Source organism: Colobus angolensis, unplaced genomic scaffold (genome assembly GCF_000951035.1).
Source record: "Colobus angolensis palliatus isolate OR3802 unplaced genomic scaffold, Cang.pa_1.0 Scaffold275, whole genome shotgun sequence".
Classification (NCBI taxonomy): Eukaryota; Metazoa; Chordata; class Mammalia; order Primates; family Cercopithecidae; genus Colobus; species Colobus angolensis.
Genome location: NW_012115988.1, coordinates 4554360 through 4626448, shown reverse-complemented (window position 1 = coordinate 4626448; position 72089 = coordinate 4554360). Strand labels below are relative to the sequence as shown.

The window sequence follows — 72089 nt, the reverse complement described above, 5'->3', positions numbered from 1 at the left end:
GTTACAGTGAGCTATGATCACTCCACTAGACTATAGCTTGGGTGACAAAGCAAGACCTTCTCTAAAAAAAATTATACAGGGTTGGGCGCGGTGGCTCACGCCTGTAATCCTAGTACTTTGGGAGGCTGAGGCGGGTGGGTCACGAGGTCAGGAGTTCGAGACCAACCTGGCCAACATAGTGAAACCCCGTCTCTACTAAAAATACAAAAAAAAAATTAGCTGGGCGTAGTGGTGGGTGCCTGTAATTCCAGTTACTTTGGAGGCTGAGGCAGGATAATCACTTGAACCTGGGAGGCAGAGGTTGCAATGAGCCAAGATCACACCACTGTACTCCAGCCTGGGCAACAGCACAAGACTCCGTCTCAAAATAAATAAAGAAATAAATAAATGAAGCTACCCAGTTTATGGTATTTTGCTGTAGCCCTAACGGACTAAGACAGCAAGTTTCTCTTGATTCCTCTGACTGACTCTCTATATTTCTTCTTTATCTCTGTATGGCTAGATTTCCCTTCTTCAACTCCCCATTGTAGCTATCTCCTAAAATTCAGTCTCCATTTTTCAGTCTTTCTACTACATTCATCCTTGTCTTATCTACTTCTCTGCTCTCCTAAAGTCTTTTAATTGGTGGCATAGTTATACCTTCTTTGAATGTTGTATAGAACGCTAACACGTATAGCTATAGACAAAATATTATACACGATATATTGGTGAGGAGGCAGCCCATTCAAGTTGGTGATCAATTCAAAGGATGCTTTCATTTTGGAGAGAAAGTGGGTATTCTTACTTAGGGTATATATAAACAGAGCATTCTGAGAGAGGAAAACTGAGGATTATCTAAGGATGAGATTGTGCAGAATTTAATTATGATTGAAGACATTTCTAAACTAGTTCAATTAAGAGAGCATTAACTTAAAGGGAAAATTATATTAAAATTGAATAGCTAACCTTGGGGCACACTATGCTAGGTGCTAATTTACATATATTAAAAAGGCAGTTGTATTGGAGCCAATTAAAGCTATTTCTAGAGAATTCATCACAGAGGTTAAAAGTGTATTATTTATTTCACACATTTTCTTTAATAAGAATTTAATTCATTTAATATTACCTATGCTTATTTTGCTACATTTTTAAAATTAACATTTTTATCTGCAAGCTTTAAGATTCTGTTTATATAAATTTTTTAGAATCTAAAATACAGGTAAAAATTACACATTTATAAGATTACCAAATTTTCAGTCATTCCTATCAGATAGTTGGTTTATTCTGGCACTTGCTGTCAGCAAATTCTCACAGCCAAAGTAAAACATTGACTTGTTTTAAGGATTAGAGGATGGCTGATAATGAAGTATAGCTTTAAAAAAGTGAATTATTTAAAAAATTATTTTACCTGGTTTCAGGAAATTTTACTATTAAAAAAAAGTAAGCCCCCAATGCAATAAGTGATGTTAAAGATGTTGGCCCTTCTAATGGACTCCCTTTCCAGCTTTCCCATTTCTACCAAAAGTGTTGTTATTTTCCTAGTCCACAGGCTCAACACTTTAGAGACTCCTTTGCCTTTGCCCACTCCTTACTTACTGATATTCAGCTTGTGTACAGTTATTACTCACTTTCCTTCTCTATTTTCAGAGCCACTACCTGGTCTAGGACATGCATGTTGCACATGGATAACAGCATGGCTTCTGCACTGATCCTCTGGCTCCCTGTCTCTCACTCCTTCAGTTATTTCTCACCAGATGGGGAATTTTTTGTGAATACACAACTACTCAGTTGGAGAGTGCTCAAAGGCTTTCTGTTGACAGTGCTGTGGTTTGAATGCTCCCTCAAAAACTCATGTTAAAATTTAATGGTGACAATAAGAGGTAGGATCTTTAACAAGTGATTAGGTTATGAGGGCTCTGCCTTCATGAATGAATTAATAAATTATTGTGGGATTAGTTATCTCAGGCGTGTGCTCCTAATGAAATGATGTTTATCCCCCATCCTCTGTCTTGCACACTCACTTGCACTTCTGTCATGGAATGACACAGCACAAAGGTACCCTTGGACTTTCCAGCCTCCAGAACCAGGAGCCAAATAAACTATCCTTTATGAGTTACCCAGTCTGTAGCATTCTATTACAGCAGCAGAAAATGGACTAAGACAGCTGGTCATACAAAACCAAGCTGAGAACCTGGGCTTTGATTTCTTCCATTGTAAAATGGCCATGCTGGTCTTAAGGAGTGGTTTTCAAATACTTCAGCAGCACAAAACATAAAACAGATGAAAAACAGAGCCACTCATATTAAAGTACACAAAGGAACCAAATCCTACCCACTCCCACCATTGCCCCTTCCTCATCTAAAGGACTTGCAGTTTCAGAGTTGCCAGAACTTCCATTTTTCAAAAGAAGCTAGAATTCTGAATATTCCTTTTAAAATCTAGAGATTTTTTTAAACATTGGTAACTGTGATGGTGGATTGTATGTGTCACCTAGACTATGGTGGCAAGTTGTTCAGTCAAACACTGATCTAGATGTTGCTGTGAAGGCGTTCTGTAGATGTGGTTAACATCTAAAATTGACTGACTTTTAGCAAAGGAGATTATCCTCCATAATGCGGGGAGTCCTCATCCAATCAATTAAGGGCCTTGAGAGCAGAACACTGAGGGTTCCAGAAAAGAGGGAATAAAGAATTCTGACTCAAGGCTATAACACAAAAATCATATCTGAATTTCTAGCTGGTTGATTTGCCCTACAGATTTCAAACTTGCCAGCTTTCACAATCACATGAACCAATTCCTTAAAAATCATTCTTTCTCTCTCTCTCTCTCTAAATACACACACACATACATGTATGTATATATGTATTCTCTATGTGTATATATGCATGCTTTCTGTACACATATAAACATACGTACACACATATATACATACATATATAGACACATATATGGTCTACTGGTTTTGTTCCTGTGAAGAACTCTCACTGATAAAGTATCCAACTCAAATTTTCGTGAAACTCTGTGTAGGCCAAACAAAACACATACATGGGCATAGATCCTACCCCAAGCCGCCAGTTTATAACCTCAGTACCCCCACAATCCAACCCATCTCCTCAGGCATTAATGTTCACCCACGCATTCCTACCACTGTACCCCTGTCTGTACCAGGGAAGCCTTTCCCATGTTACCTTTCCAGTCAAATCCATTGCTTCCTAAAAGTACGAGCCAAGAGCCAAATAAACTTCAAGGCTCTTCTCTTTCAGGAAGATTCTATAATAATTTGACGCCATGATGATTTCCACACATTACTTTTAGTTTCTTCTACATTTAGCATTCATAGATTCTATGTGATACTTTATACTATGTTTACTTTTTATTTATTTATTTTTTGAGACAGGGTCTCATTCTGTTGCCCAGGCTGGAGTATAGTGGTGTAACATTGGCTCACTGCAGCCTCAACCACCTGGGCTCAAGCAATCCTCCCACTTCACCCTCCTGAATAGCTGGGACCACAGTCACATGCCACCATGCCAGGCTAATTTTTGTGTTCATTGTAGAGACAGGATTTTGCCATGTTGCCCAGGCTGGTATCAAACTCCTTAGCTCAAGCAATCCACCTGCCTCAGCCTCCCAAAGTGCTGGGATTACAGGTATGAGTCACCACACCCAGCCTTATGCTACATTTATAATCTTTTTAAATTGCTCTCAAAATATTATTGACTTTGTCTCTCAAATAATAACAAAGATCTAACCTGTAGAGATTGTCTGCCATCATTCAGCAACTTGTAATGAAAACAAATTGCTCTAGAAATTAGAAGACATGAGATCCAATCTAAACTCTGCTATGAGTTTAAGGCAGAGTGACCTTGAGAAGGTCACTAAGCATCTCTTCGCTGGAATTCCCTCATCTGTAAACCAAGATGGAGCTAGTTAACGGCTAAACGTATTTATTGGTTACCCTGTGTCAGACTTTGTTCTACAAGCTTTGCATATATTCATTCAGTTAATCTTAGAATTTTATGAGGAGGTACTATTAAACAGAATAAACAAAGATGCAGAAAAATGAAGTTACTTGTCCAAGGTAGGCTTGCAAGCAATGGAACCAGGATTTGGATCCAGGCAGTCTGGTTCCTGAGTCCATGTTCCTAACCATTACATTAAACAGACTCATAATGCATGCTGCATAATTCCAAGCAGCTCTAAAGTTCAGTAATACTACTTTTAAAATCACCTTCAGTATGCTCTTTATTATAAACATAAGGACTCAATAAATGTTTGCTAAAATAAGTCAACTACTTAATTTCAGGTTTGTTACCATGATGACCTGTCAGGTTGCCTAAGCATGGTGGACTAGATTTGACTGAGACCATTTTCACAGGTCACCAGTTGTATTAGTCTGCTTTCATGCTGCTGATAAAGACATACCCAAGACCAGGCAATTTATAAAGAAACAGAGGTTTCATGGACTCACAGTTCCATGTGGCTGTGGGGAGGCCTCACAATCATGGTGGCAGGCGAAAGGCAGGCATGTCTTACATGGTGAAATGCAAAAGGCGTGTCTCACATGGTGGCAGACAAGACAGGATGAAGTGAAAGGGGTTTCCCCTTACAAAACCATCAGATCTCATGAGACTTATTCACTACCACAAGAACAGTATGAGGGAAACTGCCTCCATGATTCAGTTCTCTCCTCTGAGGTCCCTCTTACAACATACGGGAATTATGGGAGCTACAATTCTAGATGAGATTTGGGTGAGGACACAGTCAAACCGTATCACCAGTGATGGATTCTAATCTGAAGGACTTTCAAGCACTGACTTGGCCATGAAATGCCTGTCTACATTTCATCCTATATTCAGACTTTAAGTAACTTATGAGTCAGCTTTTATCAAACATCATTTGTTTCTTGTAAATAAGATGAAAAGATGTTCCCAGAATTTGTTTCTATGGCAAGTCCTTTGAAAATGTATTACATGCTACTATTGATCATTTAGTTGGTGCCAAAATAGGCAGTTTCAGCTGATGACACAACCCTAGAATATAAGAGGTAGCTTTTGCCAATAGGAGCAGAAGCAGTGACCTTAAAAGATGAGAGTTAACCTGGGTATGGCAGATGCTGTCAATAAACCTCTCATATACCCCTCTCCCCATGTAGAAGTCTTCAGAAAACAGTACCCACAAATACCAACAGATTCCGACTTAAGGCACCTGTATCTCTCTACCCAATGGCATGTTCAGTCCAAGCTTAGGAGAGACCAGAAGTGCCCAAGAATTAATATGCACAGGAGAAACTCCCAACCAATGAAGAATAAATAATCAACTTCATTCTCCCTCGACAGGCCAGTTCTGAGGCATGTTTCACCTATTTTCTTAGAGGATACCAGAGGAATTGAGTCCTCATGCCCAGAGTAGTCATCAATATATCCGTTACTGACTTCCCCCTTCTCTGTCTCACCATCTCATTCTTTCACCAGGCTTCCTGGGATTATTTCCCAAATAAATGACTTGCATTCAAATCCTTACCTCAATTTTGGAATCCATTATTTTTAAGGAATTTAAACTAAGACACTGAACCTTCTATTCCATGTTTGTTCATTCCTGTATCTGTTTTAGGAGCTGAGAACTTCAAATCAATGTGGCATCATACCGCCCATATCAGCCATCTAATAGTGCTTTGAGTTTGCCACTTGGGGAAGCTACCAATTGTGCATGACAATGCTTTGCAAGATTGTATAAATATGCATTGAACACACACACACACGAAGCAAAATAATTTAGAGCAACATTTCCCAAAATACATTCCAGGGAAGAGTAGTTTCCACAGAATTTTTAATAAATTTTACTTGAAAAACCACCCTAATGTCAAATAAATTTTGGAAATGATGGGTTACAGAATAGAGGAATATTATATGTACCATGATACTGTTGTGCAAAGAAAAAAATCACGTCTATTTTCTATACCTGATCTCATCTTCTTTCAGGGCCTGCATTCCCACCAACAAGAAAATAATTAAACTTTCCATTTAAGAGTACCTCAGTGTTACCAATTTTGAAATGGTCTCTTTGGAGGTAAATATTTAGCTAAGTCAAAGTTCAAACTCCTGGCCAGGTGTGGCGGCTCATGCCTGTAATCCCAACACTTTGGGAGGCCAAGATGAGTGGATCGCTTAAGGCCAGAAGTTCAAAATCAGCCTGGCCAACATGGGGAAATCTTGTCTTTACTAAAAATACAAAAAAAAAAAAAAAAAAAAAAGAGCCAGGCATGTTGGCACACACCTGTAATCCCAGCTGCTTGGGCGGCTAAGCACAAGAACCTCGGAGGCAGAGATTGCAGTGAGTCGAGATCACACCACTGCACTCCAGCCTGGGTGACAGAGTGAGACTCTGTCTCAACACAAAAACAAAAAGTTCAAACTCCCTATCAGAGCTTTTTCTCCCCTCTCAAAGGGTGTCACCACCAGCACCACCTCAAGGTGGCTTCTAGGCACAGAGTCGAGTACAAACATATCCTCATGGCAGATGGAAGACAAGGAGGACACTCTGCTCCATGTGCTGTCCTCTGGATGGTCCTCTATGCCCTTTGCTGAGGCAGACCCATCTGCCCACCATAATTACCTAGAGAGATTGTTAAGAATACAGATCCCCAATTCCTTTCTCTGGATGTTTTGATTCAGGGAAATTGGAGGGAAACCTAGGAACCTGAGTTTTTAACAAGTTTCCCAGAGGGTTTTGATGTAGCCAGGACATAAACTGGCATTTGTGAACCATTAGTATACCCCACCCTGTTTCCTACCAAGCTTTGAACTTCATTCTGTACTATGAAATAGACTCATAACTCATTATCTCACATTAAGTTGTATATACATGGTTTAGTATTTTCATCATCTTTATTCATTTTGAGGCATACGGGGCAAAGAATATAAGGTATCCACAGTGAATCTTGGCACTATTAGCAAACATACTGATACTGCAATTTAAATACGGTAATCACAGAATTTTCAAAACAGAACTGAGGAGACAAAAGGAGAAACAAGATCATGTGGTATTAATTCTGGTTATTTCAATACCATTAAGAAGGAGAAGGTTCTAAGAAAAGCCACACAAAATCCCGTGGGAAAGGAGGAACAGTTTCATAAAGAAAGACAAAAAGATTTAAATATAATTTACTTTTACTAAAAAACACATCTAAAACCCTGAAAATTTATCTCATTTAAAAGCTGCTGATAAAAGAAATTTGCTAATATTTTTCTATAATTTTGTACCTTAAACATTACATAAATTATTAGTTGTCTCTCTGGTATTTGTATAATAAAGGAGTTTATAATATCATACTTTTGAAGCATTTTTAAATTAAATATTACATTTAATGAATAAATCGAATTTTTTATATCACTTAAAGTTGATTTCAACTAAATTTCCACCCCCAAGAAATCCTTACATTTCAAATCCTATCAAGTGAAATTTAACCTTATAAAAATCTGATCCAAAATACTATGTCAGTCTAGTTTTTCAAGAATAATCTTTTGTATCAATGAGAACACATTAAATTGGACAATGGTTACAAACAACCTCAAGATTTCAACAGCTTAACTCGCCAAAGGTGTATTTCTTGCCCACATACATGTCCAACATGGGTCAGCTGGGGGTTCCACTGACCCCAGTCTCTCAGGCGCCAGGTAGACACGGTTCTTTCACAAGTGCTTCCATGGCAAATTGTGACAAATTTCTGCTCACATTTCATTGGTCAAAGTAAATCAAATCATCACCCCTAATTTCAAAGGGTGAGAAAATATAGTCTTACCTCCTGCCTTCTTGCAGGAGGAGAATTGGAGTACCCACGACCGGCCCTATTGACTACCACACTTGCCTTTGCTTTTTTATTTCCCTTGGACCTTGGCGCCATGTAATAATCCACACTATCCCCCTGTCTGAGACTCCTATTATCAATCCAACAAATTTATATTATCATACCACCAACAACAAGCATTGAATTATTTTAGAACTATCATATTAAAGCAAAGTTTCCTTTCTTTTTCTTAAAAGCAATGTGTCTAGTACATCTAATTTGGGCAGAGTCAGGGTACCACATGTAAGTTTTTTTTTTTTTTTTTTTTTTGAGGCGGAGTCTCGCTCTGCCGCCCAGGCTGGAGTGCACTGAAGTGCAGTGGCCAGATCTCAGCTCACTGCAAGCTCCGCCTCCTGGGTTTACGCCATTCTCCTGCCTCAGCCTCCCAAGCAGCTGGGACTACAGGCGCCCGCCACCTCGCCCGGCTAGTTTTTTGTATTTTTTAGTAGAGACGGGGTTTCACCATGTTAGCCAGTATGGTCTCGATCTCCTGACCTCGTGATCCGCCCGTCTCGGCCTCCCGTAAGTTTTCTTAAAAAGAGTAGTTGGATCCGGGCGCAGTGGCTCACGCCTGTAATCCCAGCACTTTGGGAGGCCGAGGAGGGTGGATCACCTGATGTCAAGAGTTCAAGACCAGCCTGGCCAACATGGTGAAACCTCGTCTCTACTAAAAATACAAAAATTAGCCAGGTGTGGTGGGGGTCGCCTGTATTCCCAGCTACTCGGGAAATTGAGGCAGGAGAATTGCTTGAACCTGGGAGAAGGAGGTTTCAGTGAGCTGAGATCACGCCATTGCACTCCAGCCTGGGTGACAAGAGCAAAACTCCATCTCAAAAAAAAAAAGAGAAGTTGGTAGCCTGGCTGTGACAGAGATGACTAGTTATTCAGCAAAGACTGACCCTATGTCTCCACCCCATCCCTGCCCCCACCATAGGGTATAGTCACTGCTGAACTGCAACAGGAGATGTATTTCTCTGACTCCCATTCTCACAATAGGCAATGAAATATTGATGGAAGCGGCATTTCCCACTGTCAGACCCAGCCCTAAACCTCCCACACCATCCTCCACTCTCATCTTCTGGCCTGGTATTGATGCCTGAGGCCTCCTTGAAAGCCACGTGTTGAAGAAGGCAGAGTCCCTGTCAACCCAGTCTCCAAATGACTACATCACACAGATTTTCCACCAGTCTCCCTCCCTGCTGACAGTACATACAAACCTATTACAAAAAATAGTTTCATTTTTAAAGTTCACAAAAATAAACTTTTATTAAGATAAACTTTCATAGTGATAGGGTAGAAGAATAAATTGACAAAACACTTCAAAAGTGTGAATTTAAAGTTTCTGTGGGCTGGGTATGGTGGCTCATGGCTGCAATCCCAGCACTTTGCGAGGCTGAGGCGGGCAGATCACTTGAGGTCAGGAGTTCAAGACTAGCTTGGCCAACATGATGAAACCTCATCTCTACTAAAAATACAAAAATTAGCCAGGCGTGGGGGCAGACGCCTGTAGTTCCAGCTACTTGGGAGTCTGAGATCTGAAAATCACTTGAACCTGGGAGGAGGAGGTTGCGGTGAGCCAAGATCGCACCACTGCACTCCAGCCTGGGTGACAGAACAAGACTCTATCTCAAAAAAAAAAAAAAAAAGAAGAAAAACCATTTCTAGGGTTAGCCTTGACAATGACAAGTTCTAACAATGTAATCCCGTAGCTACCCATTAATCTCTCTTCATGTTATGTGTATTCTCTGGGTTACCGCACCATCTGATTAGAACAGAATTTCCTGGCGAGTAAAGGAAGAACTGCATCGTTATAGAACAGTTTGGAAAAGGCAGCAGGGTAGGACTGCCAGTAACAAGTTTTGTAAAACCTTTTACTTATCACTTCCACTCAACATAGAGACAAGATATAATCATGACATCAATGATTGTCTAATGCTGGAAGGCTGTAATTCTAAGTGTGTCATGATAGAAGTAATTCATAACACATGCAATTAGATGCAGGATAGTACTTAAATTTTATCATATTCATAAAGTTATATTATGTATAGTATTTTTTGGCAAACATAATGCTATGGATTTGTCAAACCTATTCTCTTTTCCCTCTAGGCACACAGATAGGCTGTATTTCCCAGCCAATCCCATGGTTAGATGGGTCATGGTGACAGAGCTCTAGAAAATGGGCACAAAAATGTGAGCCATTCTCAGACCGAATGGAGGATTCAAGGCCCAAGGGAAAATCAGAACCACCAATTAGAAAGAGGCAGGTCCAGAATGAATGCTTAGAACAGCTCCTCTCCATCCAACCTGAATGGGACTACAGGGTGAAAAAGAAATATGCCACTGAGATTTTGTTACAGTGATCAGTACAGTTAGCATAACCTAATGAATATGTTAAGACTATTGCATTTGTCTCAGAGAACTATGTCAAAGATTAAAACTGGCGGGGTGAGGGTGGAATGTTAAGTATACTTGAATAAAGCCATGATTTTAAAAAGAAAGCAGGGGGTCTTTAGAGATGTACTGCATCCTCTCACCTACTCCCACTTCCATCCTGTTCAATTTGGTTCTTCGTAATTATTTCACAATGTCTACAAAGGAAGGCCATGTTTCTTGCCATGGCATTCTCAGGAACACCATGCCTTGACCACAGCCCACCCTCCTTGGGCCTCCTCTCCCATTCAAGGTTACTTAAGTGAATGAATTTCACTCTTCTGAACTTTGGCTGCCTCACACTATTCCATCTCTGGAATGCTCTTTCCCCTCACCCTTGCCTAGCTAAATTGTGCTGTTCTCCCTGCCACTTCTACTGCGGCCTTTCTGCTGAAAGGCTCAGTTGGAAAGGGCAGCATCCTGCTGTGACTCCTGCAGCCCTTTCCCTGTACAGCCCTGAGGATACTTCTTACATGCCATGCTTTGTGATGATGACAGGTGCACATCTTCTCTGCCTTGCTAGGTTTCAAGTTCTGTGCACACAGAAACTCCATGTGCCATTACATAAGACATTCAATAACAAATGCTAAATGAACGCATGAACACAACGCACTCATGGCATTCATTTATTGCATAAGTCAACGAATAATTGAAAGGAATTCCACAACATCAGCTTGAATGGGAGACCCCTTTCCCTCCAAATGAGTCTGAATTACCCATGAATGGCCCCCAGCTAAAAATGGAGCCACTATGGCAAGGGCAGAGTTTGTGAGAGGCAAACCCAACAATTCCAAACTGGGTTCCACTTGAAACATCAAGGTTCACATGGAAAGCAGTCTGCAAGAATGTAGCAGGAAAAGAGGGGTGGGGTGGGCGAGGAACACTCTTAATTTTTTAAGAAAGTATGGCCAGGTGCAGTGGCTTATGCCTCTAATCCCAGCACTTTGGGAGGCCAAGGCTGGAGGATTGCTTGAGGCCAGCAGTTTGAGACCAGCCTGGGCAACATAGTGAGACCCATCTCTATGACAAATTTAAGAATCAGCCATGCGTGGTGGTGCACCACCTCTGGTCCCAGCTACTTGGGAGGCTGAGGTGGGAGAATTGCTTGAGCCAGGGAGACAGAGGCTGCAGTAAGCCCTGTTTGCACCACTGCACTCCAGCCTGGGAGACACAGTGAGACCCTGTTTTCAAAAAGAAAAGGTATAGGAAGTAGCTTAAATCTTAGGCATTTTTGAGTACAAATAACTTTAGGTAAAAGTAATTTTTGACATTCACACACAGAAAAGTGATCATTGAGTGCACAAGTTTTGTATGTGCCACGCTTCATGGACTTCCACAAACTCATCATAAGCCAGGCCGGCACCCCATCAAGAAACTACTAGCAACCCAGAAGCTCCTCCCCTTCAGGTTGTACATACCATTTTAATAGAAAAGGAGGCAAGAGGGGAGGAGGAGAGAATGAAAAAGACTCGAGGAATGGAGACAACCCAGGCATCTATTTGAAAAGAAAATGAGAAACGCTATGACAGGAGAGGGGCACACCCCGGAGAACTCGAGCACTCACTGAGACACACTCTGCAGGGCATTTCCCGATCTGCAGAAAATTCTCTCGTGATTCAACAGATACACAAGATGGGTAATTCCAGAAAATGCAGGCTAAGTTTTGGAGGCAAAAGGATTCCTCCTAGGTATAGAGCAAGGCAGGTAGAAATCCCTCCCTGCCCTGCCCCAGGTCCCTGCAGGGGCAAGTGCCACAGCCCTCAAGGTCCTTGTCTAGCCATCACAGAATAAAGCAGTGCAGACACCACTGGAATAAAGTTGATTTTTGCTTGGAAAGAAGAAAGAGGTGCAGGGCCATGGCCTCACAGTGACCCAGCTCACCCTCCTGGGGGTCAGGAAAGCACTTGGCTCCTGGCCAGCCCCACCACCCGCTTCCCAGCCCCAGCCTGCTTTGCTCCTGTGCCCTTTTTCTGAACCTGGAGAGGCGGGGCACCCTCTTGGCTTCCTTCCAGCTGGATGTGACTCCTGCCAGACTCAAAGCTGAGAACCCAGGGCTTTGGAAGGAACAATGTTCCCTAAGAAGGCCTGAGAAGCAGCTCCCATTATAATCTCACTTCCAGCCTCAGGACCAGGGATTTGAGAGCAGACTCCAACCAAGCTGGTCTATTCAGTCTTCCTCTCTCCTAGGACCCTCTGCTATGCTCTTGAGCAGGGAAAATCCTATGAAGGAAGGAAACAGATTTGGTTCGGAAACTATTCCCTTATTGCACCAGCTTTGTCTCTGTCAGGATCATGGTGTGTGTGTGAGACACTTAGGTAGGTGATTAGATAGGTGCATAGGTAGGTAGATAAAATTCCTTAGCAGCATGCAGGTAATTCTGAAGGCAGAGACTCAGGGATGGGTCTGGATGTCCATTCTATGGCAGAATTTCTAGCTCACAGGACATGGTACCGACAGTCTTTGGTCTTATATTTCAATCAATATTAGGAATGGAACAACAAAGAAAACTACTAAATTGGACCAAATAAGAGCTACAAAGGAGATGTTTCTAAAGCATTGTGGTTCCTTATAATGTCAAACTAGGTTCCCGCCTAAGTTCCACACCCTACAGAGCATTTTCCTCCCAAGTTTCACACGGCAAGGTTTGAAGAGGAGGCAGACTGGAGAGTTTTATGTTAGGTGGTTACACGGAAGGGAGGGGCTGTCTGGGTTTTGGTTAGTCTCAGAGGCTTTGGGAATATCACTCAGTACTCCCATTTCTTCCTGGAAATACAAAGGAATCCAATGGCTCCCAAAAAGAGAGACTCTATACAAACAAACCATTCCAACAACATTTATCGAGGCCCTAGCTTTGTATGTGGCAAGCACTGTGTTAAGCTCTGGGCAATAGAGCAAGTGAATACAGAGCAGTCACTCAAAGAACCCAGTCTGGTAGAGGAGGCAGCCCAGTCACCAGCTGTCCTCAACTGGGAGAAGTGCTATGATGTCTGCCACTTACCACCTGTGGCACCTAGGGCAAGTCATTCAACTTCTCTGTGCCTTGCTTTTAGCACCTGTAAATGGAGATAATATCAGTGCCTCTCTCCTTGGAAGGATGTGAGGATTAAATGAATGAATTTACTAAAGTTCTTAGATCAATGTAAGACTCAAAGAAAGTGCCATAAAAGAGTTTGTGAGCCAGGCACAGTGGTTAAAGCCTGTAATTGCAACACTTTGGGAGGCCAAGGCAGGCAGATGACTTGAACCCAGGCTTTCCAGACCAGCCAGGGCAACATGGCAATACCTTGTCTCTACTAAATATACAAAAAATTAGGTGAGTGTGAAGGCTCACACCTATAGTTCCAGCTACTCGGGAGGCTGAGATGGGAGGATCACTTGAGCCTGGGAGGTTAAGGCTGCAATGAGCTAAGATTGCACTACTGCACTCCAGCCTGGGCGACAGAGTGAGACCCTTCCCTAAAAAAGGGTTTCTGCTTGTTGGTGGTGATATTGTTATTGTGGTGGTTTCTACTAGGAGAAAGCTTCCCTAACCCTATGCTTTCCTGACCAGAAAGCCCTCTCAGAGGAGGTTACTCACTCTGAATGCCAATAAAGCCGGAGCTGGTCAAATGGCTGAGGGGATGAGAGAAGGGGGAGAGAGAGGAGAGAGAATGACGGGAGGGGATAGGACACAGGGAGTGGCACACAGGGGCACAGAGGTGTGGTGGAACACAGAAGGTATGAGAGCAGAAATTGGTGGAATTCAATCATGGAAGGGACTTGGAAGAGGACAATCTGGAAGAGAGAGTTAAGGACAGTTGATAAGGGATAAATCATAAAAGGTCTGAAGTATTATGTAGGCCTGGTGTGGTGGCTCACACCTGTACTCCCAGCACTTTGAAGGCTGTGGCAGGTAGACCACTTGAGGTCAGAAGTTCAAGAGGCTGGCCAATATGGTGAAACCCAGTCTCTACTAAAAATACAAAAAGTAGCCAGGAATGATGTCGGGTGCCTGTAATCCCAACTATTCCGGAGGCTGAGGCAGGAGAATACCTTGAACTGGGGAAGTGGAGGTTGCAGGGAGTTGAGATCACACCACTGCACACTCCAGCCTGGGAGACAGAGCTAGACTCTGTATCAAAAATAAAAAATAAAATAAAAATAAAGTATCATGCAAAGGATTTTGGATTTTGAAAAACCAACTTATAGAAAAATCTTTTCCAGAAATTTGTGCAGTGCTTACTACTATGTATTGGCAAAGTTTAACTAAACAAGGAAACAGAAAAATGTGCTCAATAGTCAGTTTCTGATACTAAGAATGGAGAATGAAGTGGAAGGTCCCATACGGACCTAGATCTGGCTGTAGGTCCATGGAGTTGTGTTGACTGTGACTGATTTCCCATAGCTTCTTTTCTCAGAACCTGAAGTGGCTCCCCTCCACCCACATGGCATAATAATAGCCTAGATTCCTAATGGTATCAAGACTGGTACAGTCTCCTACAATCCTCCCTAATGCCATTTGTCCTTATAGTCAGAACCCTGACATTTGGTTCTGGTGTCCACCACTCTCTAGCCAGCCAGGAACTCAAGGGGCAAATCCTGAGTAGCTTAAACCATTCACATAATTCTATCCCCTTTCCTATTGATTGGCTGAGGTATCGACGGGCCCTTGCCACAGTTCTGGCCAGAGACATAAGGGAATCCAGAAGACCTTTGGGAAAATCTTCCTCTCTATGAAAAAGAAACACACAAGATGGCATGGACTTTTCTTCCTCTGTGTGTCACGTTGGTGTTTGAAATCCGGAATTCTGTATCTTCTAGAGTCATCTAACATAATATCCAACATAGTACAGTGAGACAAATTTTTGTTCCATTGAAAATTGAGTATTATAACAACTCCCTATGAAATATGTAGGGTAGTTGTTATCCTTTGGTAGATTAGGAAGCCCAAAAAAATGAAGGGGCATATATGAGGCCTAAAGAATGTGCAGGAATAAACCTAGGTCTCATGAATGAGTGTGTTTCTTTTTTTTTTTTTTTTTCTTTTTTCTTTTTTTTGAGATGGAGTCTCACTCTGTTGCCCAGGCTGGAGTACAGTGGTGCGACCTTGGCTCACTGCAAGCTCCGCCTTCCAGGTTCACACCATTCTCCTGCTTCAGCCTCCCAAGTAGCTGGGAGTAAAGGTGCCCGCCACCACACCCGGCTAATTTTTTTGTATTTTTAGTAGAGACAGGGTTTCACCATGTTAGCCGGGATGGTCTCAATCTCCTGACCTTGTGATCCGCCACCTCAGCCTCCAAAAGTGCTGGGATTACAGGCATGAGCCACCACACCCAGCCTGTGTTTCTACAATACCAGGATGCTTCTCTTAAATCTTAACCAAATACAGACCAAAAAATATCAGGCACAGCTTCATAAAGGTTTGCCTTTGTGCTCAGACAATAAAGCAAGGTATGAAGGTGAACTAAACTGTTAGATTAGATTAAACTGCCTTTTTGCATTTTCATCACAATGTATAAACCATCTGAAGCTGAGTTAAAAAAATATATGAAAAGATGATCATGTTTTTTCAAGATGCAAGATTCCCTCAAGTCTGAGTGGACATAGATACTCCAACAGTAAATAACCAATAACAGAGTTCCCAGCCAGTATGCCCAAAGCGGTGAGGGATTTGGGGATGCACCTATTGTCTCATGCTTTGAGGAGCTTCCTCAGTTCACCCCAGTGTGCCATACACATGTCACCATTATTTACATGTGCCAAGATGTGAAATACATGTGGGAAGCACACATTTGTCTTGCCATGTTTCTCCCCGTCTCTCTCACTGCTGTCTTTTGCAAACTCTCCATTTCAGTGAACTGATCTGTTCACTGTCCCACAGATGCCTTCTGGCTTGAGGACTTGCCCCTGTGAATCCTCTTCCTGGAATCCTGGACCTTCCCCTGCATATTTAAAACAAAAATTTTCAAATCCCACCCAAAGTGAGCTCCTCCAGTAAACCGTTGGCTTGCATAATGAAAGTTACATCACACAGTTAAACTGCTTGGACTGCATATGCTAAGACATCGCACATGTTATTCTTTCCTCTGCATGCTCTGTCTCTCCAAGCAGACCATAAATAATCTCTCTGAAGGCCTTTGCAAAGAGCCTTCCTCATAACAAATAATTAATTTTTAATGTCTATTGATCACCGATACTTCCTACTGTGTTATTTTCTAAACTGTTCTATCTTGTCTTTGCTGTGATCACTGATGTGATATTGAAGGTCTGAGCCTTTGATTGTGTTTTTTTTCCCCCCCAGTCAAAATGATTTGTTATGTCTACAGATTCACAGAAGGGAAAAATAGTATGTTATTAAAACAGGACATTAATGAGGACTGAAGGTCTTCTAAATATTCTGGGGATATAAAATATTCTTACTCATAAAGGATGCCTCTGCATGGAGGAAGTATCCACAGAGGAAGGAAATCTTTGCCATTACTTCTGCCTGGGAGCATTTACTACAGATTGTCAAATTTTAGTGGCTATATTAAGACTTGCGGAAGAGCAGGGTACTTTTAATCTCAAGCCACCAATAAACCTGATGTATTTGCAAATTTAGTCATAGAACAGAAAATCCTTTGCCTAATCAAACTTAGCTGACTAGTTCCTTCAGAAGCAGGCAGGGCCAAGAGGCTGACTCTCGTGTTTCTGGAATAACGTGGGGTGTGCGTGTGCATGTGCAGTGCCAGATTGGGACCTGGTCCCCTGGAAGTGACTGAGCCAGGACAGGGAAGGGATGTGTTGAATGGTCCGGGGAACAGAGCTGGCCAAGCTCATGGTCCCTTTGAGGTCAGCCCTCCCACCCTCAAACCTCCTCCCACTCCATCCACCCCCAGGAACCCTCCCACACACTCTGGGTAAAACACAGCTTGTCAAGCTCTCACATCATGGCTTGGTGGCTGCAGTGTTTTGATCTTCCTTCAGGACCAACCAAGAAGGCCAGCCTTGATGCTTCTAAAGCTGCCAGCCTCCTAAGGGAGTATTCCTACATAGGAATATACTTTGGGAAGCTGATAAGCCCCCTCTAAATATTTAGGAGGCAGCCTTTGAATTAAATTATTTGCCTGCTGATGTCAACTATTAGAATTCTATTTAAAAGTTAAAATCCAAGGGGCATATGTAAAAGGAGATAAGTCAAATCAATCATTTATCTCGGTATCAGAGTAATTCAGAGGAACTCTTAATTATATACTTCCAAGAGACTTGTGAGGCCACCTCCATTCTATCTGCTGCCCTTGAAGCTCAGCTGGAGTCCCTGAACACCCCAGTTGGAGGATGAACTCTCGCACAGGGAACTCGGAGATGGAGGAGATGGAGCATCGGGTTCAGGATGCTTGGAGGTTCTGGAAAGAACTGAGGTCACCTGGAAGATACAAAGCTACTCTAAAAATGATTTAGGATGGCTTTTCTATGCATTCTCTACTCCCACAGGCATCAGGAGCCAACTCCCAGGATGGACTCTGCCTGATGCTGTAACAGCGTTCAGCTCCCCAATGTCCCCACGATACCAAGCAACCTCCTTCTCTTTTGTCTAGTCAATCAATCATTGCTGACAATAAGGCTCCATCCTCAACACAGGATATTTTCTGAATCATTAATTTTTGTTTCAGTAGTTGATCCTTGTTTGGAATATAATGTATTACAATGTGGTGGTACTAAGTATTAAAATCAAAATACCTTTTTATTCATCTTTCAATTTTAATACTTTTAGCATTTCAACCATTATTTGAAGGGTTACTTGCTGCAGCATGTCACGTTTATATACACACACATGCACATGCTGCAGTGCTTTCAGCTTCAGCCAGTGATATTTTAGGCCCCAAATGCTCTGAAAAAATAGACAAAGCTCTCACCAAGCTAAGGAAGTGAGCTCCAAGACCATGCCTTTAAAAATTTTCAGCTGGATAACTTAGTCCTCAAGATGACTACGTTTCTCTTTCCCCACTCCTGTTAGTGTGTACGAACAAGGATTCTTTTGAATTCCCAGGAGGGAAATGAGTTTAATTCGACTGGTAAAAGTCTTCTTAATAGGACACTTAATACTGTGGCTCTTAAACCTTTTCTTTTACTTAGAACTAGCTACAAAGATATTTCATATGTTTATATCTCATAATGGGTAATTTTGGTTTGGATTTATGTCATTTTGTCTCAGTATCACAATTTTTGAAAAATTAGTTCAAAGAGAAAAAAAGAAAGAAAGAAAAACCATGGTAAACATTGCTTAGTCTCATACTCTTACCCTCCCTCTCTATGCTAAAACAGGAAATGCATTTCTGACACTTTTAAAATGAGCAATCACACGTATAATCAACTTGGTTAAAACTTCCTTCCTGGTAACTGCAACACTTCCTCTGCATCTGGATATGAAGGGAGCCCCAGAAAAGCGGAATAATTTAGAGGCACACTGGGTAGGTCTGAATTTGTTTTGTTTTTAAAAATTAAACAAATGATCCTTCAGCATCATCACCTCCGCTGCTTTATCAGGTATTGCTTCCTTCTATTTTTTGCTCTTTGTTGGGTCTGACTCGGAATAGTGGCACTTCCTCCTTGGCTAGATTATTTTTATCTGGAACTGTTGTCGGTTCTCGAGATGATACTACCACCGAATGTCTGTGTTTCATTGTCTAGTCCAACCTGTATTGTGGATATTCACAAGGTTCCGGCAATAGTTTTGCAGGTGCATCAGATTTTTGTTTTTGTTTTGGGAGGAAAAGGGAGGGCACGGTGGCCAGGCTTCATATTCCTACAAGTGCATACTTCAAGATTACTGTACTTACTGTGTTTCCAACATCTTCTCATAAAAGGGGAAAGTGTCATAGCCTCAGCCATGAAGGAAACCAGTGAGTATTAGCTTGTTTTCCTCTGCATCTTATAAGATCGTTCGGTATCACTGAGGCAGAAGTTATAGCTGTGTATTTATATGCTGCCTAAATTTGGACATGTTTTATTTCAAGTTAGTGTCAACATCAATGTATCTTACAGTTCTCTTGTTAGTTATTCTATAATGTAGCAAAAGACCAAAATGAATGTTTTAAGTCACAAGAGACAGTTCTTTGGGACAGTTGGTTTCACTTACTAAGTATAACTTCATATTTTAAGAGAGGGAATATTGGCTTTAAAAGTTAAGCCAAGATTTGAACATAAGTTTGGATCAAATGAAATGTGTCTTTCTTATCTTTTCATCAAGCTCTCCTTTTTGGTACACATCAAATGCTCCACTATTTCTTAAAGAAATAATGTAGTTTTGAGTCTAACAGTTATTTAAGAGAGTAAATGATATTTTCTGAAACTTTTTTTGTTTTAGTGATTGATTCTTGTTTAGAATATAATGTATTACAAGGTAGTGATACTAAATATTAAAAGCAAATACCTATTAATCTTTCAGTGTTAATACATTTCAGATTTCAATTATTATTTGAAGGATTTCATATTGCAGTATGTTCCATTTATACTTAAGTGCTTTGTGAAGGGTAGGTACTTATTGAATTCTGTGGAAAGAGTAAGTTAATGAGAATAAATCTGTGAATTTGTGTTATAAAAATGAAAATATTAGAGCAAAAAAGAAGTTAAATGATTGGGGGTCTAAACAGAAGGTCACTGGAGTCCAGAAATCCTGCCTTCCATCCTGTGGCTCTTCCACTATTAAGCAGAGACAGATCAAATTAATTTAAATTAATTAATTAAACAATGTTAAAATTTCCTACATGTTCCTATTGGGAGAGTACAGCCTTGGGTGACTCTTCTAAGATACTGACCTAATACAGCAATGACAGCCACAATGCTGACAAATTCAGTGATTCAAAATTTTACATATCTGCAAATGGTTTTGACTGTAACTTTACTAATTCCGACATGTTTTAGCTTTACGAATAAAATGACCTGCTTTCCTAATTAGAAAGAAAAAAAAAATGAAACCAAGTGACAGGAAATTTATTAGGGAGTAGATCCTGGGTCCAGGCAGTTTGAAAACAGACAACGTGAAGCAAGGTTGGGTGAGGTGTCTGGGTTCCAAGAAGTGTGAGACTGAACAAAGAGGAAGTAAGTTAAAGGCCTGTTTTCAAAGTGAAGTTTTTGGCATCTCACGTTGCACCTTGTAAACTAGGACTTGATCCTTAACTGTACTATTTTAGTCATCTATATGTTTCAGTATGTTTAAGAACAATTTCCATTCTGGGCCATTATAATGTGTCATGCACTGTGCTGGCTGAGTGTTTTACCCACCTCTTTAAAATTTTCAAAGTATACAGAAGTAGAATGACCAATAAGCCCCCATATACCCGTCACCCATATTGAACAAGTATTATTTAACTCTCCCTCTGGGACATTCATTACTAACCCGTCTGAGAGATGAGAAACAGGATCAGAGATTAAACAGCCCAAATCACCCAGAAAGTAAGTGGCTGGACCAGGACTCACGGGCCCTACTCCAACGCCCATGCTCTGAAGGGCTGTAGTGCTTCCAGTTTAAAATACTTGGTCCCTCTGGGTCCCTGCACGCATGTACGCCGCCTATACCTCCTCTTTCCTCATCTCACCAGAAAATATAAAGGGAAAGTGCCTTTCTTGTGACAAATCCCTGTGTCCCTCCGCTCCCAGGTGGCGTAGGGCATGGAGCTGGAGAACTATGAACAGCCCGTGGTGCTGAGAGAGGACAATTGCCGCAGGCGCCGGAGGATGAAGCCGCGCAGTGCTGCGGCCAGCCTGTCCTCCATGGAGCTCATCCCCATCGAGTTCGTGCTGCCCACCAGCCAGCGCAAATGCAAGAGCCCCGAAACGGTGCTGCTGCACGTGGCGGGCCACGGCAACGTGGAGCAGATGAAGGCCCAGGTGTGGCTGCGAGCGATGGAGACCAGCGTGGCGTCAGACTTCTATCACCGACTGGGCCCGGACCACTTCCTCCTGCTCTACCAGAAGAAGGGGCAGTGGTACGAGATCTACGACAAGTACCAGGTGGTGCAGACTCTGGACTGCCTGCGCTACTGGAAGGCCACTCACCGGAGCCCGGGCCAGATCCACCTGGTGCAGCGGCGCCCGCCGTCTGAGGAGTCTCAGGCCTTCCAGCGGCAGCTCACCGCGCTGATTGGCTATGATGTCACCGACGTCAGCAACGTGCACGACGACGAGCTGGAGTTCACGCGCCGCGGCCTGGTGACGCCGCGCATGGCAGAGGTGGCCAGTCGCGACCCCAGGCTCTACGCCATGCACCCCTGGGTGACGTCCAAGCCCCTCCCGGAGTACCTGTGGAAGAAGATTGCCAACAACTGCATCTTCATCGTCATTCACCGCAGCACCACCAGCCAGACCATTAAGGTCTCGCCTGATGACACCCCTGGCACCATCCTGCAGAGCTTCTTCACTAAGATGGCCAAGAAGAAATCTCTGATGGATATTCCTGAAAGCCAAAGCGAACAGGATTTTGTGCTGCGTGTCTGTGGCCGGGATGAGTACCTGGTGGGCAAAACGCCCATCAAAAACTTCCAGTGGGTGAGGCACTGCCTCAAGAACGGAGAAGAAATTCACCTGGTACTGGACACGCCTCCAGACCCGGCCCTAGACGAGGTAAGGAAGGAAGAGTGGCCGCTGGTGGATGACTGCACGGGAGTCACCGGCTACCATGAGCAGCTGACCATCCATGGCAAGGACCACGAGAGTGTGTTCACCGTGTCCCTGTGGGACTGCGACCGCAAGTTCAGGGTCAAGATCAGAGGCATTGATATCCCTGTCCTGCCCCGGAACACCGACCTCACAGTTTTTGTAGAGGCAAACATCCAGCATGGGCAGCAAGTCCTTTGCCAAAGGAGAACCAGCCCCAAACCCTTCACAGAGGAGGTGCTCTGGAATGTGTGGCTTGAGTTCACTATCAAAATCAAAGACTTGCCCAAAGGAGCTCTACTGAACCTCCAGATCTACTGTGGTAAAGCTCCAGCAGTGTCCAGCAAGGCATCTGCAGAGTCCCCCAGTTCTGAGTCCAAGGGCAAAGTTCAGCTTCTCTATTATGTGAACCTGCTGCTGATAGACCACCGGTTCCTTCTGCGCCGTGGAGAATACGTTCTCCACATGTGGCAGATATCCGGGAAGGGAGAAGACCAAGGAAGCTTCAATGCTGACAAACTCACGTCTGCAACTAACCCAGACAAGGAGAACTCAATGTCCATCTCCATTCTTCTGGACAATTACTGCCACCCGATAGCCCTGCCTAAGCATCAGCCCACCCCTGACCCAGAAGGGGACCGGGTTCGAGCAGAAATGCCCAACCAGCTTCGCAAGCAATTGGAGGCGATCATAGCCACTGATCCACTTAACCCTCTCACAGCAGAGGACAAAGAATTGCTCTGGCACTTTAGATATGAAAGCCTTAAGCACCCAAAAGCATATCCTAAGCTATTTAGTTCAGTGAAATGGGGACAGCAAGAAATTGTGGCCAAAACATACCAATTGTTGGCCAGAAGAGAAGTCTGGGATCAAAGTGCTTTGGATGTTGGGTTAACAATGCAGCTCCTGGACTGCAACTTCTCAGATGAAAATGTAAGAGCCATTGCAGTTCAGAAACTGGAGAGCTTGGAGGACGATGATGTTCTGCATTACCTTCTACAGCTGGTGCAGGTAGGGGATGGTGGTGTTATCAATGGAAGCCTTCTCCAAAGGAATTTATTTGCATATGCACAAGGCACCCCATTCAGTTGTCATCAAATGCCCTTTGTTCAGAGCTTCATCATCGGCCAAAGTAGATCTGATGAAGCCACCTCAAAAAGTAGTAAACTGTTCCATGTACATTTTTACTGTCTTGGAGGGTTTGCCGCCAAGCGTTTTGCAGACATTAGTACTTCACGTTTTTAGAAGAATTGGCCCTGTGGGAATACTTTGTTCTCATTTATTATTATAATGATAGATTCCACTTAATGCTTCCTTGTGCCAAGGCTCCAAGTGACTGACATGCTTTCAGTGTATTATCTCATTTAACTCTTTCAATAACTATGATGGAGGTCAAATTAACATCTGCACTTTGTACATGAGCAAACTGAGGTACAAAGAGGCTAAGTAATGTGCCCAAGATCACATACTTTGAAAGAGGCAGACCAGAATTCAAACCCAGGAGGTCTGCCTCCAAATCCGCTCTTTTCACTACCCGAAACCCTTCACAAATCCACCACCATATCCTTCATCAGTCTGGTGTCAGGATTCTGGGACTAGAGATAAAAGGTCTTACTCTCTGTCTATGTCTATTACAGTTCACAGAATAATATCTCATATCTGGGTAGAATCTTGAAAGCTCCTCTCCATTTCTCATGATGTTCCTTGGGGTCCTGAGAGGACAGGTGATTTTTCTAAGGTTTAGCTAAGAAGTTAAAGAAAGAAGGGGGAAGAGTTCCCCTGCTCACTTTAGCAGTTCTCAACTTATATTGTACTGCTTGACAAGGGAAAGGAAGTAAAGGAATTTGAATAGAAATGCTATTTTAGAGCACAGACCTATTCATTCATTAATTCAACAACATGTACTGAGAAGACTGGCATTAAATGAGCAGACACACAAACAGATGTCTAATACCAAATTGTGACAAATACTTTCGGGAAAATTATACCGTATTATGAGAAAACAGTCCAGGGGTCCAAGGGACACTTAATTTTGGTTAAGGGACCCAGGGACAGTTCTGAGTAAGTGACGTTTGACCTGAGATCTTTAGGAGTAGCCAGGCTAAATATTACACACTAAACTGTCCAATCATTATCTGTATTTATAGGAAGTTCTGGAGTTTTCTGATAAGCATTTTGGATAGCCTCAACTTTAACTCTCAATCTTCATCTTCCTGTTAGTCAGATACTTGAAACATTACCTTTGGCTTTGTTTTCATCCGTTAAATATATTCAGTAGTTTTTTCACTAGTTCAGATATTTGTATAACACTAAAGAATTTTAGAATAATTAAATCATCTTCAGTTTTCTAGCTCTCCATAAGAAAAACAACATGAAACAAACTTGAATGAGCTCTGTTGCAAATCCCAAGGCTAACATGAATTATTTTTCATTGTCATGTTCACAAGTAAACTTTAAAGAGCTGGAAAAGAATAATCTTCTTTTTAGAAATGTGTTAAATGGAAGAGGTCAATACATAATATTAACATTGAATTTGTGGTCTTAAATCTGAAGAAGAGTAGTCATTTGTAAAACTACTTGAGACATTTTCAGCTATAGCTAAATGACTCATTCCTGATCAAAATGGTCTCCTAGTTGAGATCTGCGCTGTCTTTACAGAAGTGAAACCTGAAGAAGGTCAGAAAGACTCACATCTGGGTTAGAAACTTAAAACATTGCGAAAATGAGTACTGGTGGCTAAAAGACCACATTCTCAGAATTAAGGCCTTTGATACAGCTACAGTGGCACCCATTTGACCATAACTTTGAAAAGCATTTTTGTAAAAACTTGTATAATTGAAACATGATGAAGTCACTACTGATCATGTCCAAACTGGAAAACCAGAGGAAGAATTGTAAATCCTTCCAAGAAGCCTCCAGTTCCTAAAATATAAACTAGAATGGGAATTTCTTCCATTCCTTAGGAGAAAAGGATACACCATTTCTATTCAAAAAGTGCACACTCAGATATTTAATACTAAGTCTTTCTTCATGTTTACATATGATATCTATCCTCTAACTTTGTATATGCTTTTATAATAATATGAACAATGTTAGTGTTGCTGCTTTTAAAGTTATGAACTAGTTCAAACTTACAGAAAAGCACAGAGAACAATGAAACAAATACCCATGCACTCACAAGATTTAATTGTGTTTTTTACATTTTATCAGTTCTTCCTCTTCAGTAATAGAGCTGTACTAAGTCAATATTCTCTAACATCAGCCAAGTGATATGAAAATTACTAAACACCAAAAATGAAGATGAAATTATACCTAAGAAAACATAAAATCAGGGACTTTTGGACAGAAAGCTCTGTACACACCACAGTGTGGCAGGGGGTAGTGATTGCTCTATGTGGATTGATCTAGATCCACTGTTTACTTGTAGTTAAGAACCTGTGAGACAGTTCAGTGACTTGCCAGTAAGATGCCAAAAAGAGAGGCTATAGGGCTTTTAGGATCTTTTCATCTAACAAATATTATTCTCCTTATGTGTATTATACTGTATGTCCACTGTCCATTTTCTTTCTCACATCCTCTCTTACCTTCCACTTTATAGATTTGTTACAGTGTCTCCATCTTTCCCCTCTACCCCTCCAACAAAACCAGTGAGACCTAATTAGAGCAAATTCCCTCACCTCTTCACCTTTGAATTTATCAACAGCACATGACTGTGAGTCAAGAGTTTCAGCCTCTAATCCCAGTTATGTCATTGGTTGCTCTATGATCTTAAGTCAAGTGGTTCAGTCTGGTCCTAAGTGTCCTCTAAAAGACAGAATTAAACTTAAGTGACTGTTAAGATTTTCATCTTTCTAGCCATGAAGTCCCACTAAAGCAGAGCACCAGTTCTCCATTTCCTTTTCCCTGATTCAACAACGTAGAGTACAGTCCTACAAATGCCAATGTGTTCTTCCTTTAGGCAGTGAAATTTGAACCATACCATGATAGCGCCCTTGCCAGATTTCTGCTGAAGCGTGGTTTAAGAGTAAGTGCTTCCATTTTGATAATAGCATGAAATTTTAAGTTGCCAAGAATTGACTGGTAGACCTAAAGCATTAGTCATAATAATTTCAACTTTCTTGTACCTGCCCTCAGAACAAAAGAATTGGTCACTTTTTGTTTTGGTTCTTGAGAAGTGAGATAGCCCAGTCCAGACACTATCAGCAGAGGTTCGCCGTGATTCTGGAAGCCTATTTGAGGGGCTGTGGCACAGCCATGCTGCACGACTTTACCCAACAAGTCCAAGTAATTGAGATGTTACAAAAAGTCACCCTTGATATTAAATCGCTTTCTGCTGAAAAGTATGACGTCAGTTCCCAAGGTATGGTGGCTATATTTTCTTGGTTCTTTTTCCAAATGCCTTTGTCTCCAAATGCCATTGTTCCTGTAATTCTTTTTCTTCCTGGAATCCAAGTTGCATCCTCCTGAAGGCACCAAGAACACATTTTTGAGTCTTCTGTCTGCATAGAGTAAACAAATTTAAAGTTCTCCTTTTACAAGTTCATAATTTTTAACTATATCTTTACATATTCTTAACTCTGAAAAATTAACTAGCATTATGCAGATGTAAGGTGTATTTTTAAGAACAGTTGCATACACAAAGATTAGATATTTCCAAATCTTTACCTTTTTCTTCACATCTCTGAATATGCACATGTAGTTTTCAAGTTTTCAGTCTTATAAAATGATGAATTTTTGAGAGGCTATTTTAATTTTTTGGCATTTCTTCATCTATATATCTCAGAGTAATATGTAGAGATACGTTCATTCTTCCCTATCTGTGGCCCAACATCTGTAAATTCAACCAAGCACAGATAGAAAACATTTGGGAAAGAATTGCATCTGCATTGAACACCTACAGACTTTTTTTCTTGTCATTATTCCCTAAACAGTACAGTATAACAACTATTTACTTAGCATTTACATTGTATCAGATATTATAGGTGTCCAGAGATGATTTACAGTTTATGGGAGGAAGTGCATAGGTTATATGCAAATACTACACCATTTTATATCAGGGGCTTGAGCATTCATGGATTATGATATCTGCAGGAAGTCCTGGAACCAATCCTTACAGAGACCAAGAGATGACTCTGTATCTGTGTGTGTGTGTAAAGGTAATAAACACACACACACACACACACACACCACCTTCTCTCTCAAGCCGTTTCCGATATCTTATCCCTACCCTAAGAAAATCTGCTCCTGCCCTAGGAAAATTAATCACTCCTTCTCTGTAATTCTGTAGATTTTGATTGATACTACATTAAATTAAAGTATTTAACATATCTTCCTGGTCTGGTAAACTGTATGAACCTTGAATCTAGAGAATATCTCGTTTTCATTTTTACATACCTAGACCTAGCACTGTGGCTTATTACATAGAGACTTCATGTGCTCAACCAGTATTTTAAACTCCTGAAAATTTAAAATGTCTTTCTCCCTCTGATTCTTACAATGCTTCCTCCTAAAAATGATAATGGTAATAATAATATTTTATTTGTATCTTTAGAAAGGAAAACATTTGTACTGACCCTCATTCTGTCAGTTATCCAGTAATTTTTAATTCACATATTTTGCCTTTAGAATTTTGAGGCTGTCGCATCCATCTTCTCTACTTCTCTACAGAACCTAACTTCCTCTTCTGAAAAGAAATTACAGAACCCTAACCAAATTCCATTTATTATTTTCCTCAAATGTCTGTTTCTCAAATCAGATGGTAGTTTAATGTTTAACATGCTGGAAAGAAAACTACAGTATTAATTCCGTAGCATTACCCTCAGAGCATCCTTCTCTACTTGGATTGTGTTGGTGTCTATGTGTTATCCCACATATATTCACATATTTCTGTCCCCTGTTGTAGTATGTGCACATGGTTATGTTGCTCACAGTAAGCCCAATGTATCTTACCACCTCATATGGTTAGTTCCTCAAAGGCAGGGCCCACCCACTTTTCTCCTGCTCTACACCAGAACAAATATATAGAATGCTATGAATAAGTGTGTTCTCAGGAAATGTAATAGATAATATTGATGATTTCTTGAACTCACATAACTCTTGTGTACTTTTGACAATTACAGTTATTTCACAACTTAAACAAAAACTTGAAAACCTGCAGAATTCTCAACTCCCCAAAAGCTTTAGAGTTCCATATGATCCTGGACTGAAAGCAGGAGCACTGGCAGTAGGTATCACTTGGATGTCTCCATGTGGTCTTTATGTCTTGAAGATGTCTAACATGCTTGCTGGGGCCCAGTACTTAAAACCTAATGTTTATGCATAGACAGGGAAGCTGGAGAATCTCTGGATGGGTTTCTCATAAGCCCTTGTCTAATCACTGGTTATGAAAGCCTCAACACCAGATAATTTCCCTTCCATATTTTTTAAATCAGCTTGAGATACTCTTTGTATACAATAAAAATTGTCCATTTAAAATGTAGAATTCAGGGAACAGGCGCAGTGGCTCACACCTGTAATCCCAGCACTTTGGGAGGCTGAGGCAGGTAGATCACAAGGTCAGGAGTCCAAGACCCAGCCTGGCCAACATGGTGAAACCCCATCTCTACTAAAAAATACAAAACAAAGTTAGCTGGGCATGGTGGTGCATTCTTGTAATCCCAGCTACTCGGGAGGCCGAGGCAGGAGAATTGCTTGAACTGGGGCCCAGGAGGCAGAGGTTGCAGTGAGCCAAGATCGCACCACTGCACTCTAGCCTGGGTGACAGAGCAAGATTCCATCTCAAAAAAAAAAAAAAAAAGTAGAATTCAGTGAATTTTGAGAAATGTATATAATTATGTAACCACCACCACAATCAAGATCTAGAACATTTCCATAGACATGTTATAGAAAAAGTTCTGTCATGTCCCATTGCAGTTAATCCTTTTTCTCCTCCCATTCTCTCTGCAAATGTGACAGATCTACTTTCTATCATAAAATGCCTTTTCTAGACTTTTATTAAGAGGAATCATACAGTACATAGTTTTATATCTGAATTATTTTACTTTCCATAACACTTTTAAGATTCATTCATGTTATTGTATGTATCAGTAATTTGTTTCTTTTTACGAGTGAGTAGTAGTCCCTTGTATGGATATACCACAGTTTGTTTTCCATTCATTTTTTGAATAAATGTTTAACAGTGGGGTAGTTGGGTCAGATGGTGTGTGTGTGTAATTTTACAAGATACCCATTTTACCAAAGTGGTTGTACCATTTAAATTCCAGCAATGTATACAATGAGTTCTAGTTGTTCCACATCCTGGCAAGCACTTGTTATTATCAGTCTTTTTAATCTTAGTCATTCAAATGAGTATGAAGTGATATCTCACTATTGTTTTTATTTGCATTTCCATAATGAGGTTGAGTGTCTTTCTATGTGCTCATTTTCCATTAGAGTACCTTCTGAAAATTTTCCATTCAAATATTTCACCAGTTTTTTAGTTGTGTTGCCTTTTTTTTTTTTTTTTTTTTTGAGACAGAGTCTCACTCTGTTGCCCAGGTTGGAGTGCAGTGGCGTGATCTCAGCTCACTGCAAGCTCCGTCTCCCAGGTTCATGCCATTCTCCTGCCTCAGCCTCCCAAGTTGCTGGGACTACAGGCGCCCAACACCATGCCCAGCTAATTTTTTTTTTTTTTTTTTTTTGTATTTTTAGTAAAGACAGGGTTTCACTGTGTTAGCCAGGATGGTCTCAATCTCCTGACCTCGTGATCCACCCACCTCGGCCTCCCAAAGTGCTGGGATTACAGGAGTGAGCCACTGCGCCTGGCCCTTATTTTTATTTATGAGAGTTACTTATATAAACTGGATACAAATTCTGTATCAGATATACATTTTACAGATATTTTCTGTTAGTCTGTGGTTTGCCTTTTTATTTTCTTAGAAGTGTCTTTCAAAGAACAGAAGCTTTAAATTTTGATTAAGTCAAATTTGCAACTTTTTCTTAAATGGTTTGTGTTTTTAGTGTCTTATCTAAGAAATCTGTGTAGGCCTAGCACAGTGTCTCACACCTGTAATTCCAGCACTTTGGGAGGCCAAGGCGGGAGGATCTCTTGAGGCAAGGAGTGCGAGACCAGACTGGGCAACATGGCAAGACTCCATCTCTATAAAAAATTTAAAAAATAGCCGGGCATGGTGGCATGTGCCATAGTCCCCGCCCTTGGAAGGCTGTGGTGGGAGGATCACTTGAGCAAACATAGCAGTGAGCTGTGTTTGTGCCACTGCATTCCAACCTGGGCTACAGAGTGAGACCCTGTTTCAATAAAAATGAAAAGGAAATCTATCTAATCCAGTGCCTCAGCTTGGGGTAATCCCTTTGTCTGCCAAGGCCACATTTGGCAATGTCTGAAGACATTCTTGATGGTTAGTTATAACTGGGAGAATGCTACTGGCATCTAGTGGGTAGAGGCCAGGGGTGCTGCTGAATACCCTGCAAGGTACAGGATAGTCCCCCAGAACAAACACTATCCACCCCAAAATGGCAACAGTGCCAAGGTTAAGAAATTCTAGTTTAACTCAATGTGGCAGATATTTTTTCTTAGAAGGGTTATGGTTTTAAATCTTACATTGAAGTCTGCGATCCAATTTGAGTTAATTTTTGTGTACAGTGTGAGGTGAAGGTCAGAGTTCACTTTTTAACATGAATATCCAGATTTTTCAGCACCATGTGTTGAAAAGACTGTTTTGTTTTGTTTTGTTTTTCCTGGAGAATTACCTTGGCACCTTTGTCAAGTATCGACTGACCATATATGTGTGGGTCTACACCTAGATTCTCTGTTCTTCTTCCACTGATCTAAATGTCTGTCCTTACATCAATACCACACACTCTTGATTCTCTTTAAATAACAAAGCACTTCATATACGTGTGCTTATACAGGCAACAGTATAATTCCATTAACCCGCACATCCTTTGCATTATTTTTATTATGATTTTAACTTCTACATATGTTATAAATGGCACAATACGTTACTATTTTTGCCCTAAACAGTTAAAAAATAGACTTCACAGACTTAATAGATGAAATAATTTTTAACTATTTACTACATATTTACCATTTTTGTTACTCTTTATTGCCTCATATAGGTCCAGATTTCCTTGAGCTTCTAACATCTTTTTTACTGCAAGTTTGCTGACAATAAATTCTTTCAGCTTTTGTTTATCTGAAACACTTTTTATTCTGCTTTCATTTTTGAAAAATATTTTCCCTGAATATGGAATTCTAGATTAACTGGTTTTTTTCTTACACTAGCATTTTTTTCTGGCTTGCATATTTTCTGATTATGAGTCTTTGATTCTGTCTGCATAATATGTCTTTTTTTTTCCCCCAGGCTGTTTTTAAGATTCTCTTTTATTTCTGGTTTTCAGCAATTTGATTATGATGTACCCTGGTATGGGTTTCCTTTGTGTTTAGCCTACTGGAGTTTATGGAGCTCCTTGAGTTTATGAGTTTATAGTCTTATCAAATTTGGAAATTTTTCAACCAGTTTTTCTGTTGCCTCTTTTTTCTCCTCTCTGAGACTTCAGTTACAGTAATTTAGACTGCTGGACTCTGGGCTCAGTCTGGATTTCCTTCCTCTGTGCTGTAGCCTAGAAACAGCCCCCAGGCAGTAATTTGGGGCAATTACAGGGCTCACTTCATTTGTCTTCCTTTTCTCAGGGGTCAGGGACCTCCACTGCCTGTTCAATGTCTGGAAAGAGTTTTATATATTTTTCATAGTTTTCTAGTTGTTTATGGCAGGATGGCAACTCCCATAGCAGTGAAGCCACGTGAAAAGATGAAGTTCTTCCCCTGAATGTTTAATTTTGTATACAATTACCAGCAAACTGGACTTAATAGCAGAAGCACACAGTATCCACTGTCCATTATTTAGAGATTAGAAGGAATTATGACATACTAATACAGCTTCAAATTGTGTTTGCTTCTTTTTTTTTTTTTTTTTTTTTTTTTTTTTTTTTTTTTTTTTTTGGAGATGGAGTCTCACTCTGTTGCCCAGGCTGGAGTATAGTGGCATGATCTCCGCTCACTGCAAGCCCCACCTCCCAGGTTCAATGCCATTCTCCCACCTCAGCCTCCCGAATAGCTGGGACTACAGGTGCCCGCCACCACACCCGGCTAATTTTGTTTTTGTATTTTTAGTAGAGACGGGGTTTCACCGTGTTAGCCAGGATGGTCTCGATCTCCTGACCTTGTGATCCACCCACCTCATCCTCCCAGAGTGCTGGGATTACAGGCGTGAGTCACGGCGCCCAGCCTGTGTTTGCGTCTTTAAACGACTACATAACAATTTTGATCTGTGGTGAACTCACCTTTGCCTGAAACACCTATTTTTTTTATGTTTAAGTGAATGAGTGCCAAGCCACATTTCCCCTACCTTGAATTTATTTAGATGTATGAAGTTTAGGGGGAGGGCATGTTGTACCTAAATGCCAGATTTTCCATTTATTTCTGTTCAATTTCATCTTCTTAGATGTAGCCTATTGCATCTGATTCTGCAATAATAGTTTTTTTGACATTGTGGAAGCATTAGAATTCTTTTTTTCAAATTAAATCTTAGACGGAGGACAAATGTAATAGCCAGGTTGCTGTCCATTAAAGAGGATGTGGGAGTGCCAGAGCTCTGTGTGCATGGGGAGGGTGAGATCTGCCGTACCTCTTAGGCACCTCCAAAGACTCTTGCAGTTCTTTGGAGCACAGTTTGAGAGGCACTGGTTTAAGAGTTGTGAATTCACTCTCACATGGAGTTTCCAGATTTGGTGAAAACAACTTCTGTATTTTTACCCAAATATTGAAAATCATTTTCTAACTAGGGCTTTGTCCTTGTTGTTTATAGTGATGTTTTGCAAGAGTATTTGTGTCTCCACCATGTGTGTTCATTATTCATTGTGTGTCGTGAACATGTGACTGCTTCCTTACAGATTGAAAAATGTAAAGTAATGGCCTCCAAGAAAAAACCACTGTGGCTTGAGTTTAAATGTGCTGATCCTACAGCCCTATCAAATGAAACAATTGGAATTATATTTAAACATGGTGATGATCTGCGCCAAGACATGCTTATTTTACAGGTATGCTAATTTTAAGATTGTTTTCAATTATCTGGAAACACAATTCTGTATTACATCAAAAACATGCCTTCTCCTGCTGGCTCTGTTCCCACACTCTTCTTTCATATGATGAATTGTGATCAAATGTTACCTAATAGAGAGTTTTCACTTGGGGAATATGGCTGCAGACTATCAGATATGCAATCTAATGAGCATTACGGTTCTGTCCAAGATGCATATCTGGCACTCCCAAGTAGCCAGATATACCCCCCTCACCTAATGTGTTTTTTATACACCCCATTCTAAGCTTGATAACATAGAAAATAGCCATGTTTATCCCCAGCACTCACTTCATTCCTGCCCATAGATATGTCTGCACATCTCTAGGCACTTAGATACATCTCCTCTGATACACATAAACAAATCAAGCAATGATTTGATGGGAAGGAGAGAGAAGATGAGCAAGTAGGTCACCACAGAAATCCTGCAGGTAAGTGACAAGAGTGAAGTACTATTAGGGCAGAAGGTGAATGGTGAATGTATCAGTGCTAATTATTTTCATATTTTCTAACATTTCTAGATAAACTTTAGCTTCACAAGTCTGTAATGTTCTCCAGATTCTAGTTGGTCAGTATTGTAGGGGAAATAATTTCTAATACTTAATATGGTTTATTTAAAGTAGACAAATCACATTGATTTCAAGGTAGCCTATTTAAAACTGGTCATGTTTCCAATTCTAAGTTTCTGTTTTTACTTATTTCTTTTTTTGTTTGTTGGTTTGTTTTTTGAGACGGCGTCTTGCTTTATCACCCAGGCTGGAGTGCAGTGGCGCCATCTCGGCTCATTGCAAGCTCCGCCTCCCGGGTTCACGCCATTCTCCTGCCTCAGCCTCCCGAGTAGCTGGGACTACAGGCGCCCGTCATTATGCCCGGCTAATTTTTGTATTTTTAGTAGAGACGGGGTTTCACCGTGTTAGCCAGGGTGGTCTCGATATCCTGACCTCGTGATCCATCCGCCTCGGCCTCCCAAAGTGCAGGGATTACAGGTGTGAGCCACCGTGCCCGGCCTACTTATTTCTGATATAGAAACAGGAATACCTTTGCTTTGCTTTCAAGAATGGTCTATGTATTGTCCAGGAGGTATTTTAGAAAAGAAAAAGAGAAATCCTTCAAACTTTTTGCAAGTTTATTAAATTTCAAATAAATCTGTAGAATATTTCAAATTGTTTGAAGATGGACACTTTAAAAACACAAAAATTACTCTGTTGGTCTTCTCATTTTAAGGGAAAGTTTGCCTTTGTCCTTTAGGTACCTCATGGTTTTGTTTTTTTAATTTTTTAAGGTAAGGTCTTGCTTTATTGCCCAGGTTGGAGTACAGTGGCACGATCACGGCCCACTATAGCCTCAAACTCCTAGGCTCAAGCAATCCTCCTGCCTTAGCCTCTGAAGTAGCTAGGACTATAGGTGTGCACCACCATACCTGGCAAATTTTATTTTTTGTAGAGATGGGATCTTGCCATGTTGCCCATGCTGGCCTCAAACGCCTGGGCTCAATGAATCTTCCCACCTCAGCCTCCCACACAACTTTCACGTTCTTCTCCTTTTCTTTCTCTTCCTCATAAGAAAACCAACAGTATGGACCTAGAAAATATCTCTCTGGTCAAAAAAAAAAACCTCTCGGCCCTTCACTCAACAAAAACACAGCCTTTCCTTCTCTGGGCCAGGCATCAGCCCCCAGTCTCCATTAGACCCTTCATCCTTCTATAGGAATGGTCAAGATTGTGAAAGACACCATGACAATGGCCAAAATTGCTGGGATTCTAGGCATGGGCCAGATAATCGCCAAAATTGCTGGGATTCTAAGTGTGAGCCATCATGCCCAGCCTACTTTGTTTATTTGTTGGGACACATAATTTGGCAGCTAAGGGCAAGTTATTTAAGTTCTTTAAGGCTTTGTTCCTTCACCTGTAGAATGGGAATAATAATCTTATCCACATTATAGGGCAATGCAAGGATCACATAAAGCAGCATTCAGTATATGTTCGCTATCATTATCATCATTGTAGTTACTGCTCTTTGGTTGTTGCCTTAGAGTGATAAATATGTGTAAGGATGTTAGAGTTTTGTGGTAAAATAGAAACAAGTAGAGCAGAACATTTTGAACAGAGAGGTGATGAACCACAGCTAAAACCTACTCCAAAAGAAATTTATTGGCTGAGCACGGTGGCTCACGCCTGTAATCCCAGCACTTTGGGAGGCCAAGGTGGGCGGATCACTTGAGGTCAGGAGTTTGAGACCAGCCTGGACAACATGGTGAAACCCCATCTCTACTACAAATACAAAAAAAAAATTAGCCGGGCATCATGGTGTGTGCCTGTAATCCCAGTTACTCAGGAGGCTGAGGCAGGAGAATCACTTGAACCTGGGAGGTGGAGGTTGCAGTGAGCCAAGATCACGCCACTGCACTCCAGCCTGGACAACAGAGCAAGATTCTGTCTCCAAAACCAAACCAAAACAAGAAATTTGTGTATCCTCTTCCCCAAGGCACATTTCGGAAACCAAATGTACCTTTGTTAACAAGCTCACAAAGAAGAGAAACTTTGGTGTACCAGATTGACCAATAAACATACAGTTGTCACTTACATGTTTTACATTTACTTTTATATTTTGTGTTACAAGATACGATTGCTATTTTCAAGGGAGAAGAAAAATATATTAAGTTTATATATATATATATATATAAATATAAACATTTTTATCTTTTGATGCCCAGATTCTACGAATCATGGAGTCCATTTGGGAGACTGAATCTTTGGATCTGTGCCTCCTGCCATATGGTTGCATTTCAACTGGTGACAAAATAGGTATGTAGTTACCTCAGGAGATGAATAGACCACTCAGCTCATTTGAAAAGATTATAATTCCTTCAGTATAGACATTTAATAACTGAAAAATCATAATCTTAATAAAAAGGAAGAAAATATTTCCATGCTAGTGAGTGTGACTATCAATTTAATGTGGATATATTGAAAATACATGAATGCGTGATTCAAATCCTTGTGACTATACATGGAAATGATTTTAGTAAGAACTTGTTCCCTCCTCTTTCCTTCTCCACCTCTAAACTTTAACTCATTTCATTACATATTAAACTTTTCTCTCACAAATAACATTTAAAAATAGATGGAAAGATCTGTCACTTATTTTAGTATTCCAGAATTCACATTATCAAAGCTATTACACACTCTACTATCAGGTATTTTCATAGACATTCACCATTAGTTTCAAGGAAACATATGTTTATTCAAGTTTCTGATCTGAGAACTCTACAAAATCATTTACATTGAACCCTGTAATTTAAAAAAGGAAAAGGCACAGATTGCCATCTGAGGAAGAATATGCTCAGCATATAAATGCTTTTATTTATTACTATTCAAAACCAGCCCTTTCCTCTTGTCATTCTGGGATATTGAAAGCATATCCCACACAACTTCCATGTCCTCCTTCTTTCCTTTCTATTCCTCATAAGAAAACCAATAGCATAGACCTGGAAAATAGCTCTCTGGTCAAAAAAAAAAGCTGCCCTTCACTCAACAAAGACATAGCTTTTCGTCTTCTGGGCCAGGCACTGGCCCCCAGTCTCCATCAGACTCTGTGCATCCTTCTATAGGAATGATCGAGATTGTGAAAGACGCCACAACAATTGCCAAAATTCAGCAAAGCACCGTGGGCAACACGGGAGCATTTAAAGATGAAGTCCTGAATCACTGGCTCAAAGAAAAATCCCCTACTGAAGAAAAGGTGAGCTCATGCTTTTTCCCAGTCTAACGGCTCCTTACAAGTTGTCATTTATATAGCAATAGTGGCTTCACGTTTTCAAAGAATCTGTCAGTGTCTTGCCTCCTGACATATTAGTGAAGTTTTTTACTTGTGAAATAATGAAGTACTTTCCCATGGTGACAGCACATCTGTGTGAAACAGAGGCACTCAGTTCAGGACTCCATGAGCATTTGCTTCTCTTTTGATTATCAGGCATGCTTTGCTTAAAATTTGGTTCTGTGAAATAATCTGTTAGCACTTTTTATGGCTATCTATTTTTGTTGTTCAGCCAAAATATTTAGTTACCATGTATAAATTATTATGTACCTGGGAAATACAACATACACAACAAAGTAATTTATAATTTACTGCTGAACTCTAATCTAAATGGTAAATCATGGATGCTGAAAATGTCAGTTCCACCATTCCTTGGAAGTGCATATGCTCCATCCTTCACAAGCTGTGTGGTTAGGCTGTTTGGCTGTCATTTAAAGTTCTGCTGCACAGGATTAGCACTTCTCATTTGCATGGTTAGCAGCCTTTTGGGGAGGAAATATAATGAGTAGCACTTATTAATCTGTTATACATGTAGATCTGTGAACCCAAGCATACTCTTAGTGGTCACAAGCAAAACATGTTCACAAATGAAGGAGAAATTACCATGGGTTCTGTATAGTTGTTGGCAAGTGATGCATGGAGAGGAAGTGAACCCTTTGATTAAATTACTGTTGCCCTTTGACTGTTGTTTCTTCCTCATGCCATTGTGCTTCACTGAATCTTCACCTAAAATATAAGCAGGGCAATGAGAAAGATGGCAATTCATAGATACAATGCTAATGAAATCTGGCACAACTAACTTGCTCTCTGAAAATGGTTTCCAGAATAGTCTCTTTTTAGAAGTCATTTGTAGATTCATGTTGCTTTTTATAGTTAGAAGACAACTAATATTCAAATGCATTTTAATTAGTTTCAGGCAGCAGTGGAGAGATTTGTTTATTCCTGTGCAGGCTACTGTGTGGCAACCTTTGTTCTTGGAATAGGCGACAGACACAATGACAATATTATGATCACAGAGACAGGTGAGTTTATTTAGTGCAGAATAAACTTTTATTGTGGTAAAATATATATAACATTTACTATTTTAACTGTAATTTAACTCTTAAGTGTTTAGTTCAGTGGCATTACATATGTTCACCTTGTCGTACAACCATCATCACCATTCATCCCCAGAATTTTTCCATCTTCCCCAGCTGAAACTCTGTACCCATTAAACACTCCCCATGTCCCCCTCCTTTCAGAACAGAGTAGTCTTTAAATGGAGTTTAAGACTGGAGCACATATTTAGAAGTCATTGTGTAGAGACACTGGTGCTTCAGTTACTCTAGAGCAGTGGCCCCCAACCTCTTTGGCACCAGGGACCGGTTTGTTGGAAAACAACTTTTCCACAGACAGGGATGGGGGAGCAAGGATGGTTTCAGGATCATTGCACACTTTTTTTTCAACTCGCTTGCCACTGTAAAGCCTGCCACCAGATGCAGCTCAGTCGTCACTTGCCACTCACTGAGAGGGTTTTGATATGAGTCTGCAAGGAATTGATTTATTATGGTCTTTGTGCAGTGAAACCTCTCTGCTAATGTTAATCTGTATTTACAGCCACTCCCTGGTGCTAGCATCACCACCTCAGCTCCACCTCAGATCATCAGGCATTAGATTCTCATAAGGGGCACACAGTCTAGATCTCTCTCATGCACAGCTCACAATAGGGTTTGCATTCCTGTGAGAATCTAATGCTACCACTCATCTGACAGGAGGTGGAGCTCAGGCACTAATTCAGGTGTTGGGGAGCAGCTGTAAATACACATGAAATTGCTCACTTGCCCATCGCTCACCTCCTGCTATGTGGCCCAGTTCCTAACAGACATAGACCAGTCCATGGCCCAGGGGCTGGGGACCCCTGCTCTAAAGAGACCACCTCACTTGAGGACTGAGGTGTGAGTGAAGGAGGAAGAGGCAGGAAATGAGTCTTAAGAAGACAAAGTTAGAGCGACAGCTGGGAAACTAGGAGAGGGTCATATCCCAGAAGCTGGCGAAGGTGGAAGTGATCACCAGTGACAGATGTTGCGGAGAAGCAACAGAAAGAACTCATAGATAACCTTAAATCTCCCTAACCCACTAGACTTTAGTGGTTCACTGTCCACTCTGACAACAGTCAGTAGTGGCCACCAAAGCATGAGAGATTTTTCTTTATGAATTTGGGCCGTTTTAAGAGTAGAGTCTGGAAAAAGCGTCAGATGGGGATAGATTGCTTACTTCCTTTGAGAATTAAAAGAGATAATGTATTTATGGCAATAGAAATGATAAAGGGCTAAACAAATAAGATAACGTTGATTGTGGTGGTGATAGTAGTAGAGGTAGAAATTGACCCAAAGGAGACTCAAAATGATTTGCTTCTATCATGCTGCCCAAGTTTCCAAGATCGGACACGCTTAAATACATTCAGGATGGTATGGCCATAGATGGCTATTCAAAAGGAAAAGGCGAATATCCCTGCCCCCAAGCAGAGTGAAACATCAGTCTATCCCAAGTTATGTAAAGAGCATAAGAGAGTCTTAGGGATAATGATGACATACTGGCCAGAGAGTTTGATTTATGTTTCTGAGAATAATTTTGAGATGAGAATTTTATAGTGGCATCTGGCTGTCATCTAAAGAACACCAGAAGGATATCAAAAACATACTTGGTTCAAAGAATGTTTTGTGGCTACGACTTTCACACACCTGCTAAGACGAAAAATATCACAAGCTGACAAACATTGTAAAAAATACTTTCATCACAAGATAGCTCATTTTTAGGCAACTCAAAGAAATATTTTAAGGAACAAAGTGCTGTGTCACTGTAATGATGTCAGATACTTTCTTCTCTTAAGGAAACCTATTTCATATTGACTTCGGGCACATTCTTGGGAATTACAAAAGTTTCCTGGGCATTAATAAAGAGAGAGTGCCATTTGTGCTAACCCCTGACTTCCTCTTCGTCATGGGAACTTCTGGAAAGAAGACAAGCCCACACTTCCAGAAATTTCAGGTAAGTCACCTCCTTCTTCATCACCTGCTGAGAATAGCACCCAAGCAGATGGTACCTGCAGCACGCCACAGCCCTTACCTCTCACTCAGCTTGGAGGCCAGTGCAGCCTCCACCCCTACCCTCTTCTGACATGGCCAACCCTACCTCCTCCCTGTCACTTCCATTCATTCCTTCCCCAAGTGCAAAATGACACTTCTCAGTAATCCTCCCACCTAAAACCAAACAGAAGTAGAAATATTTCATAAGCAGTGAGATGGGAAAATGTGGAACATCAAGATGACGCTGGCACTAAAGAGGACTTTCAGGAAGGGTGTCTGCTGAGCAGGTTAGCCACTCGATATTTGTCTATTAAAGACCTTAGCTAGAAGACTCAAATTTTACACGTATTTTTCAGAACTCACAAAAGGTTGTGAGCTTCTCTTGGTTTTTGCTACAGGTGAATTCTTGATGCACCACCTGCACTTATCTCATTTTTTTTAAGGCAGAGTATCCAGTATTTCATTTGAAATCTGTTGGTTTGACTACAGGTTCTGCTAAGACTTCTAGCTTTTCCTGCTCACCTGTAAACAAGCTCCTGCATAAGTCTGTCCATCTCCCTGGGAGTGTGTAGATCAGGGGAGTCCAATCTTTTGGCTTCCCTGGGCCACATTGGAAGAATTGTCTTGGGCCACACGTAAAATACACTAGATAGCTGATGAACTAAAAAAAAATTACAGAAAAAGCCTCACAATGTTTTAAGAAAGTCTACAGATTTGTGTTGGGGCACATTAAAAGCCATCCTGGGCTGCATTTGGGTTGGACAAGCTTGGTGTACATTCTACCTGCTTTCCATTCCTTCCTGGTCTGTATCCAGTTTTGACTATCAAATACTTCAAATACCCAAGAGAATTAACCACTGGCAAAATTAATACCTGTTAATGAACATAATTCATAAGAGTTGTAACTACTACTGTAATATATCTACGTTATAGCAATACAAACACAAAACAAAGACAAAGAATAATTACTTTATATGTACATTTGCCTTGGGTGCCCTTTAAATAGCCACCTCCCTTAGTGCATCTGAAACGTGATGTGCTTTGCATTTCACATCTCAGACTAGCTCTCTTTTCCTTGAGTCTCTTCTTGAGTCCAGGGTTACCCTTGGGAGACGACATGACCCTTAAAGTTCAATAGAACAGGAACTAGGATACATTGTTTTGAAACCTGTCTGTTCTTGTTTGTTCTCCTGACTGATTTTCAATATGGTGATTACAAGACTTACCCTCCCACAGTTCCAGTGGTGTTGTCAGAGAAACTGAGATCTCTGTGGCCAGATGGTCTTGTGATTTTTAGTGTGTGTTTTTCTGCATAAACTCAATTGAGTTTCAGACTATTTCCAGGGACTTGACACATTTCAGTCCTGTTTTTCTTTAAAGTTAAAAATCACATGTTTTGACAACTTCCTGGAACAGAGAAATGGTTCCAAAAAAAAACCCTGGAAGAATTTCACCATTCAAAGCGGGGAAAACACTCATTTCTTCTCTCCTCTCAGTGGGGTTCATCCAATTAGCTTCGGACAAACAGCAGCAATAAACTGCAACTTAAAGAATCAGACATGCACAAGGAATCTGGCCTCATTGACAGGCTCTCCTTTTTTTTTTTTTTTTTTTTTTAGACAGCATCCTGCCTGTCACCCAGGCTGTAGTGCACTGGTGCAATCTCAGTTCAGTGCAGCCTCTACCTCCCAGGTTCAAGCAATTCTCCTGCCTCAGCCTCCCGAGTAGCTGGGACTACAGGTGTGCACCACTATGCCCGGCTAATTTTTGTATTTTTACTAGAGACAGGGTTTCACCATATTGGCCAGGATGGTCTCAATCTCTTGACCTTGTGATCTGCCCACCTTGGCCTCCCAAAGTGCTGGGATTATAGGCATGAGCTACCGTGCCCAGCGGGCTCTCCTTCTTTTTGTACATATGTTCTCTTCCTTTTAGCCAGTAATTTTTCCTAGAATGACTGCACATTTGTCCTGTTGCTAATAACATTCCCATAGACCCCCTGGTGCCCATGTCACCCTGTCATATCCCAGCAGTACTTCTCTTTCTTCGGTTGTTACTGTTTTTAAGTTTCAAAATATTCTTTTACAAAAAGATTTGCAGTATAGGGAGGCCACGGAGAGGTTGCTTCCCCCATCAGCCTCTTCTACCCAAAGCAACAAACCTTTGCAGTGAGGCTTTGTGCAGCCTGTCCTCTCAGTCTGGAGTATTTCTCCATCCCTAGTGACCAAAGCTTGTTTCTCAAGTCACATACCTTTTTTACTAAAGCAACGTTTAGGCAGTGTGCTCCACTAAAAACACACTTTTGTACATTTGTTGTACTTGTGTGGTATCCGTGTTTTGGAGTACTGTTAAACATACATGTTAAGCATACACGTTAAACGCCTGTGAATCTGTACACGTTGAGCCTTAAGCACACATACGGCTTAACATGGTGGTTAAAAGGATGGGCTTTGTAGTGGAGAAACTTGAGTTTGAATGCTGGACCTGCTACTTAATAACCACATCTATGATGATTATTCATCCTTTCATAACATCAACCTCTTCATCTGTAAAGTGGGAATAATAAGACCTACTTGCTGTGGTTTTTTTGGGATTACTTAAATGAAATATTCAGAATGCTTAGCCCAGTACCTAGATCACAGCAGAGAATCAATAAACGCCAGCCACCATTGTTGGGTGTGTCTTCAAACTTTGAAAACTTTTAAGAAACCATTTTTGAAATGAGATCTCAGGTAATATATAAAACAAGGTAGCATGCTGTGCTTAAAGAGTAAATGGAGTTCCAACTCAACCTGCTCTGCTTCCCCCTTCCCCATCCCCTCTCTGCTCACCCTCTCCCTGTGTTCCCTCATACCTCACAACAGGAAAAAAACCTGAATACCACAGCTTTAAATTACATATATGCAGAATTTCCAAAGTTTACAGCATGACAACGATGGGCAGCAGATTTTTTCATCATTTGACTCTGACCTTGTGGTAATTTTTTTTTCTTTTACATACTGCTAAGCCTTCCAGAAAGATTTTCTGTTTCTTGGTTTTATGTTTTCTTTTAGAATTGAAGTTCTTCAGGATCAGGGACCACATCTCTAAACCCTCCAAATAGTGTCTCAGAATCTTGTATAATAAAGGCTGCCATTTTTAGGGAAGCTGGGAAATGTTGTATACATTTGCATTTTGAATTAAAGACGTCCTCATTTCCAGTGAATTGCTTATTTTGAATTGATAAGGTTAACTAATACATGCTGCATATTTGAATAACGTGTTAGGAACCGTGGAGAAAAATTGACCCACTTTTTTGTTAAGGGTGAGGTGAGCCTGGTCCACAAAGAAAAAGAAAAACATACCTAACTAATGGCTTGAGCATGGAAGTAAGAGGAGCTGAAAGAAGCTCTCTACTGCATCCCTCCTCTCTGCTTCCCAAGGGAGGTACTTTAGCCTAGGACCATAGCCACAGTTACTTCTAGAATAGGGGAGAGTTCAGGAAGAAGCTATAATTAGACAGAGAAACACAAAACCAAGGCCCAGGATTTGAACCCAGGAGTATCTGTTGGCCTTTGGAGCAGCATCCTACACACAGGTGCTAAACAAAACATTTCAATGATGACGATGTCGATAAATTCTCCACAGAAAAATCTCCCTTATGGGAGGAATGAAAAAGAAAACAGTGCTTTTACTTATTGGTAATTTATTCTAGATCACGTTATTTTAAATTTCACTGAACAGTTATAGAATATATATAATACGCAAATATATTTATATCATTGGCAAATGAAATTTGGCTTCTAAGTTTTTTAAATGTCAGAATGTGTTGTTTTGTGTTGTTGTTGTTGTTGTTGTTTTGAGACGGAGTCTCGCTTTGTTGCCCAGGCTGGAATGCAGTGGCACAATCTGGGCTCACTGCAAGCTCCGCCTCCTGGGTTCACGCCATTCTCCTGCCTCAGCCTCCTGAGTAGCTGGGACTACAGGCGCCTGCCACCATGCGCGGCTAATGTTTTGTATTTTTAGTAGAGACAGGGTCTCACTGTGTTAGCCAGGATGGTCTCAATCTCCTGACCTCATGATCCGCCCGCCTCAGCCTCCCAAAGTGCTGGGATTACAGGCGTGAGCCACATCGCCCGGCCCTGAATGTGTTGTTCTTTAAAATTTTTAACTAGTAAATGTTGTTTATTAAAATCAAGAGCCAGCAAAATATTGAAAATACCAAAAGATATAAAAATCCATTATCCTGCTTTCCAAAGATAATACTGTCAATATGTTAAAGTTTCTCTTTCATTCAATTAACTGTTTAGTCTTTTTAGAAAATTATAAATTAATCAGAATTTGCTTAAAAACTAAAGAAATAGCTATGTTCGTCTCTCCAAACTGAGTAAGGCTGATTAACATCCATGAGATGGTAGTTTGTCATTTTGAATAAAATCTAAATATCCAGGCTTGGCCTACTAGGCCCTGTGTGAGGAAGCCCCTGCCCCTCCAGCCTTACACCACACTGTTCCGCTCATCTGCTCCCTTATCACTGTGGCCTTCCTCCACATCTTCCCCCATCCCGGCTACCCACTGCCTTCTTCCTAGAATGCTCTATGCTACCCTGTGGTCTCAGCATAAATGTCATTCTGCAGAGCAGTGTTCTAAATCAGGTTCCCTCCTGTTACCCTTTGCCACAGTCCCCTGCCAGGTCCTTCATTGCATATATCACAAAATACAGTTATTTGTACTGATTTGCTTTTGGTCTTTCCCTCTCCCAGCTGTGAGCTCTGTGCAGCAGGGCCACATGTGTCCTGTGTCCCTCATAAGGGGCTGAGCCACGGTAGGTGTTTGCTGAGTGGAGTAGTGGAGGGACAGCACCTCATAGGGGAGGAGCTAGATAAAACTGGATGACCTCTGGGGTGTCTATGATATACATTGTATTCTGTGAGTTTCACAGTAACTCAGGCCCAGATTGACAGACCACCATCACATGGAAGGTAATAAGCCTTCAGGAGGCAGGTTAAACATGTGTACTTTAGATGAGGAACTAAATCCGACTGTGAAATCTAATGTTTCATTAAATAATACAAATATGTGAGTATAGTATGGCACATATTCACATTTTTGTAGAGATTTCCTTATTGACATAAATCTTACATATTCCTTTCCAGTCAGAGCTGTACCTTTTGCCAAGAGAACAGAACATGGAGTATATACACATAGTGTACATTCAATACAGGACAGTGGTTGAAGGGCAGGAACAACTTGTTCTTTTATAAACAAGCATTTTGGAATGTTGTGCACACAGTAGCCACCAAGCAAATCTGAAGTCATCAGGGGAGCCAAATAACACACCCACAGACAAATCTATGCAAAGCAGGTCGTTTGAGGAGGGTCTTTAAAAGGCACTTGCCCCTAGATGTCACTCTTAAGAAGCATTTTATAGGAGAAAAGTCTGGAGCCCATTCATTGTGTTATTTTAATCTAGGATGACTGTGGAAATTTTCTTGCCAGTTTCATCAGGCCTGCCCTGTTTCCAGTTCCGCAGTCTTATCCCCATGCCAGGGTATATCCAAGCCTCCAACCTAGAGGCTTAGCCACATGCCCAGTCTCTATGCAGGGTCCTGACTCAGGAGGTGTTTAAGAACCTTTATTCAACCACAGTCCATCTCTTCTGTGGTCGAGCTCTACTCTTGGGTCCCACATTGTTTTAATTGCTTCTGTTTCAGTTTCTCCACCAGAGGTGCCTCTGTGTGTTACCCAGCTGCTAGAACTAGGACCCTAATCTCTTCTGTCATTTTTCTTGCTGGAGACTCGAGTATTCTCCCAAGCCCAGCCACAGGGACCACAGAGACCTTGTGATCTGACATTCTTCCGGGAACTGCAGCCACCTCAGCATCATTTCTGGTCACTATTCTCTACCTCCCCTTCCTTTGTGTGGTAGCCCTCATCTTTGTCTACACCTGTAACCTGCTAGGCTGGATTTTCTCAGCCTCCTGCTCTAGCCTGTTGTAGTTACCAGGCCTTATTCACCATATCCAAAGTAAGACACTAATTCAACACACACTGACTAAATACATACTACATTTTAGGCACTATGCGAGGCATAAAGAAGGGTCAGGTACTGCCTTTGGCAAGGCAAGATATTTTCCCAGTTTGGTCCCTTTCAAATACGATCGTTCCCTAATGCATCCTGATTTTAAAGTAGTGAATTATGTCCAATATTGAACTTGGCTTCTGTACATTAAACATTCACCCATCATATATATGCAGATTATCTGTAGTGTGTCAGACACTGCACTGGGCACAGGTGAGACAACAGAGCATGGCCCCAGAACATGGCAAGAGAGTTACTTACACAACTTTGTGCCAAGGAATACTTTGTGCTAACAGTGTCCACAGTGGTTTGCAGAGGGGGCAATTAATCCTGCCCTAGAGGATAGAAAAGGGCTATTCAGAGAAGCATGTGTTTTTCTCAGGCCTTAAGGAATGAATTCAGTTTCATTTTTCCAGGCAGATACAGGGAAGGGAGGGAACATCCAGACAGAAAGAACAGCACAAGCAAGTGCATGAAGTTAGAAAAGTACACACAATCAGTATTTAGGAACAAGAAATATATTTACCTGGTGTGGATAGAAAGTAGGTATTTCTGGAAGTGTGTAGTAGAATTTGAGTCAAAAAAGGAAATTTGGGTCCAACTTGAAGCAGTACATAGGCTGGATTAAAGGGATGGAGGGGAGAACAAAGCAAAGAAGCAATTTGGAGCTCATTCGATTAATCGCAAATAACCATAATTAAGGTCTATTATAGGTCAAGCGGGAGATGACCAGTTTATCTGTCACCCATAATGTACTGAGCTGATAAAGGATTCCATCTTGGGATCTGCACCCCAACCCACTGACTAGGCCAGGCTCAGCCTCCTCTGTCTCATTATGAAGACTTTCAGTACTCACTATCTCTCCATGTTATGCATTGGAACATATTTTCAAAGAAGGGTCTGATATCAGCCATTTGTAGGAGTTTGAATATGTTGGTGTGGTATCTCCCCCATATGCAGACTTGTGGGGGTTGTCAAACTTAGGACTTTATTAAGCTTGTCAAATTTAAATTACTATTCTGGAAAAGATACAAGTCCAAAACTGGAAAGATAATAACCTTTTAACTGACATCATTCTCTCAAATTTAGTTTCTTTTAGAACATTTTGTCTAACATAGAATATTGTCAAGGACATTGTTTAGCATATTACAAAACATGCTCTCTCTATAAAGATCTTCTGGTGAAATTTCTGTTGGTCTTAGTTTCTAGAAACGCTGTGCTTCTCCTAAATAGAGATGTTTTCTTTTAAATTTTCTGAACATTGACTAGAGTAACAGATTAGTGTCCTTTTAGCTAGAGATGTATTTGAAGACTTCCTGTAGCAAGTACTGTCATGCATTGCTTAACAATGGGGATACATACAGAGAAATGCATCATTAGGCAATTTCATCATTGTGCAAACATCATAGAGTTAACTTACACAAATCTACTATACACCTAGGCTGTATAATATAGCCCATTGCTCCCAGGCTTCATACCTTTACAGCATGTTACTTACTGAATACTGTAGGCAGTTGTGACACAATGTTATGTACTTGTGTATCTAAACACATCTGAACAGAAAAGGTACAGTAAAAATATGGAATTATAATCTTATGAAACAACTATGATATATGCAGTCCATGGTTGACCAAAACATTGTTACGCAGTACATGACTGTATATAGGACTTGTGATGTACAGTTTTAAATTAGCCTCCTTCCCCAACCCATTGTGGATTGTTTCTTTTCTTTTTTTCACCCACTTCTAACTAATGTTATTTTGACTTTTGTATCTCCAAATAGTCCACCTTAAATCGTTTTTGGAACAAGGCTGAAAGATAAATCACACACACACACGCACACATACACACACACACACACACACACACACTCCCCTATGTGCACGCTGTTCAGAATATTGACTAAAGTAGAATAGCTTATTGTAGCATTTAGGTTTCTAATGTGCTTCTAGCTAAATATTCGAGAAGACGGCAGTACAGCCCTTCCCCTGGTAAACAGAGCTAGTCTGAGAATCATTTTTCAAGTAATTATAGATAAGAATCCTAATTCAAACTCATCAAATGCATGGCCAAGTACCAGACACACTCCTCTTTCGGATTTACCAGAAAGTGTGCTCTCATGCACTATTAGGTCTAATAATCAGTGACCTTCTCTGTTTTGCCAAAATAATTCCTAGAGACTGGCTAGCCAATGCCTTGATTTTTATTTAAAAAATAAAATAAAATCCTCTGCCTTTGACTGAAATGATTTTTATCCTTTGTCTCCTTCCTCTAGCATACAGAGGCAACATTACCATTCAGGAAAAGTCAGTGGAGGTTCCACTTCATTTCTAGATGAAAATGGAGGATTTTGATCTTAAGAAAAGTATTTCATGTGACCTCAGACAGTCTGTAGCAGCCACAGCTCATCAGTGGTTAAATTAGTAGGCTGTATATAAAAGTAGTTTGTTTTCGGTTTAGTGAACTGATAGTTGGGGCAGTTAGCAAATCAAGTAAAAGTTTGGGCCCTGAAATGATAATGAATCTCTTTGTTCCCAAGACTTCTGAGGGCGGTAGCTTTGTAACAACAATTCTTTCTGTTAGTCCTATATGCTATAATTAAGGCATTTGAATCAACAATGAAATTGAGAGCAGATGTACTACGTAGGCTCAATCTATTTATTAGCTACTAATGGAGAATGTTGTAGCTAATGGCATTAATAATAATGTAATGCTCCCCACATTTGTACTCATTAACAAGTGCATTAAACCAAGTCCCCGAAGTCAGATTTTTCCCTTACTCTTCTCTCAATAATACAAATCCTTCAACAGTCAGTTGAAAAGGAGAGAATGAGGATGTTTGAGGTCAAGGAGAGGCAGCCCTGGCAGAAGGGAAAATTACAGCCAGTAACTTCTGTGTTCTGTGTTTTCCCCTGAGCTCCCCAGGCCACATCCTCATAGTCCCTGAAACCACAGGCCTCTAGGCCAAGATAGTATCAGAACACTCCCACAGACCCTGTGGCTGAGTCCAAAGGGCAGAAATGAAACTTCTAGGGCTGAGTGGGCAGGGCAGGTGCTCAGCTGTGCCCCCTAAGGTGAGAGAACCACCTGCAGGAAGCCAGTGTTGCTGTAGGCTTCCATCCTGCCCACCTCAGTGGGCTAGCACCATGACAGCCTCCCTTTGACACTGGTTGGAGTGAGGCTTATCCCTGATTCCAACCTACCTCACCCACTAGGCCTTTACTAAGAGACCTTGTGAGCAGGTGGTCTAGAGGGACAATGAGCCCCTTAGCATTGAACCTTAGCATTGAACAGAGTGTGTATTCAATAATGCAGCTCCTCATGGTATTGATTAGTAATCATAGCCAACTACTTATGTAGCACTTAAATCTCACCACAACAATATGAAATGGGTATCATTCTTATTATTCTTAATCTATATTTAAAAGAGGGTAAGTGACTTCTCCAGTGATATAGTTAACCAGTAATAAAGCCAAAATTAGAATTCATTCAGCCTGATGTGAATCTGTGTTGTTAACCACCACAACACGCTGCCTTTCGGCAGAGGGTGATTAAAGCTGCACCAAGTCTCTAAGTGTGTACAGCCAGTCAGAATCTGGACACTGTGTTTGACAAGCACGGGACATGCAGTTAAACTGGGGAAGAAATTTCTTTCTCATAGAAGAGATACTTGTGTGTGAAAATTAGAACTATCTGAATAAATTAGAATCAACAGAAATTCTTTATGTGAGTGAAAGCCTTCGAAAAAAGCAGGGCAGTTCTTTCCTTTAACTCCTCTCCTTGGGTGCAGCAGGGATAGGTGAATTCCTGGTCACTGCTTAACAAGTATTTACTGAGCACCAGTGGATTGGTTTTATAATAACTTGGCCTTAGGTTAATTTCCCTCCTCGAAAATTTTCTATTAAAAAGAGTTTGACCACACAGTGGGCTCACACAGCAGGGGATTTGTGTGGATCCCCCAATGTATAGAAGGATAGAAAATAATTAAAAATTAGAATGTACTCTAATTCAAAACCAAAAGGCGTCCCCATCTATGTCCTTGTGAAAATTGTGCAAGTTGGCAAATTAATGAGGCTGTTGCCTGGGGTGAAGTCTGCACTTAGCCTGTGTAATTATGAAGAAATGAGAGAGACCTCAGTGGGTCCTACAGATGAGCAAAAGAAAATAATTTCCGGACATAAGTGGAGTCATTAAGAATGCAAGAGCACTAATGCACTGGGGCCACTTCCAGGGGACAAGTGATGGCTGGGCAGCAGCAGCAACAGCCCACACAAGTGTCCCACTTCTTGGTGAACAGGGAGGAAATGCAGAGGGGATGGTAGGCAAGGGAGAGGACTGACGTTTATTGAGCCCTCACTATGTGCCAGCCTCCATGCTGGGCACTTTATGTATATTGTCTCACTTAGAAAATGCCAGAATAGTCCATGGGTTTTTTATTGCATAGGATGATGTGTACTCTGCCCAGCCTTGACATACAGAATGACATAAGCCTGACCTCAATTATCATTGCAGTCACTCTGCCACATACAAATGTCACAGACAATATCAGCTAAAGGCAAAATAAAACTATTAGTATTTTGTCCTATAAATTTATATTCTTTTTTCTATATAAATATTTTGTGTTAATTTACTAAAATGGGATGCGTTGTTTTATACCTACTTCTTAAACACTTTTACATGTTTATTAAATATCCTTCCACAGTATCTTTCTAGTAGTTCCAGGACATGCAATTTTAAGTACTTTTCATGAATCTTTTTTTATCATCCCCTATTGTAGGACATTATTAAACCATGTTCTAATGAACATCCTTGTAGATAAATCACTGCAAAATTATTCGGTATTTTTAAAGGTAGATTCCTAGCATGGAAGTTGCTGGGTAAAAGGATTTGGATACTTTTTAAGCCAAGTTTATTGAGGCATGTTTTACATAGAGTAAAAATCACCCTTTCTTTTATTTTTGGCTTGGGGTACATGTTAAGGTTTGTTACATAGGTAAACACATGTCACAGGGGTTTTGTTGTACACATCATTTCGTCACCCAGGCGTTAAGCCCAGTACCCAATAGTTACCTTTTTTGCTCCTCTCCCTCCTCTCATTCTCTCCCCTCAAGTAGATCCTGGTGTCTATTGTTTCCTTCCTTAGGTTCATAAGTTCTAATCTTTTAGCTCCCACTTACAAGGGAGAATATGCAGTATTTGGTTTTCTGTCTCTGTGTTAGTTTGCTAAAGATAATAGCCCCCAGCTCCATCCATGTTCCGCAAAACACATGACCTCATTCTTTTTTATGACTGCATAGTATTCCGTGGTGTATATGTACCACATTTTCTTTAATCAGTCTATCATTGGTGGGCATTTAGGTTGATTCTGTGTCTTTGCTATTGTGAATAGTGCTGCAGTGAATATTTCTGTACATGTGTTTTTATGGTATAATGATTTCTATTCCTCTGGGTGTATACCCAGTAATGAGATTGCTGGATCAAAATGGCAGTCATGCTTTTAGCTCTTTGAGGAGTCACCACGTTGCTTTCCACAATGGTTGAACTAATTTATGCTCCCACCAACAGTGTGTAAGTGTTCCTTTTTCTCCACAACCTCACCAGCATCTGTTATTTTTTGACTTTTTAATATAGCCATTCTAAGTGGTGGGAGATGGTATCTCATTGTGCTTTTGATTTGCATTTCTCTAATGATCAGTGATGTTAAGCTTTTTTCGTATGCTTATTGGCTGCATGTATGCCTTCTTTTGAGAAGTATCTGTTTGAGTCATTTGCCTACTTCTTAATGGGATTGTTTTTCTCTTGTAAATTTGTTTAAGTTCTTTATAGATGCTGGATATTAGACATTTGTCAGATGCATAGTTTGCAAATATTTTCTCCCATTCTGTAGGTTGCCTGTTCATTGTCTTGATAATTTCTTTTGCTGTGCAGAAGCTCTTAAGTTTAATTAGATCCCACTTGTCAATTTTTCCTTTTGTTGCAGTTGCTTTTGGTGTCTTTGTCATGAAATCTTTGTCCATTCCTACATCCAGGATGGCATTGCCTAGGTTGTCTTTCAGGGTTTTTATAGTTTTGAGTTTTGCATGTCATGTAAGTCTTTAATCCATCTTGAGTTGATGTTTGTATGTGGTATAAGGAAGGGGTCCAACTTCAATCTTCTGCATATGGCTAGCCAGTTTATCCCAGCACTATTTATTAAATAGAGAGTCTTTTCCTTGTTGCTGTTGTCAGCTTTGTCAAAGATGAGATGGTCATAGATGTGTGGCCTTATTTCTGGGCTCTCTGTTCTGCTCCTTTGGTCTCTGTGCCTGTTTTTGTACCATTATCATGCTGTTTTTGTTACTGTAGCCTTGTAATAATATAGTTTAAACTCAGGTAACATGATGCCTCCAGATTTGTTCTTTTTGCTTAGGATTACCTTGGCTATTTGGGCTCTTTTTTGGTTCTATATGAATTTTAAAATAGTTTTTTCTAGTTCTATGAAGAACGTCATTTGTAGTTTGATAGGAATAGCATCAAATTCCTTTGGGCAGTATAGCCATTTTAATGATAGTGACTCTTTCTATCCATGAGCATGGTATGTTTTTCCATTTGTTTGTGTCTTCTCTGATTTCTTTGAGCAGTGTTTTATAATTCTCATTGTAGAGATCTTTTACCTCCCTGGTTGGCTGTATTCCTAAGTATTTTATTCTTTTTGTGGCAATTGTGAATGGGATTGCCATTCCGATTTGGCTCTCGATTTGGCTATTGTTAGTGTATAGGAATGCTAGTGATTTTTGTACACTGATTTTGAATCCTACAACTTTGCTGAAGTTGTTTATTAGCTGGAGGAGCTTTTAGGCAGAGACTATGGGATTTTCTAGATATAAAATCATGTCATCTGCAAACAAAGATAGTTTGACTTCCTCTCTTCCTATTTAGATGTTCTTTATTTCTTCCTCTTGCCTGATTTCTCTGGCCAGGACTTCCAATACTATGTTGAATAGAAGTGGTGAGAGAGGGGTTCCTTGTCTTGTGCCAGTTTTCAAGGGGAATGCTTCCAGCTTTTGCCCATTCAGTATAATGTTGGCTGTGGGTTTGTCATAAATGGCTCTTATTATTTTGAGGTATGTTCCTTCAATACCTAGTTTATTGAGAGTTTTTAACATGAAAAGGTGTTGAATTTTATCAAAAGCCTTTTCTGCATCTATGGAAATAATCATGTGGTTTTTGTCTTTAGTTCTTTGTATGTGAGAATCACATTTATTGATTTGCATATGTTGAACCAACCTTACATTCCAGGGATGAAGCCGACTTGATCATGGTGGATTAGCTTTTTGATGTGCTGCTGGATTCGGTTTCCAAGTATTTAGTTGAAGATTTTTGTATTGATGTTCACCAAGGATATTGGCCTGAAGTTTTCTTTTTTTATGTCTCTGCCAGGTTTTGGTATCAAGATGATTCTGGTCTCATAGAATGAGTTGGGGAGGAGTCCCTCCTCAATTTTTTGGAATAGCTTATATAGGAAGGGTACCAGTTCTTCTTTATACATCTGGTAGAATTCAGCTGTAAATTGATCAGGTCCTGGGATTTTTTTGGTTGATAGGCTGTTTATTACTGTTTCAGTTTTGGAGCTCATTATTGGTCTGTTCAGGGAATCAGTTTCTTCCTGACTCAGTCTTGGGAGGGTGTATGTGTCCAGGAATGTATCCATCTCTTCTAGGTTTTCTAGTTTGTGTGCATATTTGTAGTAGTTTCTGATGGTTGTTTTTATTTCTGTAGGGTCAGTAATAACATACCCTTCTTCATTTCTAATTGTGTTTATTTGGATTATATATATATATATATAGACTACTTTATATATATATTAAGGATAGTTAAGTCTTCTTGTTGAATTGAACCTATTACCATTATGTAATGCCATTATTTGTCTTTTTTGATCTTTGTTAGTTTGAAATCTGTTTTGTCTGAAATTAGGACAAACCCCTACTTTTTTTCTGTTTTCCATTTGCTTGGTGTATTTTCCTCCATCCCTTTATTTTGAGCCTATGAGTATCATTACATATGAGATGGGTCTCTTGAAGACAGCGTTACCATTGGGTCTTGCTTTTTTATCCAGCTTGCCACTCTGTCTTTTAAGTGTGGCATTTAGCCCATTACATTCAAGGTCAGTATTGATATGTATGGATTTGATCCTGTCATTGTGCTCTTAGCTGGTTATTATGTTGGCTTGTGTGGTTGCTTTATAATGACACTGGTCTGTGTGTTTAAGCATGTTTTTGTATTAGCTAATAGCAGTTTTTCCTTTCTATATTTAGTGCTCCTTTCAAGGTCTCTTGTAAGGCAGGTCTGGTGGGAATGAATTCCCTCAACATTTGCTTATCTGAAAAGGATCTTATATCTCCTTCACTTAGGAAGCTTAGTTTGGCTGGATATGAAATTCTTGGCTGAAGATTTTTTCTTTAAGAATGTTGAATATAGGTCCTAAATCTCTTCTGGCTTGCAGGGTTTCAGTGGAGAGGTCCACTGTTAGCCTGATGGAGTTCCCTTGTAGATTACCTGCCCTTTCTCTCTAGCTGCCTTTAACATTCTTTCCTTCATTTCAACCTTGGAAAATCTGATGATTATGTATCTTGGGGATGATCTTCTTGTGTAGAATCTTGCAGTTCTCTGTATTTCCCAAATTTGACTGTCAGCCTCTTTAGCAAGCTTGGGGAAGTTTTCATGGACGATATCCTGAAATGTGTTTCCAAGTTGTTTGCTTTATCCTCCCCCATTTCAGGGATGCCAGGGATTTGTAGATTTGGACTTTTTACATAATCCCATACTTCTCAGAGGTTTGGTTTTTTGTTTTTGTGGTTTTTTTTTTTTTCATCTCTTTTTATTCTCTTTTCGTTATTTTCATCTGACTGTCTTATTTCAGAGAACCAGTCTTCAGGTTCTGAGATTCTTTTCTCAGCTTGGCTTGTTCTGTTATTAATATCTGTGATTGCATTGTGAAATTCTTATATTGTGTTGTTCAGCTCTGTTGGACCCATTAGATTCATTTTTATACCAGCTATTTCATTCTTCAGTTCCTGCATCACTTTATTGTGATTCTTACTTTCCTTGGATTGGGTTTTTCCATCCAATTGAATCTCGATGATCTTTGTTCCTGTCCATATTCTGAATTCTGTGTCTGTCATTTCAGCCAGTTCAGCCTGGTTAAGAACTCTTGTTGGAGAACTGGTGTGGTTGCTTGCAGGACATATGACAATTTGGCCATTTGAGTCACGAGAGTTCTTTTGTTGGTCCTTTCTCATCTCTGCATGTGGGTGCTCCTTTAACCACAGTTGTAGATTGAGTACAGTCAATAGAATTCTTTTCTGGATGTTTTCACCAGGCCGAGGCTTTGTGAAGGGTCTTTATTTGAAGCTAACTTCTTGTCCCTGATTTCGGAGGGAGGTATGTTAGTGAGCTATTTTTGGTGTTGAAGCTTTGGGGTGTGATCCAGCAGGTGGCACTTAGCCTTACTGGTCAGTTGGTAGACTCTTGCTTGGTTATTTGGCTCCCCCAGGTTACCTCACAGTTGCAGCCATGTTCCCTCTCAATGCTCTGAAAGTGTGGGTTTCTCTCCCCCTTGAGTGCTGGCTGTAGATCATGACTTGGCACTCCTCGGATGCCCACTACAGCTCTCAGGTAATCTCAGTGTTTATGTTCCTTCCCCAACTTGGAGGCAGCAGAGGAAGGGACTGTGGTAGTGGTTGTGGCCAAGGGTCATCTGCTTGTCACCTGGGGACTCCACCCCAGAGAGATGCAGGTCAGCAGTGGCTCAGTGCAATCAGCCCAGGAAGGAAAGTCTGTGCTATTGGCCCAAGCCAGGGGTTTCCTGTCTTTTGTCAAGCAGTGTAGGGGATGTGTGGCACGCACAGGAGACAGACTGGCCTCCTCTCCTTGGGTCAACTGTAGCTTGCTGGAGATGTAAAATCACCCTTTCTAGGTGTACAGTTCTATGAATTTTGACAAATGCATCAGTCATGTAACAACCATCACAATTAAGTTATATAACATTTATAAGCACTTAAAACTTTTGACGCATGTTAATCAAATTATCTACTGGTAACATTATATGTATTCCTATCTACCATCAGCTTATAAAACGTGTACATTGGGTATTGTCCTTAAAAGACTAAAAAAAAAAAAAGTCCAGTTTGTAGGTAAATTTTCCATCTCATTTTAAGACATTTTTTTGAGTATTAATGAGGTTGCATATTTTTTATAGGTTTATCCGTTTTTATGTCTTACAGTGTGAAGTTTTTTGGTTTTGGCCTGTATTTCTAGCCAACTATCTCTTTCTTATTGATTTTTAAGAACTATTAGGGGGCTGGGGTTGAAAGAGTGACCTGTCATGTTGCAAATACATTTTCTTTTGTCATTAAGCCTCTTTTAATATTATGTATAGCTTTTTTTCTCTCAAAAGTTTTAAGTTCCTGTAGTCTCACCATCTTTTCCTCATAAAGTCTACCATGGAAGTCATCTTCATAAAGTCCCTTCCCACTCCAAGAATATTTAAATATTTTCCCTTTTTACATTTAATTCATCTGGTATTTATTTTTGGTATATCACATGGAGTAGAATTTTATTTTCTCCCCCAAATGATGAACCACTTGTCCTGGTCCCATTTATCAAATAATAGATCTTTTCCCCACCAATTTGAAAAGTCACCTTATTATATATCATATTTATGTATTTAAGTATGTCTTTGAACTTTCCCTTCTGTTCCACAAAATTTCTTGTCTTTTTGGGAGAAGAAATAGATACTGGTTCACACTGTTTTTAATAATGTAGTTTTATAAAATGGCTTAATATCTGGTTTGGCAAGTACTACTTTTCTTTATTATACTTTTTCAAAATGTTCTCTCAGGCCCTAATTATTTCAGATGAACTTTAAACCATATCTGAGTTTAAACACCCAATAAGAATTTGTATTGAAATTTTATGTTTATAGATTAAGAATAATTTATATCATTATAAGCAGTCTCATCACTGAAGGATGTTCAAAGACTGACTCATTGCTCTTCAGAGATTAAAGTTTTGTAATTTTTTAAGAGTATAAAAATTATAAATTATAAAAATTATAAAAACATAGGTTCTACATGTTTATTTGTTAGTCCTAGGAATCATATTATTATTACCATTGATTATAGCATCTATTTTTGCATTTTACTTTCCAACTTGTGGATCCTATTTATAGCATTCTATTTATTAATTTTTATAAAAAGCTAGTTTATTAAAAACTAGTTACAGTAATATTTGATTTTTTTCCTTCAGTGTTACAAGACAATTAGGTCATTTGTAAATAATAAGTTTACCTTCACTTTTATGATTTTATTTTATTTTATTTATTGATTTAGAGACAGAGTCTTGCTCTGTTGCCCAGTTTGGAGTGCAGTGGTGTGATCTCAGCTCACTGCAACCTCTACCTCCTGGGTTCAAGCAATTCTCTTGCCTCAGCCTCCCAAGTAACTGGGATTACAGACACTTGCCACCACGCCCTGCTAATTTTTTTGTATTTTTAGTAGAGACAGGGTTTCACCATGTTGGCCAGGTTGGTCTTGAACTCTTGACCTCAAGTGATCCACCTGCCTTGGCCTCCCAAAGTGCTGGGATTACAGGCGTGAGCCACTGCGCCCAGCCTACTTTTCTGATTTTATCCTTCTTTTTCTGGTATTTCATTATTTAGAATTATTTTTATAATTTCAAATAATTCTTCACATTGTTATATTTTAATGACATATGAAATCGTATATTTTTAAATCAAAAATAGATGTTAATATAGTACCTTATGGTGAATTAATCCCTCAGCTTTAGAATAAACTTTATTTGGCTATGGTGTATTAATCTTTTGACATTATACTCAATATTATTTGAAATATTTATATATATAATCACTAACTTTAGTTTTCTTTAGTGTACTATCTTTGTCAAGTTATGATATTAAGGTTGGATTATTCTCCTGTTGTAAAATTGAGACTTGTTCTGTGCTTTGGAACAATTTAAATGGCATAATCGTACCTGTTGCTTAATAAGCAGACTTAACTCACCTGTATCACCTGCTCCAAAGCTTTCTGGGAAGCCATCAGCCATGGTATTTTTTAAAGCCCTCTCTCTCACTCAGTGTTCAGAATTTGTATTAAAATTTCAAAGTTCATGTAACAATTTTCATTATCAGACAGTGAAAAGCTAATTCATCTGTTTTCTTAGACCTGAACAGAGTATAAAATAAAGATGAAAACTACATCTCAAACACATTTCCATTAGTTCTATGGATTTCATTAGTTCTTGGCAAACATTATTTACACTTACATAAAGTTTATTGATTCCAGTATGATGTTCAAAAGCTGACTCATTGCTCTTCAGAAATTACAGAAATTTCTACCCTCAATCTCTTGGGAAAGAAACCGAATTAAAAAGGTAGAGTAAGAAATAAGATGAAACTTGTCTGTATCAATTAGTTTTCCTTGAGCACTCCCTGGATATACGCAACTACACGAAAGTATTTAAGAGATTATAAAAACAGTTTCTCATCAGAGGCAGGGACCTACCTTGTTTGTGATGGTTTCTCTACATGGACAGGTAATGCTATGTACATTTCACTATATCCCTGTAATCTTCAGCCTACTTGTTAGTTACCATAACAACAGTAACAGCATTTTCTTCTCCTTTATCCAGGACACCTGTGTTAAGGCTTATCTAGCCCTTCGTCATCACACAAACCTACTGATCATCCTGTTCTCCATGATGCTGATGACCGGAATGCCCCAGTTAACAAGCAAAGAAGACATTGAATATATCCGGGATGCCCTCACAGTGGGGAAAAATGAGGAGGATGCTAAAAAGTATTTTCTTGATCAGATCGAAGTGTGCAGAGACAAAGGATGGACTGTGCAGTTTAATTGGTTTCTACATCTTGTTCTTGGCATCAAACAAGGAGAAAAACATTCAGCCTAATACTTTAGGCTAGAATCAAAAACAAGTTAGTGTTCTATGGTTTAAATTAGCATAGCAATCATCGAACTTGAATTTCAAATGCAATACACATTGTGAAAGCTGGCATTTCAGAAGTATAGCTCTTTTCCTACCTGAACTCTTCCCTGGAGAAAAGATGTTGGCATTGCTGGTTGTTTGGTTAAGCAATGTCCAGTGCTAGGATTATTTGCAGGTTTGTTTTTTCTCATTTGTCTGTGGCTTTGGAGTATATTCTCAGTTTAAACAGACTAATGACTTCCTTATTGTCCCTGATATTTTGACAGTCTTACTATTGAGTGCTTCTGGAAATTATTTGGAATAATTGATGACATTCATTTTCATCTGGGTTTAGTCTCAATTTTGGTTATCTTTGTGTTTCTCAAGCTCTTTAAAGAAAAAGATGTAATCATTGTAACCTTTGTCTCATTCCTTAAATGATGCTTCCAAACATCTCCTTAGTGTCTGCAGGTGTTAGTGGTGTGCTAAAAGCTAGGAAAGTGAGTTAGTCTTTTCAGTGTCTTTTGCAATTAAATTGTTTTATCATGTACAACTAAGACACACAAACACAACAGGGGAAATCCGAACCACTGTGCCTTGACCTTCCTCTGCTGGTCTTGTTCCAGGGTTATGAATATGAAAAAATAGAGATGAGACTTTTTGTGTCAACTCTGTCCACAAGAGTGAGTTATCTAGTATGATTAGTATAGCTTTCTCCTGCATGGCAGCAGGATGTAACTACAGGGTCCCTTTTATGCCTGACATTTCTTCCCTTCCTTTTTCCCTACCTCCCTTTTTCATCAATTGCGATGCTCCCACAACTCTTTACAGACTTGTGAAATCTTCAAGAACACCTTTACTCTAGAACTCAAAAATTAGTTGAAAAAGAATTATTTATCAAAAATTATTAGAATCTTAGGTACTTATTTGTAAAGATGTTTAGTTTTTTTTTTAAAGTGTCTTATTAAAGGAGGCATTCTAGAAAATATGAATTAGTTTCCAAATGTCTTAATTTTAAACTTTGACCTGAACAGTTTCTTCTTTTTTTAATGGAAGAAGATATTTGATATCTTAAAACTATTCCAAGTTAGGAAGAACACTACTTGCCTTATCCATTTCCCATTTAAAGGACTTTTAAACTTTGACACATCCTTCAGATTTCCTAAAAATAATTGAGATATCTTACTTTAAAAATATTTTCATCTCTTAAATATCTTATTTATTGGAGGTATTGTTTAACCTTAGAGAGACCATTAAATTATTTATAAAATATTGTGTAATTACCTGTAGTTAATACATTACATAGAAAAAAACTCTATGTTAACAATGTCTGTGTTTAAGTATAATCAGATATAAATATATACTTAACTTTTTAATTTTAAAAATAGATACCTGTTTGACTTTGAGGTAGTTCGGACTTTTTTTTTTTTTTTTTTTTTTAATGTGTGCAAAAGCCCAGTGGTTCCTAAGCCTGGCTGCAAAGAAAAATCCACAGGGACACTTTTTAAAAACACCCTTACCAGCCTGGGCAACACAGTGAGACCCCATCTCTTTAAACAAAAAAAAAAAAAATAGCTGGGTATAGTGGTGTGTGCCTGTAGTCCCAGGTACTCGGGAGTCCGAGGCAGGAGGATTGCCTGAGCCCAAGAGGTGGAAACTGCAGAGAGTCATGATCATGTCCCTACACTCCAGACTGGATGACAAAGCGAGACCCTGTCTCAAAAAAAATAAAAAATAAAAACACCCTTGCCTGAGCTCCATTCCCAGGTTGTAATTTAATTTCTGTGGGATGAGGCCCAGACATCAATATTTTTCTAGATTCTTTAGGTGGTTCTAATTCACAGCCAAAGCTGGAAGCCCTGCGTGGCCTTTGAAGGTCTAGATGATTCTTCTTCCTTGCCCTTTGAGCTTTTTCCCATCTCACAGGTATCTAGAAAAAAACTCCTCTTCTTTGGCAACCTGTCTGTCCTTTTAAAATCACACTCTACCCGCCTGTACGGAGGACCATGCCCTATAATTAAATGTTTGTTCCTGTCTGTAAATGGAGGATAAACATTTTGCGGCACTTCTGGACCAACCATTCCCTACTCTTTTGAAGAAAGGCAGGAAGAGTACTTTCTAATTCAGAAGAGGATGTTTTCACTATTCTGATAAACAATAGCCAAGCTCAGACCTTGTACAGATTCTTCTTTTTATTTGAATTGCTGAAATAATTTCTTGATGATGAAAAAAAGATTAGAGAGGAATATATTTATATTTAGCTTATTGGCACATGTACATACATATTTCCTCTTCAAATGAACCAGTTCTTTCATTATGCCTATATAAATATATATATACACACACACACACACATATATATATACATATATATATATATATATATATCTCACAGTTGGGCTTGATTCTTCCATATTCCAAAGAGGATAATTTCAGCTCTATAATCTTACATATAAATAAAAATCATCTTTGTGGGCTTCCTTCCTTTACTGTTCCCAGTGAATGACATGACCAACAACTTCTATACCTTTGAAAATGTTCTAGAACTAGAATCATCCTGCTGCTGGGAACTACCCACAGCTCTATCTTCGATGCCAAATGAAAACACAGATCAAAAGGCAGATGAATCAGGCCAAAGCAACTTTTACGTATATCTAGGACTGGCGACATAATTTGCAGAACCCAGTGAAAAATGAAAATGCAGGCCTGTCACTCAAAAATTATTAAGAAATTCAAGATGGTAACAGCAGTTGTCACACCAAGCACAGTGCCTTTCTGAGCATGAGGCTCTGTGTGACTGCATGGGTCCATGAGACCAGCACTGTGTGCGTCTGAATGATGGTTTTGGTGTTCAGTTTAGCACACATGGTCTACTACGTCTGCATGAGTGGTAAATATAGTGCCTGGGTCAAAATGTTGCTTCTGTTCAAATTGAAATACCTCATCTCTATGGCTGTACATTAGGACCTAGAACAGTGGCCCATTGCCCTTAGACTGGAACCATGTTCACTAAAATAAACCTAAGTAAATGTTGTAGACCTACCCCCAAAGGACTGCCTTTGACTGCTTCAGTGATACTTTGATGAAAGTATGGGGAAGTGGAGACATTATAGATAAAATATATCAATTCCCAGAGAAAACTCTTGACTTAAAAACTTAACTGTAGTAAATATATCTTTTTCAGGTGATTAATTTTTTTAAAAAAGATTACATATAGGAATTCTGCAGTATAAGTTGGAGGCTGTTAGTGCTCTATTAATGGAAATTAATTATTTTTTAAGTAAGTCCAAAAAATTATCTAGAAAATAAGTTTCCAGAACAAATCTGACCTAGCAGTTGGTATGCTAGGCTCTGCTTTTCATGATTTTGAAATAAATTGATAATTAGACTTAACAATATAAAGAAAATAAACTTGTATTTTTAAGTGTTCTGTTGGTTTATTTTCTGTTTCATCCAACCCAATAATTCTGGTAAATAAATTTGGTTCTAGTTTGGGTGCTTGTCTGCATATTCTCAAAGATTCATTTCAGGACAGGTATCTGGGGAACATAAAACACACACCTTGGCCAGGCATGGTAGCTCATACCTGTAATCCCAGCACTTTGGGAGGCCACGATGGGCGGATTGCTTGAGTCCAGGAGTTCTAGACCAGCCTAGGAAACAACATGGTGAAACACTATCTCTACAAAAAACACAAAATTTAGCCAGGTGTAATGGCACATGCCTGTAGTCCCAGGTACCCAGGTACTCAGGAGGCACCAAACTGCTTGAGCCCAGAGGGTCAAGGTTGGAGTGAGGCATGATTACACCACTGCACTCCAGCCTGGGCAACAGAGCAAGACCCTGTCTCAAAAGAAAAAAAAATCAATGAGGGGCCACTACCTACCAGACACTGTGCTACATACTGAGGATTCAAACATGGAGCAAGTCCCAGTCCTAGTCCCAGTCCTTACCATGTTTATAATATGTTAGCGATAGCTGATACTTCATAATGGGTGCATGTTTGTTGTGGGTTGAACTTTGTCCCCCAGAAAGATATGTTGAAGTCTCAACCCCGGTGCCTGAAATGTAACCTTACTTGGAAATAGTTTGCAAATAAGGTCATAACAGTAAGGCAAAGTTATGAGAGTGGCCCCAATCCAAGTAACATCCAAGGTGAGTGCCATATGATGGAGGCAGAGATCAGACAAGCCAGGGAACAACCTGGGGCTACTAGCAGCTGGAAGATGCAAGGAAGGATCCGCCCCTAGAAGCCTCCAAGGGCGCATGCCCTGCCGGTGCTTTGATTTTGTATTTCTAGCCTCTGGAAGTGAAAGAATTTGTTTCTATTATTTTAAGCCACCAGTTTGTGGCACTTTGTTATGGATCCCTAGGGAACTAAAATAGTGTCAATAACCAAAAATTTCGTGAAAGCTTTTATTTTTTAGTAGGGGGACCACAGAGTTTATGTAAGTAAATCTCTTTTCTGCTGTTAACAAAAACATTGCATGCAAAATATGTGAAGTGCTAATATTCTTAATATGTAAAAAGGTCTAATAATTCAATAAGTAAAAGTTAAATACCTTATCAGAAAATAATTCACAGGAAAAGAAATATGTGTGGCCAATAAACTTATGACAGCACACCCCCAAGTCATGATTGATTAAACAAATGCAAATTAAAATAACTTAAGTCTCTTTTCCCTATCAGCTTAGTAAAGATTGGTAAAGCCCAGAATGGGTACTAATTTTAGAGAAAGGGCACTCTATCAAACTGTTGAAAGCAGTGAACTTGGCAAATTCATGCATGGCATTTTGACAAAACTTATCAAAATCAAGGTATCTATTCTCTGACCCAGCAAGTCCACATTCAAGAATTTATCCTTCAGAAATTATTGCGCAAGTGTGGGAAGACTTATGGTCAAAAATAGTTGTCAACATTCTTTATAATAACCAAATTTCGAAATAGCCTAAAAGTCCTTCAGTAGGAGACTGAAATTACATTGAAATTACATCCATACAGTAGACTCACAATGAAGACTTTGAAAAGATAAATTAGATCAAAATGTATTGAGATCTATGTAGATAGATCTATGACATACTGAGGAGTGAAAAAGGTGGTTACAGGACTGTATTATGCTATGATTATATTTGAGTTAAAATGTAGGCTTATATATGCATGAAAAGGCTGGGAGGATGTATTTACACCACACTGTTAATAGTAATTTTTTTTTTGAGATGGAATCTCACTCTGTCGCCGAAGCTGGAGTACAGTGGCACTGTGTAGGCTCACTTCAATCTCCCTGGGTTCAAGCAATTATCCTGCCTCAGCCTCCCGAGTAGCTGGGATTACAGGTGCCCACCACCACACTCGGTTAGTTTCTATATTTTTAGTAGAGATGGGGTTTCACCACATTGGTCAGGCTGGTCTTGAACTATTGACCTCCAGTGATCCACCCACCTCGGCCTCCCAAAGTGCTGGGATTACAGGCATGAGCCACTGTGTCTGACCAATGGTGATTTTTTTTTTTACCTTGCATTTTTTTTTTTAGGAAGTTTTAGGAAACTTGACTTTCTATTATTTGAATTTCTTTATAAGGGGGAAAAGGTTACATCTTTTCATTTTGAAAACAATACAGTCTGTATAATAATTCTATCCTTTAGCTTACATCATGACTCATTTAAAGCTCAGAAAAATTTGTTTCTCAAAGGAAAAAATTATGTGAAGTCAATAATTATTAAGTAGTGACATCAAGGCTATTGTCAGAAATTCTTGGTGTAAAAATGTCCATGTAAAAGTTTCCTGCTTTACCAGCCACACCTGGTTGTGATCTGTTGTACTGCTAAGGCCGACCTTGATTTCTCCCATAAAATAGCAATGCTTTTGGAGAAGAAGGGCCTCTAAGGATGTCGTATATTAATCAGCGAGGGATGCCTTGGCTGGTGCAGCTCTTCTCAGTTCTGCAGACCTCATGTAGCCAGTTGGCCATGCTGAGCTCTCTAGCTCACATCTGAGGTCCCCCTTGGAGGTGCAAACAGCTTCATTTTTACTTCTCATGAATGTCAGATTCTTTTCTAAGCATTTGCTCATTAGTATGAGTGAGTAAAGCTCATTGCCTGCTCTTTGGGTAAGAATTTTCTCTCTGGGGCTGGACTCTGAGTCTGCATCCATAATGCACTTGGCATCTGTCTTGGAGGCTGTAATGGGGCACAGGGATATACCAAGGAACACAGAGTCCATTGCAGCACCTCAGTGGCAATTCTCTGCCTCTTACAGCAGATGGACAGCCATCTGAGAAGTTTTATACTCAGAGAATCAAACTCAGAATCTTTTGATTACACGTAAGAGTTAAAACGGGTCCTTACTACCTGGCAGAGATCCAGCCATCATTACCACCACTGTGTGCAAGGTTTGTAGCTACACAGCACCTCCCATCACCAGATGTATATGGTGGCCAAAGCTATGCTGGTCCCAGAACCCTCTACTCTGTACCTCTCCTTTGCATCACTAAGCACCCTGTTCTACAAAAACAACAACAACAAAAAGAAAAAAAAAAAAACAGCACTGTTACTACTGAGGGCTTCCTCCGGTTAAATCCCATGGCCACACATCACTGCCAAATCCCTGACCTCTCCCAGGATCTGCTCTCCCCAATCTATGGTTCAGAGAAGACAGTTCTTCATTTTTGAAGCAACTCCTTGCTCAGGCACTATCTGCTGAAAGTGGCAGGGCACATTCTGCAGGCTTTCAGCACATAGATGGATTTGATTACTTTAATTTGTGCAGATTTAAAGGCGTATGGGACTCGTGAGATCCTGGAGAAAATGCATAGTGAGCATATGTGGCTGTGGACACAAGGTGACCTTAAGCCAGCAATTCGGGGATAATCTAATTTAGAGCCTGAGCAAGACACTGCAGAAGCAGTTAATAGGTAAGATAGAAGTAAAGAGTGGTTGAAGTGGTTTTGGCATTAGATCATTCCAAATTCAAGTACCAGTTGTCACTTGAACAAGTTGTCTAAGTTTCAGCCCTCTCCTCTGTAAACTGGGGAGGACAGTACATACCTGCTTTACAGAATTACTGTGCTGATTAATTGAAATAATGAAAGTAAAGCATTAAGTAGAATTCTGGCCAAGAGAGTTAATGCTCAATAAGTGATCATTATCGTTTCTATATTCTTTTTAAAGAAGGCTTAAAAAATCTCAAGACATTAAAGCCAAAAGTTCAATGGCATCACCCTTGGAGTGTGACTTTTAGGAGTACTTTGAATGATGAAAATCTTAACAATTTTCTAAGTACAGTATCTTCTCAGTAGGACTTCAAAGGAGAAATAATTTCAATTCTCTGTCAACATCAGATACCAAGGAATCTTCTAAATAGCATCCTTCCCTGATGAGTTATTCTAATCAATGCAAATTAGTTCCTGGGTTCTGGGCTTAAAGAAAATGAGAGAAGCTAGAATCAATTGACAATGCTACCAACTCCCATTTGCCTTTTGAATCAGCTTTATGGAAGATTGCATGAATAAATTTCACCAATTTTAAATGTAGAATTTGATGAGTTTTAATAAATACATAAACCCATGCACCCACCACTATGTTCGAGATAAAGAACAATTCCATCACTCCAGAAAGTTCTCTCATACCTCTTTGCAGTCAATTCTAACCCCTAAGAACCACCGAACTGCTTTGCATTTTCTAGGATTTTATGTAAATGGAATCCTACAATATGTGGTCTTTTGTGCCCAGCTTCTTTCACATAGCATAATGCTTTTGAGATTCATCTATGTTGCCTAAATAAAACATAATTTAGGAAGGCTCAGTTTCTGGACAGATTTGCTGCAGTTCATTCTAGAGCCAAGTGCCAAGTTTCATTTTTAATTGTCTGCTGTGTATGATTATCCATGCCAGTTGCTCCTGCTCCATTTTAGAGTATTAAGAGACCCCATTATTATTATACTTACTTTGTTGCTATTTATACAAGATATTAATAGTAGATGATAAGAAGTTTTCATTTCAGAGGCTTTATTTTCTTGGGTTTGGTTTGGTATGGTTTGGTTTGAGACAGGGTCTTGCTCCAACTCAGGCTGGAGTGCAGTGGTGTGATCATGGCTCACTGCAGCCTCGACCTCCTGGGCTCAAGCAGTCCTCCCACCTTAGCCTCCCAAGTAGTTGGGACCAGAAGCATGCACCACCACACTCGGCTAATTTTTTTTCTTTTGTTGAGATGAGGTCTCACTATGTTGTCCAGGTTGGTCTCAAACCCTGGGCTCAACTGATTCTTTCACCGTGGCCTCCCAAAGTGCCGGGATTACAGGCATGAGCCACCATGCCTGGCTCTGCTCTGGTTTTAAAATAGTGTAGGAATAGAACACATTCTTCACTACTGCTAAAAAAAAATCCCCTCACGGGGCCAGCAGACAAAAGAGCACAGGAACACTTATAGTCAGCAGAGAACCTTAAAGAGACCTTGTGGAGCAGTTTCTCAAACTTCACCATGCACATGTATCACCTGGGGTTGCAGACTCTGATTCCACAGGTCTAGGGTGGGCCCTGAGATTCTGCATTTCCAACAAGCTCCCAGGTGAAGCCAATGCTGGCAGTCCCCAGGCCACACTTTGCATAGCAGAGCTCTGTAAGGATAAAGAAGCAGATTCAGTGAGTGAAGAAAATCAAATCAACAAGAGGGTTGAAAATACGTACCAATCTGTGCTTGAGCAATACCACTCAAAGACATAAATTGTCATCATACATGATGAACTACACACATATACGCATCATCAATCTCTTTTTTCAAATGGTGCCTCAATTTTCTCAGCCATAAAAGAGGCATGATAATACCTAGCTCTGTGGGAGGTAGACCTCTAACATGGTGCTCGTGATCTTAGCCTCCTGATACTTATGCCTTTGTGTGATCCCTTTCCCTTGAGTATGAACTGGATCTGTCAACTTGCTTCTAACAAACAAAACATGGCAAAGGATGTACAATTTCACTTCCAAGATTAGGTTATAAAAAGCCTGTGACTTTCATCTTGCAGGCATTCTCTAGCTACCTTTTGAATCTGCTCAGCTTGATGGAGGCCCTTGCCATGTAGTGAGATGCTCTGTGGAAAGGTCTATGTGGCAAGGAACCCAGGGAGGTCTCCAACCAACAGCTTGTGAGGAATTCTGCCAGCACCCACATCAGTGAGTCAGGGTGGGTGTCCTTTCAAGTCAAACCTTAGGAGAGACCCAGAGCTATATCACCGTGCTAAGCCATCCCTGGATTCCTGATCTATGGAAATTATGAGATAATAAATACTGTGGTTTTAGGCCACCAAGTTTGGGGATAATTTGTTATGTGGCAATAGATAACTAATACATTTCAGAGTTGTTATGAAGATTAAAGAAGACAAACAAATTAATGTATGTGAAAGAACTTAGCATAGTGCCTAGCACAGGGTAATTACTTGATGATGTCAGTCAAATCTAAAAACAGCTGAGTCACAAACATCACCAGTACTTGTAAACAGCACCTGCAATCAGTAAACTAAGAATAATCCATGTATATAAAGTTTTGCTAGTTTCCCCTTGTCAGGAAACTTTCAGACTCAAAAGTCTGACTAGTACAAATAAGTACAAAGAAAAAAACTAAATGTCCACACATGTGTTACATATATGTAGACAAATCCACTTTAAAATGTAAGATTGGGCCAGGCGTGGTGGCTCATGCCTGTAATCCCAGCACTTTGGGAGGCCAAGGTGGGCGGATCACCTGAGGTCAGGAGTTTGAGACCAGCCTAGCCAATGTGGTAAACCCCGTCTCTACTAAAAAAAAAAAAAAAAAAAAAAAAAAAAAAAAAGAAAAGAAAGAAAGAAAAAATTAGCTGGGCGTAGTGGTGGGTGCCTGTAATCCCAGCTACTCGGGAGGCTGAGGCAGGAGAATTGACTGAACCTGGAGGCAGAGGTTGCAGTGAGCCAAGATCAAGCCATCACACTGCACACTGCAGCCTGGGGGACAAGAGCAAGACTTCATCTCAAAAAGATAAATAAATAAAATAAAAATAAAATAAAATGTAAGATTGTTTTATTTTTTTCCCCTAGATCTTAGAGTAGGATCAAGTAGCCCAGCAGGTACTCAGGCAATGATGATGATGGTGGTGGTGGTGGTGGTAGAAGGGAAGCTCCCACTCAGCTGTGTTTTGTAAAATGATGATCCCACTTTTTCTTCTCATTTCCTCTCTCCTAACTTCTAGTTTATTCAAAGAAGCAAGTTCAATCGCAAGCATCAAGCCAAATGGAAACTATCAAAAAACATTTAAGGGAAGTAAGTCCCAGACTTAAACCTGCTACTCTCTTAACAGCGATAACAGCCATTCATCCTCAGTTAGAAAGAAAGAAAAGGATCCGCATTCAGACAGCTCTTGCAGAAGCCCTCAAAAGGCCTGAATAATTGTTAGCCATGCTTTTGCTTCTGCCTTCATTTAGATTTTAGAAAACACTGCCACAGATCATTCAGAGGTGGCTAAAACTGGCTAGGGTGGCTAATAAGGTGGTGCTGAGGGCTGGAGTGAAGTCACAGATGACAGCATTGAAACCAGTAGTTGAAACTGGCTCAGTACCAACAAAACCTCTATGAAAATGACTGTGAAAGCCTCTAAAACCAAATCCACATTCAGCAGACATTTATTGAGTGTCTATTATGCATGTGGCCCTCACCCATGCTAGATCATCCTGTGGAAACAAAAGTAAGTCAGGCACTGTCTGGTGGAGGGAACGGGCTCATGCACACTTGACTATAATAGAAGAAAATTTGTGATAAATCATGATCTACTGATGCCCACTCTGTTCTAGGCTTGAGCATGGGGGCAGGAATATAAACAAGACCTCTTGAGAAGGAACACAAGACAGATTGTGATGTGTTATATTCAAGGTACAAATAAAGAGCCAAAAAAATTACAAAGGTGGTAAGAGCTCTTCCAACTAAGGGACCAGGAAAGGCTGTCTAGAGAAAGTAATATTTGAGGTAGGTCTTGAGGTATGAGTAGGATCTCAACATGGGGGTCAGAGCATTCCAAATGGGGTGAGAGTGGGAGCAGCAAGACAAAGGCAGCAAGGGGCGAACATGCAAGGTGAGTCAAGAAATACCAATAGAGCACTATGGCAGGAATGCCAGCTTAATGTTGAAAAGTGGAAGCAAAGGTTACAAGGGCCTTGCAACTGAGCAGAGGAGGCTGGATTTATTCTGCATGTAATAGAAAGGCATTAATAACTGTTAGGAACAGTAGTGATATGGCCATTCATTAGTAAGAATACTTTAGGTTGCTAGTAACTGAAACCTAATTCAAATTGGCTTAAGCAACAAAGAATATATTGATTCATTTAACTGGGAAGTTCAGAGATGCATCTGGCTTCAGGCTCAACTGATGCCAAGCAATAAATGAGGTCATCTCTTGGCTCTACTCTCCTCTTCTTGATTTCTTTCTCAAGGGAGTTCTTGCCAAAGATGTGGCAAAGATGGCAAATCAAATCAGCTTGAGGCTTATATCCTAATAGCTTAGGCTCCCTTGGGAGAAGAGATTGCTTCTTCCCCAATAGTTTCATCAAGATCCTGGGCTGAGTCTCATGTGATAACTTTGGTCACCCAGTACAAATATGAACACCATGGCCAGGGGGTTACATTGCCCGCCCTTGGAGACAGAGAGTAGGGTCAGCACCATCCAAGCCTCATTCACTCATTTACGGCAGGAGGGGGATGGTACTTAAAGGAAAATCCAAGGGCTATTTTCAAAAGAAGAACTGGTTGCAAATCTGGCAAAAGAAACTGTTCATTAAAAAATAGAAGAAAAATAATTCCAGAGGCAATATGTTGAAGAAAACTGAGAGAGAGGCCAGGTGTGGTGACTCATGCCTGTGATCCTAGCACTTTGGGAGGCCAAAGTGGGTGGATCCCCTGAGGTCAGGAGTTCGAGACCAGCCTGGCCAACATGGTGAAACCCTGTCGCTACTAAAAATACAGAAATTAGCAAGGCATAGTGGCATGTGCCTATAATCCCAGGTACTGGGGAGGCTGGGGTAGGAGAATCACTTGAACCCAGGAGGCGGAGGTTGCAGTGAGCAAAGATCATGCCACTGAACTCCAGCCTGGGTGATAGAGCAAGACTCTGTCTCAAAAAAAGAAAAAGAAAAGAAAAGAAAAGAAAATAGAGATAGAAGGTTATCCCAGAGGCAAGGAAAACTCTACAATAGAGTAGACAAGAGACAAAATGGTGTGAATCAGGACAGGATCATGGGCGTGGCATGGACCAAATAGTTGTTCAGGACCTCACACAGAGTGTCTAGGGATCAAGAGAGAAGTAGATTTGGGAATCGTCTTTGTAATAAAAATGATCTCGGGGGGCATATGGTACAAAGTCAAAACTTGAATTTCTTTTATATAGCATGTTTCTACCCATGTTAACTAAGTTCAGGTGACCTTAATGGGTTATCATGGTTTACTGGATATCAGAACAAACACAGCCTAAGACAACTTGGGTTGAAGTCAGGCAAACACTATATACACAGGTCTACTGAAAGAAAAAAAAAAACAACAATTATTATTTCATATTACGTGGGGATTCACATTTCTCTTCAATTTGCTTTAAAAAGAAATGACTTAAATTTCAACATGAGGATTATAAAATCCATAGCCATATATGTGACATAAGAACTCTATTCTATATATTACTACCACAACCCAAAATGGAAGAATGCAGGATTCTCTCTTCATTAAGAAAATACTAGAAGCAGATGGGATGGAAAGAGAATCTGAGACATAGGGAGTCCTGGCTCCACCCTGGGGCAAAACATGCAAGCCTCCTGGGCTTCCTGATTCTTATCTGGACAAAGAAGAAGTAGAGTTGGACTTTGCAAAAGGTCCCTTTCTTGTCTACCCTTTTATGAACCTAAACCCAAAGGTTCCCCAAACCTGGGAGTCTCCCTCACAGGGAAAACTTTGACTCTCCCCAAATCTGTTTCCCTTGCTGACCTGCTCTGTGTCAGTTCTACAAAAAACCCCATGGGTCACTGTCATCAGAAAAATACAGTACCACATGGTTGGGAAACAACATTCCTGGATAGGCCACCAACCACCTCCAGTATGAAGAGCATGGCCACAGTCATGCCACCCACCCTCAGATAGCCAGTGCAGGAGGACATTGCCCTTG

At 40.2% G+C, this 72089-nt stretch overlaps 1 protein-coding gene across 3 annotated transcripts; it reads left to right on the top strand.

The window, feature by feature from the left end:
• The first annotated feature begins 18612 nt into the window (after positions 1-18612).
• On the top strand, positions 18613-62356 carry PIK3CG (phosphatidylinositol-4,5-bisphosphate 3-kinase, catalytic subunit gamma). Of its 3 annotated transcripts, none has more exons than XM_011948217.1 (11): positions 18613-18685; positions 20874-22880; positions 25828-25893; positions 26004-26229; positions 27989-28092; positions 32820-32966; positions 35718-35808; positions 36615-36745; positions 37731-37842; positions 39690-39847; positions 58634-62356. In XM_011948217.1, the coding sequence occupies exons 2-11, from the start codon at positions 20886-20888 to the stop codon at positions 58910-58912; spliced, it is 3309 nt and encodes a 1102-aa protein (XP_011803607.1). In that variant the 5' UTR covers positions 18613-18685; positions 20874-20885; the 3' UTR covers positions 58913-62356. The 3 variants fall into 3 exon arrangements, with proteins under 3 accessions (XP_011803607.1, XP_011803608.1, XP_011803610.1); XM_011948218.1 differs by having other exon boundaries at positions 18613-18761; XM_011948220.1 differs by lacking the exon at positions 18613-18685 and adding an exon at positions 18784-19117.
• Positions 62357-72089: the final 9733 nt, after the last annotated feature.

Bases quoted from the DNA above. Each gene is read 5' to 3' on its own strand.
- PIK3CG (XM_011948217.1), top strand. From the start codon at position 20,886: ATGGAGCTGGAGAACTATGAACAGCCCGTGGTGCTGAGAGAGGACAAT. The intron at 22,881-25,827 runs GTAGGGGATGGT...TTCTTCCTTTAG, and splicing joins ACCTTCTACAGCTGGTGCAG to GCAGTGAAATTTGAACCATA. The intron at 25,894-26,003 runs GTAAGTGCTTCC...ACCTGCCCTCAG, and splicing joins TGCTGAAGCGTGGTTTAAGA to AACAAAAGAATTGGTCACTT.